Below are 59,325 nucleotides of genomic sequence, written 5' to 3' on the forward strand. Positions count from 1 at the left end.
GTATAGATTGTGGAGTGAAAATGAGTGTAACAAATTTGAATGAAATATTTAGCCTTGATACAATGAGGGTAAATAAATTTGATAATGGAGTGAAGTCACACATAGATGAAGACAAGTACAATGAATTAATAGAATTAAACTTTTTTCATTTAAAGAGAGGATAAAGAAAGACCCAAGTTTAACAATGGAGAAAAGAATATGAAAAGTTAATAGCCATAATGTATAGGATGAATAGAGTGAATTTTACTTCCCATGTTGGTGTTATATGAAGACAAAGGTTGTAAATTCAAGTTAACACATGTCTTGAAAACTAATCAAAAGGAAAATGCAAGGATATATTTTATTGATGGTCATGGGTCAAAGTTAATGGTGGTTTCAAAAGATGGTCAATATGCTATTTTAATATCATTTGTTACAACAATGTCTTGTGGATTATAGTTGCCCTCGACATACTTTGCTTTGGTTCATAGTTATAGTTTTAAGGTTAATTTGAGCATTTAGATACTGCACACAAAGTTGCAATTATTTCACCAAAATTCCTTAGTTGTATACCATGGCTTTGGATTTTGTTTCTGTCATGATTGTTAGTAATTATATTAATGGTTTTGTAAGAGTTTTAAGTTCTTGTAGTAGTGTATAATCACTCAAAAGAAGCTCTAAATATTTCATCTAACTTCGTTACCTTTTTAACTTTTTGATGGGAGGATCTATAAATATATATATGTATCAATGTCTATATAATATACTAATTATAGTAGTATAGCATATAGACTATCTATTTAGGACTGAATTTGGTCTATCCATTTCTATATATAAGCAGGAGTGTAAACCTATTTCCATATTCTATGCACTTATATTAATAAATTATGATAATATAAATAAAATCCTTTTCCGCATATTATATATAGCAATGTTTAGTTTACTATTTTATTCTTATTTAGTATTATTTATTAATATAATTGATTAATATATAATTATATTAAGAATTTTAGAAGAGAAGTTGATAAAAAGTTGGATAAGCATTCATAATACTCATAATACATTTGTGGGGATAAAAGATAAACTTTTCTTTAATGATTACATACTTGAGTTTTCTTTGACTAGTTTTAGAGTTAAGCCAAAGGTGCACCAAGATGGAAGACCATCAAGCATAACACATTTAGGCCAAAAGCTTTAACACAAAAAGTAAAGAGTAGAAGTGAAATTTCTAAAGAAGGGTTTAAGGGACAAGCATAAAACAATTAAACAATGAGCATGAAGTGATTAAACAATGAGTATGAAACAATTGATAACAAATCTCTAAAAAGGGACATAAAAATGACTAATACCTAGGAGTGTTGAAACCAAAATTCTAGAACCCAAAATCTCAAAGTGGAATAATGTCAAAACCCACTGAAAACCAAGTATTTGAAGTGTTAGACATATTTGGGGATAGGCATATTTGGGGCTAAACATATTCAACCTTTAAATGATCATTTCCCAAACCTTAAATTTCTATAGAATAGTAGGGGGAAAAATTTTAAAAGAATCAATATGACAAAAAAAAGTTTTACACATCTAGTGGGTGATAATATAAATACTTAGGAGTCTAAGGCTAAAGTGAACATAGATGGACAAATAAAATGAACTATTCAAGAATTAATTTTATCTCTCTTGGGAGATTAGGCTTCCAATCCAAGTGTGGGTGGTATTACCTACTTAGATACTTTATGTGGCTTAATGAAACCTTAGCCATATGACTAAGGCACATTAGTGGTAAAGTTAGTGAGAGTACCCATAAAGCTTGCATTGGGTCATAATATTTCAAAATATTGTTTTGAAATTTTTTATTATGAAAAGGAAGAAAAATGGTTTTCTTACTTAATAACTATTGTATGGATATGTGGTGTGAAAGTCCCAAATGTCATTAAAACTTAGTAGATAAGTCTTCAAGCTCTAATCTAGTAGTGGTGTTGGTGTTATTGATTGGAGAGGATTTGGTGGGGATCAAAAAAAGGATATTGAAGGTTTACGGGCTCTTTTCTTTTATATTTAAACTTCTATGGATTGTCTTTAAAGTCATTCTTTTTGGTTATTTATAATCCACCCCACTTTCTACAAATTCACACCCTTGTGAACAAAAGTTGAGAGTTGCAACTTTCCCAAGATCCCTTCTTTTTTGACATCTTACACCTCAAATTAAGCCTAGTTGGAAACAAATTAGACTTACCAGATGTCAATCTTAATATGTGGTATGATTCCCTTAGCAATAAATAGAATCGGACTTAAGACTTCTTTGATACCAAATGTAAATTTCTGAATTTGGACTTCTCGAGAGGTTATTCAGCTTAGTACTATTCAATTTCAAAGACATTTAACCTCAAGTATTCTAAAACCTTTAACCGATTAAAAAAAAGGTTGCACTCTTATTCATAAACATTTTCCTTCTATATTTAAACCTTTATGAATTGTCTCTCAAATCGTTCTCTTTAGTTGCTTATACCATTAATTAGCTTTTCTTTTATATGCATACTATGAGTTACAACTTAAGAACTTTATTCCTCCTAACTTCTAAATTATCTCATTTGATGAACTTGATAATTAATTTATAATTATGCATGGACTCCTCCATATTTGGTTTTATGAGCCTTCTCTTATGGAGTCAACTTTTTCAGAGAACATTACTTTAACTTGCCAATCTTACTTAATAGGTCATTTAGCTAGTGTAACATAGTTTTACATATAAGTATGTAAGTCATCAAATACTAACTTCCATTCAAAATCATCATTTTGAATATGTGAAATTTACTTTTCTAATCTTGATAATTTTGCATTATAACAAACTTCAAAACCACACTTTTATTGTATAACTTTGATTCTATATATGCCTATAAACCATTTGTACTCGGCTTCCTGGAGACTAATTTATTTAAGTACATTAAAGGGACTCTAGCTCTTAGCTTATTAAAGCCTTTCCCTTCACAAACTTTATGCTCTATCCAATCTAATATGATCATTTTTATACTTTAGATTCTTTATAGTGTCATATTTGCAAGTAACAAACCCTTAAGTTTATACTTGATTCCCCACTTCTAATTTGCATAACCACTCTTACTTATGTCCTTTGATTCCTATTGTTCAATTCTATTCATTTATTATTTACTCTTGGTCTATACATTCCTTTAGCTTATTTTTCTCTATGCTAGAAGGGCCTTGCATTTCTTACTCACCCTTTAATAAATATTTTTAGGGATAAATTTATTCTAGGAAGTGGTTTTTCAATTTGGATATACTCAACCTATAATTTCATATACCAAGATTAACATTATTACTTATGAACCTTTATATGCCCATTACTAGCCATATGAAAATCCTTTTGACCTTATTCATTTTGAATAGATAAAACTTCCCAATTTCTAGTTTTCTTTAATCTTTAGTTCATTGAGCATTATCTATTGCTCTTATAATACTAAACACCTTCTTAGTATTTTAGGTGTTTCTATGCTCTAATAATGGACTTTTTAGGAAATGGGTATTTCCTTCTACAATAATGACTTACTATATCATAATAGAAATAGTTTATCCATTAAAGAATATATCCAACTTTTTTTTTTCTTAACACATAGTCTTGAGAAGTTAAATCCCATTATCTTTAATTAGTTGTCCTTATAGTTATTTTGTCCTATAACTCATTATTAGTGATTCTACACCTTCATCCATATTTGGTCGAAGCACTTTATTTCTATACTTTATATTTTATGCTATGTCAACTTTGTTTCCTTTGGTAAGGATTTCATGAACTAACCATTTGGATTTATTCAAGATATCTTCCAATGAAATACTTGGTGTCTTTACATTATTAGCTTTGTAAGTTTATCTTTATGACACATACTATTTATATTCATATTGATTGCAAAAACTATATTTCACCATTTTTATACCAACTATTGATTAGCCTTTCACCATTGTATTGAAACACAATTCTTTATAAGAAGTTGTTTTCTTCAGTGAATGTTTTCACTAGGCCAATAATAAGATACCCTTTATTCTTATTCTTGAATTTTAGGATTATTTCAACCTTTAACTGGGTACAATATATCTTGGTCGAAACTTTTTATGATAGATGGTATAAACAGTAAATTGATAATATTATAAACATTAAAAACATATTTCAAACATCTATATTTATACTTTTTAAACACAAACTTAATCTAAATAATAAACTTACAAATATACTAGATATCCAAGTTAATAAAGATCCAATAGTAAATATTGATACTAAGCTCCAAAAAACAGATTAGTCCTGCAGCAAATAGCTCATAACAGTCCATCCTTTAGATGATAATTGCGAGTAATAAAAAGAAGCAAAATGGTGGTAAGATTAATATAAAAGACAAAGATAAATGATTATTTAGATTGTATTTTTATATTTTAAAACAATACTCACCATTTTTTAAGTAAAAAGTGCCAGCTCCAAGCCAATCCATGTGGAGTTTTCACACAGCCCGCCTCTGGGTCAGATGATAGCGACGGTGAAGAAGAATCGATGCTACTTGCCTCCTTCTCTGCTAGAAGAAAACCCACTTCTTCTCCTCCTCCCTCAGACTCTCTCCATGCCAATGGCCTCGCGCGATTCGATCTGGCCGGCGCCACGGACTATCCACGACGAGGATCGGCAGCGAATCATGGAGCTGGGGCTGCTGTGCAACGTCCCCATGGCGCTCACTGCCGCGATCCGGCTGGACGTGTTCCAGATCATTGCCAGCGCGGGATGCGACGCGATGCTCTCGGCGGCGGAGATCGTGGCGAGGATCCCCGGATGCCAGAGCCCGGCGTTGGGCGGCATTGTCTTGAATCGCATTCTAAGGGTTCTTGCGAGCAGGGGGATATTTCGCGAGGACGTCGAGCGCGATGATCCTGCCCCGGCGGCCATCCGGCGCTACGGCCTCACCAATCTCTGCCGCTTCCTCCTCAAGGACGATCGTGGCGCGTCACTGGCGCCGTGGATCTCCCTCAACCACGACGAGATCTTGATGCGGCCGTGGCAGTTCTTGGCCGATGCCGTGCTGAGCGGCGGGCAGACCAGTCCATTCTCGCTCGCGCACGGCGGCGAGCATTTCTTCCAGCTCGCGTCGCGCAGCGATCGGCTGGATCGCCTCTTCACGTCGGCAATGTGCGATCACTCGATGATCTTCCTGCCCGCGATCCTGGACGAGTACCGGGGATTCGCCAGTGCCGGCACGATCGTGGACGTCGGCGGGGGTGTCGGCGTCGCGCTGCGCGACATTCTGGCCGCGCATCCCAGCATCCAGCACGCGATTAACTTCGATCTTCCCCACGTTATAGCCCGAGCTCCAGAGCTCGCTGGTAAGTTCCCTTGATCTCGTTCTTCCTTTGCCTGGTAGAATATCTCGCTATGCTAGGAACTATCCTCCGCGATCTTAGAACTTTTGGGGAGATTTTATCCTCTTTGGCCTAAGAAGGAAAGTTTGTGTGTTCTACCTATAGGTGTGAAGCACGTCGCCGGGGACATGTTTGACGAGATCCCACAAGGAGATACGTTCTTGATCAAAGTAAGAACGACTTCCTTGCTCTTTCGCTTTAGTCAGCCTGCGAGCTTTTCTTTCTTTTAGCTGGTTCTTCACGACTGGAGCGACGACGACTGCCTTAAGATCCTTGGGAACTGTCACAAATCGCTGGCCAGCCATGGCAAGCTCGTCATCGTGGATGCCGTGCTGCCCAGCGGCGTGGAATACGACTTGGGATCTCGTCACGTATTGGCCATGGATTTGCTGATGCTATCCTGCTGCCCGGGAGGCAAGGAGCGAAGCCTGCAAGATCTGGAGGCGCTCGCCAAGGCCGCCGGTTTTACTCCGCCGCGAGTGGTGCTCACTGTCGACTACTTGTCAGTGATTGAGCTGCACAAGCAGGAGAAAAAGAGCCACCACCCAAAACGTCAAACTTGTACACCGGCCTAGGCCTAGACCTTTGTTGCGAAGAAAACTACAATGTTTAAGAAAACTACATTGTACATACATCTTAGATTTTCTACATACACTATAGAAGAACTATAACTTAAATATAAAAAGTTGACGAGGTGAAAGGCGCAGGCCACCATTTCTTGACCTCGTGAACGTTTCATACACTCGGATGAGTTTTTTGGGATGGGTTTGAACTAGCTGTATTGCTCACTTTGCAAATTGATGCTCCTAGCGCAACGATTTAAAACCGTGGCCTGCCTCAAGTTACAAGTGAAGTGAAGAAAGCAAAACAAACCTAGGGGATAATCAAGCATTTCAAAGCAATTTCTTGCATCGAGCCTTGCGCATAGAATCGCTTCCACTGCAGCTGCCATGAATGGAATCTCCCACAGAGCATAAACAACAAATTGGTGCAAAAACCTTGGAGGCACGAGCGTGCAAAAGCATTTCAAGCTGCTCGATTGAGAGCTTATCAGAGTCCATGAAACGGCCCATGTAAAGAAAGTTCACAAAGTGGGAGATTATCGCTTTGCCCAGAGCAATGTAGAAAACGCCATCTTTTGAAGGAACTTCGTCCAGCATCCTCCGTAACACGGAAGAGCGGCTCTTATATAAGGCAAGACACTAGAATCGATCAGATGAGTCCTTCAAACGAGATTCGAATTTGTTACCAACACAAAACTATGGCAATTGACGACTTCCCAACACATTCCGCCTGAAGTATATCCAGGAGGGTGGGCGGGGGTGGCGGAGGAATGACCCGTAGTGGTCCCTCATAATCAATGGCTGGTGTTGCCAAAGACTGAAAGGCTTTCTTCATGGCTGACCGTTCGAGGCGTGGGACTTGGTACATTAGTAAGGTATCAAAGAATGGACGTCGAGTTCCACGAGTTTTTCTGAATTTCAGTAGACGATCTCGTCAGTAACAAGAAAACCAACACGTACCAATGTAGAAAAAATCTATAAATTGCTGAAAATTCTATTCTAGTGCTTCGGGCTGCTGAACGTTTCGTACACTCGGAGGAGATTTTGCGGTTGACTTTGAACCAGCTGCACGTATTTCTCACTTTGCAAAAAGCCATAATGGTTGATGGTCCTGGCGCAGCGATTTAAAACCGTGGCCATTGTGGACTGCCACCAGAAATAAGGATGAAGTGAAGTGAACGAGAAAGCAAAGCAAACCTCTGAAAGGGGATAGTCAAGCATCTCAAAGCAATTGCTTGCATTGAGCCTTGCGCATAGAATCGTTTCCACTGCAGCTGTCATGAATGGAATCTCCCACAGAGCAGCTGCATTGGAAACAAGAAGTTGGCGCAAGAAACCCTGGAGCCACGACACTTACCAACGTGCAAGAGCCTTTCCAGCTTCTCGAGTGCGAACTTGTGTGAGTCCACGAAACGGCCCGTGTAAAGAAAGTTCACAAAGTGAGAGATTATCCCTTTGCCCATAGCAATGTAGAAAACGCCATCTTTTGGAGGAACTTCGTCCAGCATCCTCCGCAACACGGGAGAGCGGCTCTTCTGCAAGGCAAAACAATGGAATCAATCAGATAAAACGAGCTTCAAAGTTGTTACCAGCACAAAGCTATGGCAATTGACGACTTCCCCGTCGATGTGATCACAATCTGGTGGCTGTGCGGTGGCCTGAAGCATAAGGTCTCCATCTTTCTTCTCGATCCAGGAAGTAACAACGTCCGTGGCGACGGCGACGCCAGGTGGCGCAGGTGATCGGCAATAATCCATGGAGGGCTGTGTAAAAAACTCAAGAGATTTCTCCCACATCCGAATTGTTAGCAGTGGGTAGTCGGTCTTAAACTTTGAATAGCCAGGCAGTGCAACGTTATGGTTCATCTCCCGAGCAGCTCGAAAAGTAATCTCGTTCATCAAGGCCTGATCATGGATGGATCAATCAAAGTGCTAGTTTTGTTTAGCATATGTACCTTCAGCTTGGACGCGTTAGCAAGCTTTAGAAGATCGAGCCAGTTCAAGCCATGAGTTCCCTTGAGTTGGTTCACTGCTGCCTGTTGGAGGCCTGGGATTTTGTATATCACTCCAGCGGAGAATATAGCTAACAGAGAATGCACGTCCAGTTCCACGAGTTTCTCTGAATTTCAATAGATGATGCTCGTCAGTAACAAGTAAACGCGACACTTACCAGTGTAGAAAAAATCTAGAAATTGCTGGAGCACAGTGGCGGGCACCTCGAGTTGAATGGAGAAAGTATCATCAGTGAGATGCGCTGCAATCTGTGGAGAGCGGTCCACGAGCACGAGCTTGTGAGCGCGGCAGGATGTGTCTTTATCTTTCGAGAAGACAGCCACATCCGTGAAACGCGAGCGATCCTTCACGGAAAACATGGAACCCTTAAATCATTGTCAATTGAAGGAAATATTTGTCTTCACTAAGATCGAATATGCTAGAATACTTTTAAAACATTCGGAAGACCTCTCCATGAAGAAGAGCGATCGCTCCCCGACGAGCTTCCTGATGGAGCTGGGCCAGGAGCCACGGACGAGCTTGTTGTGATTGGTGAAGATGAGCTTCAATCCATCGGGGGGATTCACCACCAAGGACGTCTCTTGATTGTCTCTTACAGATATGATATATATTTTGCAAATTCTAGAGTGTATTAATGAATATAATCTTAACGAGCAGTTTCTTGACCTAAGGTGCCTGCATGATGGGGTTTGAACCAGCTGCACTTTCATCATAACTGGCGAAGCATTTTACAACCATGCTCATTGTGGACTGCCTCAAGTATTATGCGCAAGGCTTGATGCAAGCAATTGTCTTGAGATGCTTGACTAGTTTTGCTTTCTCGTTCACTAGACTTCATTCTTAGAATCGCTTCCACTGCAGCTGCCATGAATAGAATCTCCCACAAGTAGCTGCAATGTGAACAACACTTTGGAGCAACAAACCTTGGAGCCACATACCTTAATATCGCACAAACATACCAGCGTGCAAGAGCATTTCAAGCTGCCCGAGTGCGAGCTTATGCGAGTCCACGAAACGGCCCCTGTAAAGGAAGTTCACGAAGTGGGAGATACACCCTTTGCCCAAGAAAACACCATCTTGTGGAGGAACTTCGTCCAGCATCCTACGCAACACGGGAGAGCGGCTCTTCTATAGGCAAGATAATAAAATCAATCAGATAAATCGTTCAAAACGAGCTTCAAAGTTACCAACACAAAGCTATGGCAATTGACGACTTCCCCGTTGATGTGATCACACTCTGGCGCTCGAAGCATAAGGTCTCCATCTCTCTCCTCGATCCAGGAAGTAACAGAACGCTCAATGACAGTGGTGACGCCAGGATTGACCGCTAGTCGGCAAATTTCAGAGGATGGTGCAAAGAACTGAAGAGCTTTCTCCCATATCTGAATGGTGATAGTTGGTCTTAAATTTTAAATAGCCAGGCAGTTTAACAGTATTATTCATATCCTGAGTAGCTAGAGACTTCATCAAGGCATCTCAATCGAAGTGCTAGACTAATAGTATATGTACCGGCAACTTGGACGTGTTAGCAAGCTTTAGAAGATCGAACCATGAGTTTTCTTGAGTTGCTTCATGGCTGACTGTTTGAGGCGTAGGATTTTGTATATCACTCCAGCAGAGAAAGAACGGACGTCCAGTTCCAGAAGCACATCTGAATTTCAGCTCATGACCCTCACCACTGTAGAAAAAGTTTATAGATTCCAGGAGCACAAATGGAGGAAGTACCATAAGTGAGTGATTCTTCTCCCACTGGTGAGGACATCCAAATAAGCACTCGCTCATCGCCGCCGAGGCCAATCCCAACACTTTCCTCCCAACCAATGCCAGCCTCTTCTCCTGGAACCTCATGCTCGCAGCCGAGCCGGGCATCTCCATCTCTTCGCGCAGCAGCTCCACGGCTTCAAGCACGACGTCTTTAACTTCGCCACCGCTTTCCAGAGTTGCCAGAGACTCGAGAGCTCTATGGTCTGTTCCACTCCAGCCGCGTCCAGCCCGACGAAGCCATCCACAACGTCCTCCACGTCTACGGCAAGCATGGCGGCCTGGAAGACTTCTAGTCCATGGAGCCTCATCTCTTCCACAGCCTCAACTTGGAAGATATTGGCTTGGACAGCGCTGCGGTGGCCAGCGCTCTGGATTCCTGCTGCTCGCTCTCCCAGGGACGAGCAATCCACCAGTCCAGACCCCGGATCCAATCGTAGAGACGGGGCTAAGTAGCTTGCGGGGAGATGTGGACGAGTATGATCAAGGCTCACTCGTCTGCCTGGTAGAGCCAAGATCCTCGCTGGGATGGAGCAAGATCATGGAGTGATGCAGGAGCTGGATATGTGCGTGCGTGATCGATCTTCTCGCAAGAACTGGGAAGCTGGAAGCCCTTCTCCTCAAAATGCGTCACCTTCACCACTGTCTTGAGCGCCTGTAGGCTCCATCAGGATCTCCGAGACGATGACGAACTCTTGACCGACCAGAGATCCCAAAACGTGGCGAGGAATCCTGCTAGCTTCTTCTCGCTTGGCTCTGCTCGATGCAGATGTTTCGCAGTGAAACATAAGCTCCAGAGTCATCTCGCATCTGTCCGGCTGCTCGAGCACCTCTGTGAACATCTCCGTGAGTGGTACACGAGCCAAGTAACGTCGTCCAAGCCACCGTATCAGCCTTACAAGGCATTCTCTTCATCACGAGCTCCGCGGCCTCCAAACATCCAGCTCTTCCCAGCAGATCGATCAGGCACATATAGTGGTCGATTGCTGGCTTCATGTCGCAAGCTTCCACCATTGTTCCAAACCACTCGGTCGCTTGATCGACGAGACCACCGTGGCTAAATGCTGATAAGACGCTTGTGATCGTCCTGTTGTCCGGCTCCAGTCCTTCTAGCTGCATCAGCCGGAAGAGTGTTGTGCTCTCTTCCCAGTCTCCATGCTGTGAGTAGCCGGAGATTATAGCACTCCACAGCACTACGTCGCCTTTGGCCTGGATAGCGTCGAAGAAGTCTCGAGCAGTTCGCAAGCTCCCACATGTCGCATACATATCGATGAGAGCAGTAGCTACGAGGCCGTCCAGTTCGAGCCCGCTGCCGGAGATGCTCGAGTGAATTGCCTTTCCTTGTGACAAGGCCGAGGACTTGTCGGAGCAAACGCTAAGCACCGATATCAGAGTGATAGGATCGGACTTCTCTCCTTCCAAGTCCATGGTTTGAAAGACTTGGAACGCTCTGTCTCCGTCACCATGTTGCGCATACGCCCCAAGCATCGACGTCCAAGCGCACCTATCCTTCCCTTCGATTCCCGCAAACACAGCTCTCGCATCTTCCAAGTCACCACACTTCCCATACATGTTCACCAACGCACTTCCCACCGCAACGTCGGTTTCCAATCCCTGCTTCGCGATTTGCGAGTGAATACGCCTGCCTTCTTCCAGAGCTCCAAGGCTCGTGCACGTATCAATGACGCTTGTGTATCCAACTCTGTCCAGCTTCACTCTCTGCGCTCGCATGATCTCCAAAACCTCCAAGGCGGCCCGACCCTGACCAGAATGGGAATAAGCAACGATCATCGCAGTCCAAGATATGACGTCCCTGTTCTCTATCCTGTCAAAAACCCGCCTTGCAGCCCCGAAGTTCCCATGCTTCCCATACATGTGAAGCAGTGCGTTACCGACGACGACGTGAGACTCGAGTCCACTTTCCATCACATTTCGATGAACGCTCGACCCCTCAGCGGCCAGTTTCGGATCCGAGCATGCGAAGATGACACTGCTGAACACAAACTCGTCGGGCTGCACACCTTGGAGCAGCATCTGCCGGTAGAGTTTCACTGCCTCCTCACACTGTGCCTTCTGAGAGTAGACAACCACGATGGCATTCCACGAAACCAAGTCCCGGACCTCCATACCATCAAAAACCGCTCGAGCAGCTCTTGCATCCCCCGAACACCTCCCGTACATATTCAATAGAGCAGTGCAAGCCACCACGTCCGACTCAAATCCCCCCTCCACCATCCTGGCATGGATCTCCAGTCCCGCTGCCAGGCCCCTGGCACCACTACACGAATCCAGCACACCCAAGAAGGTGACCCTGCTCGGCTTCACACCCTCCAAGTCTATCCTCCGGAACACCTCCCAGGCGTCCCTGCTATGCCCATGCCGGGCATACGCCGCGATCATCAAGTTCCAGGAGAAAACGTTGCGGTCGAGGATGGCCTCAAACACCCTGCGTGCCTCGTCAACCTTGCCACACTTCCCATACATCTCGATGAGATAGTTCCCGATGTAAGTCTCTCGATCACGTCCACACTGGATGATATGTGCATCAACACGTATCCCAAGCGTCAGTGATCTCGAGCTTCCACACTTCCTGAGGAGATCCGAGTAAACCGCAGAGTCGACCCACTTCTTCCTTTCCAGCCACACCACAGTATCGTCGAGCGGCTCTTGGTACGCTTTGGAGAATTGCATCAAGGGAGACCCTTTATAAATCTGTATCATACAACGACACAGCAACCTTTGTCCTAGTGATCAGCACATTGAAATCTCACAAAATGGAAACTCAATGTGTACTGACCGGAGGTTTTCTCGTAGACAGGTCTTGGGCGAGCTTCCATCACTAAAGAGAGCCTTGAAACATCTTCACTGACGCCGCCGGTGGGTAGCGTCAGATCTTTTGCCGCACGCGCCTTCCCAATCCGTCGCCACCATCTGCGACGTGCGTCCAGACGGTCCTGTTCTTTGTTCCAGCCTTGGCTTCTTCTTCTACTCCCGCGACCGTCTTGAGGAGCTCGGATTGTAATGACGGGCAGCTCTCACGCAGGTACTCAAAACCATCAGACTGCATCACCACTGTCAAAAAACAAAACAAACCAGCCTCCCGAGTTAGACAACACGCTACACATTGCAAAGCTTAACTGAGGCGCCAGACCTGCAAGGTTGGAAGCAGCGAACTTGAGGCAGACATTTTTGAGCTGAGATGCATGGTGTTGGTCTGCCAACGCAAGCGTAGTCGCCACTGTGTCAACAGTGATCTGTTCACAGAGCCTGGACTCGCACAAAAGTCTTAAACGATCCAGGCAAAACCTATCTGCCGCTGCGAGTAAATGCTGAGCCATCATCGTCGCGGTCGACTGTGACGAAGATCCTGTCATCTCGTTGGTATCGGGCAGACTGTCTTTATATATAAAGTGTAGCATGGCCTATCAAACAAAGAGGACGAAAAGTTGCATGAGAAACAGTTAGTGTGTATAAAAGAAGCTCTTTACCTTGAAGACAGGTGGTTCCATGTCGTCGATTTCGATCACGTCACCATTCTCGTCCTTCATGGGTCCAAACAGCTGCGCTTTGAACACTGGGGATCTCGCAGCCAGTAACAACTTGTGAGCACTGAATGCCTCCCCTTTTACGTTAAAGTTAACGTCCGTTCCTTCACCACTTTCCAACAAAGAAAGGAAATGTTGGCCAATATCGGATTCCGGAACTAACAAAGAGTGTTGCTTCAAGGCTTGCATGGAGGAAACTACGACGCCGACCGTGCAGGTGATTGAAAGACTGTCGTCTTTCAGAAAATCGGACGTCTCGAGCACGGCCCGTCTGAAGAAGCGCTTGTAACCCCTGCAAAGCCAAAACATTTTTTAGTCCTATGCAACTCAAGGAAGAAGAAAAAAAAAACTTACCACATACTGCCTCGATACTTCAGTGTGTAAGGACCACTCTCCAGCGAACGATCAAAGTGGCTGTGGATCTTATGCTTGTTCTTGCCGCTTTGATCCAGAAGCGTCAGCTCGAACAGCGCCCTCACATCCGTCCCTTCACTTGCCAGAGCTATGAACACCGACACGTAGAGCGAGTTGTCCTCGGTGTTCTTCCCATCCGGATAGAAGTAGATCGCCCACTGGTAGCCCCCAACCGTGAATGTGTCGCTCGCAATGTACTTCCCTACGCCCATCCCTTTGGCCAGGGAATAGCCATGGATCGTGAAATGGTGAGATCCATTCACAGTCTCTGTGATGCATCGAGATCGGGAAGGCGTTGCCGTGGATGTGGGACTCCCGACCACTTGCCCTGAATCGTCCTGCAAGACTACCGACGTCCGTGCCATGGAATGGCCTAGACGAGCATTCTAAGACCGACTTCCACGCCCTAAAAACCTCGAATCGCTCTGCTGGTCACGAATCAGCAAGAGAATCTACCACAGATCGAAAATCTGCACCTGCGAAGGGCGGTGGGGACGAAGCAAGAGCCCCCGATCTGGACACCGCCATAGCCGTGGCACTCACGTTTGAAACAAAACCCTAGCGCTACATTCTCTCTTGCTGGTGTTTATATATTCGAGCCGTGATGTGGCACGTCCAAGCCCGTTGATCGTCACGTTGGCCACACAAAGCATCGGACGGCTCGCTTCACCTTCTAGTAAGCTTCAACGGTTGGATGGGGCGTTCCAGAGCTTTTAAATTTCTAGGGTTCTAGAGACGCGGCTATGGCTGACTTGGGGGTGAAATTTCCCTCGTTCTTGCCCCCGGAGGCCTCGCATTTGAAGGAGCAAGCTGCGCGGATCATGGCGTCGAGGATCAAGAGGCTGCCAGTGACGGTAAGGCGCTCTAAGCTATGGAAATTCGCGAGGAAAATCTTTAGTTTCACAGACGGAGCTGAGCGCCTCGCCAATCTTGACGAGCTGTGTCACGCCGGGAGTGATTCGATCCAATGCAAGTCCACTGCTGCTCCTGCATGGCTTCGACAGGTAAGATTGAGCTAGCTCGTAAATTTCTTTTGTGATTTAGCGCTCACACTTTCGGGATTGATCAGCTCTTGCCTGGAATGGAGGCGGGCGTTTCCCTTGCTTGAAGATGCTGGCCTTGAGCCTTGGGCTGTGGATATTCTAGGCTGGGGATTTTCTTCGTCGGGTAACTTTCTCTTCCACTTTGGATTTCTCCTTTCTTTCTTTCACTTTCGATAAAGTTTCTTCTTTCTGCCAGAGAGAAAGATTTCGTCATACGGTGCAAAAGCAAAGACGAGGCATCTATACGACGTAAGCTTCTCGAATTGAAAGTTAATATAGAACTAGCTTGATTCCTCAGTTTTGGAGATCTCATATTCGAAGGCCAGCCACAGTCGTTGGCCCGAGCCTGGGAGGTGCGGTTGCTATCGAGCTTGCTGCAACTTATCCGGAGATGGTGCGTACATTATATACACTCGAAAAATATGCAAAAACTTACTCTCGTTTGCAGGTGTCTAAGCTGGTGTTGATTGATGCTCAAGGCTATGCAGAAGGATTGGGAAATCTCACCACTTCTCCAAGATCGCTTTTGTACGCAGGGGTAAGAAAACAACTTCCTTAAAGTTATCTTATGCGACAACTTTTATGAACAGGCAGCTGTTCTGAAGAGTGTGCCTCTCCGTGCATATGCGAACTTATTAATTTTCAAAGGCCTGAATTATAGCTCGTTGATGGACTTGATTCGGGTACGTAGTACAAAGTTTTTCTCACGGCTAAAAGGAGCACTTCATTCTCGGCCAGGTGGGAAGACTTCACTGCCTTATGCCAGGATGGGCCGATGCTTTGGTCGATTTCATGATTAGTGGAGGTTATAACGTCGTCTCTCAAATACCACAGGTGCCTCTCGAATGACTTTGTAGTTGTGAGGTGCGCGCAGCATTTACATCGAAACCGAGTGCAGTTGATACAGTTTGTGTTGTTTGTAGGTGGACAAGGAAACTCTGCTGATATGGGGGGAGCGGGATACTATTGTTCCAACGTTTAATGCCGAGGTACGCTATCTTCTTACTTTTTACTTTCTATTTCCTTTGGTGTTTTTTTCGTTTCAGAAATTTCTCGTGGATCTCCCCAATTCCCGGCTCGAGATTATCAGCGACTGCGGTCATATACCACATGTTGAGAAGCCTACAGCCGTGGCAGACTCGTTATCCAGATTTTTAAAAGGTACTCTTTTGTTGTATTTGAGCAATGCAGTGACAAGTGGTCATGCAGACGGGCCCGATCTCGCTAGCGCTGGAACCTCTTCTTTATCAGTGTCCTTGTGAAGTCATTGACACGACCCACGAGATTGTGAATCTCAGTTGGCAAAACAACACACACAGGGAAAGAACGTGAGTTTTCATTTCTCGTGAAACACGCTGAAATAGTTCCTGCAGGGAAAACTAAGACTTAAAAAATCAGCTGTGACAAGACTCCAGGCGCCGAACTGTCCAGTCTCAGTGCTTGCTGTGCGACACGAGCTCCTCGCTCCTGGTCAGTGTGAATCCGACAAGCAGCAAGCAGCGCTTTCCACACGATGTCAGTATCAAGAAAGGGCATGTTGGCGATGAGTTCCTCGGCCTCTTTCACTTTTCCGGACCGCCCGAGCCCGTCCACCATGCACACGTAGTGCTCCAGATACAAATCCAATCCAAAGTCGAACACCATCGAGACAAGCAACCTCCGAGCATCCAGCACGCGCCCAGCATGGCCCAACGTCGAGACAACGGCCACGAAAGTAGCCTCGTCCGGTAACAAGCCATCAAGCAGCATCTCCCGGAGAGACTCCACCGCTTCGGACAAGTGCCCGTTGTGAGCATACGCGGCAACGAGGACTCTCCACGACATATCGTTGCGGAGTGGAATTCTCCGGAAGAGCTCGGCGGATTTTTCAGCGTGGCCGCACTGTCCAAACGCCGCGATCAACGAGTTCCAAGAGACGGTGTTGTGGCGAGCCATTTTGTGGAAGAAGAGCTCGGCCTTGTTGGATTCGCCACAGTGGCCGCAAGCAGCGATCATCGTGTTCCAAGCGACAGCGTCTCTCACTTTCATATCCTCGAAAACTCTGATCGCTTGAGAGAAATCTCCATTAGCCGCGTAGGCCATCACAAGAATGTTGCAAGCCACCGTATCTCTTTTGGGCATCCCGGCGAACATTCTCTCTGCGTGCTCCAGATGCCCAGACTGGGTATATGCCAGCATCAGCACCGTCCAGGAGGCCACATCGCGGCCGTCCATCCTGTCAAAGAGGCATTTTGCTCGGTCCAGATCCCAGCGATGGGTATATGCTACTAAGACAGAGTTTCCCGCAGGAGCATCTAAGAAGCGATATATTTCGGACAAGATTCCATCTGCGGAAGCTGCATCTCCGCCGTTGATGCAAGCGATTGCCATTCCTGCGAACGAGAGGGGACTATGCTGCGCCATTGGATCAAAAAGAATCTTCGTGTTGGAAATATGCCGGTTCTGGGAATATGCCCAGAGTAAAGTGTCCCAGGAAACGATAGTACGCTCAGGCATGCCGTCAAAAACTGCCTTAGCGTAATCAAAACTCCAAGCTAGTACTAATCCTGCGATTAGCGAGTTCCAAGAAACAACAGTCCAAGAAGGCATCTTATTGAAAGTTTCAATGGAAATATCCAAATGCCCATCGAAGGCATAAGCAAAAACCATGCTATTCCACGATAGGTCATTCCTTTGCGGCATCTGAGAGAACAGATCGTTCGCCTCCGAGCACCAAGAGTTGCGATTGCACGCCGCGATTATCCCGTTCCAAGCAACAACATTAGCCTGCGGCATTTTCTCAAACACCCGCATCGCGTCGCCAATATGCCCACTCTGAACATAAGCCTGCATGAGAAGCGTCCACGAGTATTCGTTGCGATTGGCGATCCCGTCAAAGACCCTTTGCGCGTCTGCGACGGCGCCAACTTTTCCATATCTTTCAATCGCAAGATTTGCCTCGTAGCGAAGTTTAATGGCGTGCTTCCAAAGCATGCAAGAAGTCTTGTTCTAGTTTGCCACCTCTACATTGTTGCCACGGATCAAAATCATTGTTGGAGGGCGCGAAATCATGCAACCAAACATTGACAAATCTTTTGGCAAATGGCTATGCCTATGACTTCCACCCAGAAAATAGATAGACAGGTAGAAATTGGGGGTTTCCTCCTTCCACACACCTTCCTTTTTACCAACGCACTCGATGCGAGCAATCACAGAGGGCTAGGTTGCGTGAAGGCCGGAGTTTCTTCCTCTATCCAGGGGCAAATTGTTTGAATTGTCCTCGCAAGTTTCCCAAAGCCCTCCGTTCTCTTTGGAAATCGCAATGACGAGCGAGAAGCTTACACGAAAGCACCAGTCAATCCACCACAAAAAAACTTGATTTGCGTTGCTCGCAATCGCCTGAATCTTTCGATGGTGGCGTCGCTCGCAAGCAAAAGGAGAACGAAGACTTACCGAGAGGTTTGAATAGATGCCGGCGAATATTCCGGATGTTTGAAAATCAGGAACCCTAAAAACGCTAACGGATAGATAGGGTTCTTGTGGTGCGGGGATTTTGCTTTTGCGCCCTCCAGCGATGTGAGGGGGCGCTGCCGCTGATGTGGGCGATTGGAAGCTGTCAAAATGCGCTGCCAGGTATCGCCATTCCTTTCATCTCTAGATCGGTGATAGACGCGGGGAGAGGGGGGAAATTAGGTCGTGCTAGCAATGTAGCAGACGCCAAGAACGTAGCATCGACCGGAAATGCGATTGCCGGGAACTTCCAGTGGATGTTTAGCGGTTTCTATGAGAATCCAGCGCAAAATCCAGTGGTTGTGGGAGAGGAAAGCAGTGTAGTGGCAGATAAAAATCTCACTCCTTGTGAAGAAGATCGGGGGCAAATAGCTGCGAGTAGAATTAGCTTATCGGATCAAACAGATGACACGAAGAAGTTGATAGGAGCCATTTATCGCCGCTACGCTACTTCTGCTGGAGGGAAGTATGATTTCTTGCGGCTTCACAACGCTCTTCACAGGCTGGGAGCTGACGATCCCGTTGCTCCAGTTCTAGAAAGCTTTAGGCGAGCGATAACCAAGGACACAGGATCCTGGCTGGTCATCAAGCTCTCGAGAGCTGGCCGACGAAGAACAGCCTTCAAAGTCCTGGAATGGCTGAGCGACAGGAAGAGAGGTATCCACGCCAACGCTTACAACTCTCTCATCACCGGACTTATGAAAGATGGCGACGAGGCCGACGCCATCGCCATCTTCGAGAGGATGAAGCACGACCGGGTGGCCCCGACGCTCTACACTTATACGGCCGTCATGCGAGCGCTGTCTCACGTCCAAGGCTGGGAGTCGGCTCACAGGATGTTTAGCGAGCTCGTCGTGCATGGCTCGCTCAAGCCCGACGTCGCCATGTACAACACGATGCTGGCGGCCTACGGGCGAGGCCACAAGCTGGAGAGAGTTCTCCAGACGTGGGAGAGGATGCAAAAGGAAGGATGCGTCGAGAACGTTGGAACTTACTGCCTGCTCGTGAGCACCTTCGTCCAGACGAACCAGGCCGACTTGGCTCTCGACGCCTACGCGCGAATGAACTCACAGGGCCTCAAGGCGACGGATGGAATCTACAGAGGCCTGGTTTGCGTCTGCGCGACGCAAGGACGCTGGCTCGTCGCTCTCACCTTCTTCAAGGAGATGCTAGAGTCCGGTTGCAAGCCGACCATCGTCACGTACAACGTTTTGATGCGAGCGCTCGGCAAGGCAGGGAAGTGGGAGATCGTCCTCGACTTGCTGCCGCGGATGAAGGCGTCCGGGGTGGCGCCCGACTTCTACACCGTCAATGCGGTTCTAAACGGCCTCATCGCGGCCAGGGAGTTTGATCGAGCGATGCTCTTCTTCCACAGCGTGAAGTCGTCGGGGATGAAGCTGGACAGGGAGGTTTACAACGTGATCCTGGTCGCCTGCCAGAAGTCGAAGAACTGGGAAGCGGCGCTCTCGCTCGTCCAGGAGATGGAGCAAACCGGGATCGCTCCAAACGAAGTTACGTTTGGTCCGCTGCTGGTGGCTTGCGAGAACGCCAAGCAGGTCGAGGTAGCGCTGAGGCTTTACGAGCACATGAAGCAGCGGCGGTGCGTTCCAAACACTCACGTCGTGGCGTCGCTCATCCGAGCCTGCGGGAAGGAGCTCATGTGGCAGCAAGCCAGGAACATTTATCGGGTAAGCTCCGTCTCCTTCTAAGTTCCTTTTAGCTCTCCTTCCATTCTTCCATTCTTTTTCTCCTTGTAGCTCCCTTTCACTCTTTCATTCCTTCTAAGCGTCATCTCCTTTCATTCTTCCATTCCTTGTAAGCTCCATCTCTTTCCTTGTAGCTCTCCTTTCATTAGCTCCATCTCCTTCTACTTTCCTTGTAGCTCTCTTTTCATTCATCTCATTCATTTCATTCCTTGTAGCTCTCCTTCGTCCTTCACAAGATCCATCCTTTCTTTCTCTTTCCTGGGTCATCTCCGCAGCATGACCGAAGTACTTCCTCCCGTGGTTCCATGCTCTATACCGGATTTTGATTCTCCTGCCTGCGCATTTCTTTTCCTTTTTCTCACGCACGCACCCAACACTACAGGACTTTCGTAAGGCGGGACAAAAGCCCAACGTTTACGTTTACAACGCGCTCATTGATGCCTATTGCAGGAGCCAAAAGTACCACCTCGCCAAGAAGGTGGACAGGCGGATGATCGAGGAAGGCTGCCAACGTAACAACGTGACCAACCTCTTGCGGGACAAGTACTACAAGAGAACCCCGAGCGTTACAGACTACTAAAGAGAGAATCCCCTGGCATATTCGCGTCCATGGAATATACCATATCGAAGGATATCCCCTCGAATATGCTCCGGGCCACATGACACGAGAAAAAACTGTTTTTCTTCACACCACAAAGAGAAAAGAACAAACTTGTGAGCTTGTGTGAGCTAGCCTCCTCCTTTTGGACTAACAAGAGAGAGCTCTTCTCTCTCTCTCTCTTCTCTATAACCGCTTTGGCGAGAGTCCCAACTAACGGATCCATCCACACACAAAACTCTCGCCTTCCCGGTTTCCATGTGTGAGGGAGAGCAAAAAAAAATTCCCCCCATCGATCGTCTCTTCTTGTCGATGACGATGACGACGATGGCGATGGCGATCCAATCTGTGTGTCGAGTTTGTTGTGTGCGTGCGTGCCTCGAGAGCTAACAGAGGAGGAAGAAGATGGGAAGAACCAAAAAACCCACCTCTCTCTCTCGATCTCTATCTCTCGCTCGTCTCACCTGTGATCCTCACCTCCTAGATCGTACGCGTGACTCACCTCCCCTGGCTGTTGATTATCCTGGCGACCAATCTCCATCTCGTCGTCATCGCCATCTTCCTCGTCTTCCTCCTCCTCCGCCTCGTCGCCACCGCGCTGGTTCTCCTCCCCGTCCAATTGCCTGTCCTCCCGGTTCTCCCAGTCCGCCACCGGGATGCAATCGTACTTGTGCCGCAGCTTCCAGTCCAATGCCTGGCACGCCCGCGAACAGTAGTTGACACGGCCGCACGCCGAGCAGCGCCGGAACTCGTGCCGCCTCGTCTCGGGCCGCCCGCAGTTTGCATGCGAGCACAGGCGCAGCCCCGCCGCCGACGTTGGGTGCAGCGCAAACCACTCCACCAGAAACTTGTTGGCGACGTGCACCTTGGCCGGGGGCACGTTGCAGCCGAAGTCGCTCAGCAGCGCGCAGCCACCGTTTTGGAGCAGCTTGAACACCGGGTGCCGCTCCACGGCATTTGCTGCACTCGCATTGGTGGCGCCGCCGCCAGCGCCACCACCACCACCACCACCACTAGCAGCAGCGACGATCCCAGCGCTGTCCAAGACCGCCTTTTGGAAGATGTCCGCCTTGGTCGACGGCGGCAGCGTGAAGAACCTGTGATGCGGGCAGCTGGCGCAGCCTGTCCGAGAAGTCCGCTTGAGCGCCAGCTCCATGAGGTTCTTGGGGAAGGCCGCCGCCACCGCCGCCGCCGCCTCCCGTGCGTTGGCCTCGAGCAGCAGCCGCCGCCCCTGGAGTACGTTCTTCACAACTCCATAGCCGTCCTGGAGGCAGTGCCCGAGCTCGCGGATGGCGTCGACGTGACCCAGCGACGCCGCTCGCATGCACAGCGCCACCCCGGCCTTGAGGTTCTTGTCCTTTCGCCGCCCGCCGCTACCATTGAAGTGGATCACCGCCAGGGAGTGGAGCGCCGCGGCGTGCGACGCCACCGCCGCCTTGGCCATCAATGAGGCGCCGCTGCTGTTGTTCAAGCAGTAGAAGCGAATCTGCCCATCAAAAGACCACTTATCATGAGAAGGAAGAACAGCGAATCCACGACTAAGGAACCAAAGCCAAGCATGGAACCTATGCTATGGAACCAAAACCAAGCATGGAACGAAGAAGAGATCTCTACTCTCTCTCACACTGATTGCTACTCTTCACTCACCATTCCCAGCGTGTAGAGCGCTTCCACATTGCCGACGTCGGCGCATTGCTTGAGGAATCGATGCGATCCCGCGGACCAGCTCCCAGCCTTGACAGCGAATGCTTGAGGCGATACTCTGGCCAAGACCTGTGGATGCGTCGCGGCGGCGCAGAATCTCCGGCATCTGGAAGAACACACAGCGCGCGATGAGTCGGGGAAAGATCGAGAGCGAGGAGCGATATTTCGGAAGAGATCGAGCGGGGAGAGCGAGAGGAGCGATGTTTCGAGAGAGATCGAGCGAGAGGAGCGATATTTCGAGAGATCGAGACTCACATGAGCATCATGTTGAAGAGATCGGCCGGCGACGAGGCGGTGGAGACGAGCGCCATGGCGATGTCGACAAGGAGATCGTCTGGGACAAAATCGAAGGCGCATGGAGCGGTGGATTTCTTGGAGGATCCGGCGACGCGCGAGAACTTGCATGGCCGCTCGGCGGCGTCGAAGGATCCCTGGCGCTGGCGCTTGTGAGAGTATGGCTTGATGCTAAAGATTATGCCGTCCGTCGGCGATGGATAGTTCCCCCTTCTCGTCCTCATTGGCGATGAGCGTCCTCGAGACGAATGCTACTAGCGCCGCGACAAGATTCCCGCCCTGATCAAGAACACTCCAGGCGGATTTTCGATCCACGGCGCTCTTGCCAGGCACGTCGCGGGAATCCGGAGCTCATCTTGATCCTTTCCTCCGGGCAAGGGCAGGAAAATCGCGTCTTGCGAGCAAAAAAAGCTCAAGATCGGCCAAAAAGAGGAAGAAAAGGAGGGAGTAAGGGAATCATCCACTGCCGCTTGCAAGAAATGCGATCTGGCTCCTATGATCGCTCCGCAACACGGAAAGACTCTCAAGGATTTCGACACACGCCCTAAAAAAGAAGGAAACAAGAATACACAACAAACCCCGATATAGGACAAGCACCATAGCCAACACTATACACACAAGCCATTTCTTTTGCCGTCGGCTGGTGGCCGTTGGATGGCACCCTCCAGCGGGCGCCGTCGGATCCACCATACGGAATGTACTTTTTTATTCCCGCCGAGCTGGCCAGATCTCGGCCGTCTAGGCGGCGTTGACATGGACGGCAGTCACGGGGTCATCAATATCCCCGCCACTGTGGCAGCATGCGAGCCGTAGATTCGTTACAACGTTTGACAACCGGGGTTTACCGGCCCCGGGTAATTGCTCCCCTGACGCTGACGTGGGCGCGGGTCAAACGTCCCCCGGCCGGCGAATATTCCCGGCCGAGTGGCCGCGGAATATCCGGCGCGGAGAACACAGGTCCAACATGTTTGTTTGCCGTGAGGGGTTTATGGAAGTTTGGTGAGCAAACGCGGGTAGAAAAGAAACCCTAGCGAGACTTTGGAAGAGAGATCTGGACGATTGCTTCTAAGTAACAGCTTGGATCTGGAAGGAAGGATCATCGCTCCAACACACACAAACACAATGACCGTGGTGGCACGCCTTTCCAGGTTTGTTATACTTCGTGAATTCTAAGTTCTTGGCATGGATTGATCGATGGGGATGGAGCAAAGATCGATCCCCAAGCGAATATACTAATAGGGGTTGCTTCAAAGTAACATTTTTCTCTTGGATTGCACACCTTGGTGTTACTTTTGTTCCCAATCTTCCAAGCTACAAAAGCCCAAAGGGAAAAGCCTGGCAGGGGGCAGCAGTGGCGTATAGATTGTGAGTGTTCCATCCTTCCATTTTTAAAATAATACTTCCTTTTTTTTTTCGCGGTTTCTTTTTTTTAAGGGATTGGCTCTAACTGCACGGTGCATGTTTTCGCCTGGTTCCCTCGTTAAGCAACAGCAGACTAAGCTAGATTCCGTGTTTGATGCCACCCCAACAAGCGGGATGATTCCCCTGGCGCAAATGGAATCTCGCTCTCGCCGATCTCTATCTTGCTTGCCCGCTCGCGTGTGAGCAAACTCCTTCCCCTTGATTGCACGTAACCCTCCAAGTGCCCACGGTACATTTTCCGTTTTACCACGACAGGAGTCTCCGCCACGCCACAGCAAGGGACTACGAGAAAGCCTACCACTTATACTATTGCTTGCCGGTAAAAAACCTAGTGATGAATTACTTCTGGTCTTTAACGGAATATGCTCTCGTCCCTCCGTGCGGGGGATATTCCTTGACCTTTGAATTTATTTGCGCGCGACAAAAAACGGTCGGGTGGCGGATGGATTTTCTTTAGGGTTGAGGCGTTTCCTGACTGGAAGCATCTCCGTTTTTCTTTTCTTTTTTTTGTTGGGATTTAGCAAGCCAAGCAGTGCAATAATTCGGCCAAGGAAAAACCACGGCATTCATTTTTCCCGGCGGGGCACAAGAATGCGTTGTTGCCTGCCCGGAGAGGACAGACAACGGCAATCCCGGATCCAATTCGAATCAATCGCCCGCTCGTAGCGTGGGCTCCGTCACCTTTGGCGTCACAGCCGTCAACGGCCCAAGATTAGGGCAGGAAAAGCAGAGGTGACAGCAGCGTGATGCAAGAGACAAGATAAAGAAGAGAAAAAAAAGGAAAAACTATCCCAATCTCCTCCACAACTCTCTAGCTCCATCAATCCATTTGAGGGATGGAAATCGCAATCCATTCCACTGTCTAGTCGCCTTTCAAAGCCCCGAAAAGCACACTCAGTGCCAAGCAAGCGCTCATCCATCGCTCCTCCCTTTTGCAATTTGGTCTCTCTCCCGCGTTTGCGTTGCTTTCACACACACACACACACACACACACAGACTATACACACTGGAGCACGCCAATCTTTTGGGTTTTTTTCTGGGCTCGTGCATTCAATCCTCACACCAGCAATTGTGGGTCCAAACCCATCCGACCACCCAACAAACATTGCCATTGCTCCCTCCAAACATTTCGGCACTTGCCGGACCCCAAAGACCAACACCAATTTCTCCTCTCGGAGGAAAAGAAAAGTGAGAGGGTGAATGATTCTGGAGGACTTCTCCCTTCCTATATAGCCCGTCTATAATGCGCCTCACACAAAACAACACACACTACAATGGAGAGCGAGAATCTTCGCGTAGAATAAGAGAATATAAATTAGTCTTGTAATGCAAAAGGCTGCCGTGTTGACCAAATGAAAAATGCATCTCCCCTTTCCTTGTAAAGGTGGCGCACTTTACTTGTATGTTCCACTTAGCCAGAGACTGGAACTTGAAAACGAAAGAGGAGAGATCTATATGCGATCTCGTGGTGAAAGCCTTTGGAAGCTCGCATTTGCCCGAAGGTGGCAACATTCTTTTGTACGATGTGGAAAGACAAGAGGCTTAATTCTTTTTTGGGTGGGTGTTTCTCTCAGCGCTCGCCAGTTGTCAAGCAACAACAACAAAGTCTCGCCAAATCCTTGCACTTGCTGTTGCTGTTGGATCAAAGTTCCTTCGTTGGCTCGGCACAATGAAGTGTCTTGGCATGTTGGTAGAACCTCTAATACGACCAAAAACTTTATCTCTCTTCCCTAGAGCCATCTGTACAATGGGGGCAATTGTTTGCACTCGAGATGCAAAGATCGGCCCCAATTGGAGTAGAATCTAATCTGCCCGTGTCACCGCCGTGACACTGGCTTGGTCTCTACACTTTGATGTGTCAACAAAACTCTATCCACTTTTGCCTCGTCTGCCTCAATAGCACATGCACAAGATATATGAGTGATGATGATGGACAACAACAAACGAAGTGGAAAAAAAGTAAAAACAAGCCTCCCACGGTTGCTTCGCACCAGAGGCAAGCTACTGCAGAGCAGCACACCTCGTGTCAAACGCGCGGATATTCGCCGCGGTGCAGGGAATATTCTACACGGCATCATATGAAATATTCCGCACGTCGTTTCGCACACAGTTGGCGGCCGTGACGGGCCGACGGGCGTGGCCCGTCCACTCCCGTGCGCCCGTGAGGGAGGCCTGCCGTGCACGCCAAGTGAAGGGTGGCGTCACGGATGACGGTGGACATGTCACGGATGACGCCCGGGCTTTGTTTGGTGGCGGGCCCGGGAAAATCCACATCTTTTCTGTGGCCCATTTTTTCTCCTCTTACTCCATTTTTATTTTGATTGGGAAACGGTGGCCATTTCTCACCTATGATGGCCCAATTATCAAATTGTCGCTCAACCCCGTTCCGGCCACTCGTCCGCTCACTCACGACCAATGCGAGAGCCAAAAAAGAAAAAACACTTTGATTCTGACAAAAGGAGAAAAAAAGAGGGAAAAAGAATGGAAAGAAAATCCGGTTGTGTCCGCTATAATGCGTACCATGCATGCGCACGATAATTTATATGTGGACCGCATATCATATACTTTTTACATGGTTTGTGCAACCAAGGGGGACAATGCAAATGTGTGCGATTCTTTCTTTCTTTCTTTCTTTCTTCGCATTCACACCAAAGAATGATACCCTTGATGACCGTCTCTCGTCTTGTGGCTGACGTATCGTATTTGCCCCGGTAGATCTTTTGGGGAATGCTGGTACGAATGTTTTGCCTTTAAAGCCAAGACGTTGCAAATGCCCAACCAGTTTAATTAGTAGACTTTAAACCTTAACTTCGAGCTCGGGATTTCGATTTCCATCTCTTTGTTTTGTTTTGTTTTGTTTTGTCCAAAGCAACGGCGGCAACCTCACTTAGATTGCGTGAAGACTTTGTAACGTGTTCCACTCTTGCTGGGAATTAAGTATTCCCGCGGGATATTCTCCCTGTCGCGCCCCAGGGCGACAAGCCAACGCCATCCCAGCACCAGTCAACGCACCAGTCCACCGTACGTGGCTTGTTCCTTGTTTTTCTTTTTGTTTTGCCCATTCTCCTTTCGCTCGAGACGAACGCGTCGGGCCAGTTTATATTGTAACTTAAGCTTTCTTCCTCCATTTTTTTGCATTCTCTCTCCTTTCCTCCACCGTTTTGGCACTGCAGAGTTGACGAGTGTGCAAAAGGCAGGAGAAAAATAAAAATCGATTCTCTGGTACTGTCTGAATCCTTGAAGTGATTGATGGATTGGATCGAGCAAACGCCCCTTTTGGCGACGAAGGAGTGTGGCAAGTTCTTAGAAAGGATGGGTGCGCTCGGGTTCTTTGCCGCAAGGCAGCATTGCGGCCACTACGTCGCGGCACTCGACGTTCATGAAATTGAATGCGATGGCAGCATGCCTCTGTTTGAAGGGAGAAAAACTTTGCGAGTGAGGACAAAATGGAATTGTTACGAGACGTACCGAATCGACGGATTCGATCTTGATATTTCTGGATTTAAGAAACTCCTTCACTTCTTTGCTGGGAAACTTCGTCGTGTTCCCGGTTCCGAGCACCAAGATCTCTGTGGAGATGGAGAAAACTTTAGAGAAGTTTGCGAGAGCTGGAGTGTTTCAGTGGAGAACCTGGAGTTGGAGTCAGTAGATCAACAATCGCCAAGCTGCAAAGACGATCGTTTCAGTTTAGAGAAAAAACTAGCACGAAGGAAAAGAAAGGAAAACAGACCTTTCGGGGGTGATTTCTTCAAACGTTTTCGGAGTCCATGACAGGACAAACTTGCTAAGGCATATGATTGAATCGAAATATTCGACCTGATCCACCGAGAAGCTTTCCTCACTTAGTCTGCACAGAAGTGAGAAAGATTAACATAAAGAAAAAACACCATAGCTAGAACAAGAAAAAAAAAGAGCTTAAAGTTCTCAAACTTCTCAAACATCGCAAGAGAAACAAAGAAAACGAAGTTGAATCTAGAAGAAAGAAATAAAAAGAGCTCAAGTTCTCAAACTTCTCAAAAAGCGCAAGAGAAACAAAGAAACACAGAAGTTCTCAAAGCAAAAAATCTAGAAGAAGGAAAATAAAGAGCTCGAGTTCTCAAACTAATCATAAAACGCAAGAGAAACAAATAAACACAGAAGTTCTCAAAGCAAAAAATATAGAAGAAGGAAAACAAAAGAGCTCACGTTCTTTCTTAAAAACTCAAGAGAAACAAAGAACCTCAAGCAAAAGAAAGAAACCAATGGAGTTTCCGTAAAAAAAAGAGAACTTACGCATCCACGGCGACGCGCCCCGAGCTCTCTTTCATTTTGCCAAACAGATCAAAGTCGTGAATAGAGGTCGTATTGCCCCTGATAAACCCTAGCTTCCATCAGCAACGAAGAATCGATCGATCGAAATGGATCACATTACCTCCTGTGCTGCGCGATCCCGGCCGCGCCTCTCGCAAAATGCGCTACCCGGGCGCGCGCCAGCGCCATCGCCATCACCAGAACCCTTGGCGTCAAGAAGCACGAGGACCGTTGGATTCGAAACAACCGACGGCCGAGACTAGCTTATTTCTTACAACACTCGTGGTGTTCATGGTGTTTGGAAGAGGACGATCCATCCATTGTCGAGCTCTTCCTTTCCAATTTCTCCTTCTTCTTCATCTTCTTCTTCTCATCGCCCGGATCGCCATCGTCTTCGCTGCTGCTGCTGTCCGTGAATTCCTCCTCCTTGTGGAAAATGCAGCAAATCTTGGAGCTCTTCTTGTCCAAGAACTCGTTGTCGACAGTGTCCGCCTTCCAACTCACCTTCTTCTTGCGCCGCGGCGCCAGGCGCAGCGTCAGCCTCTCCAGTTGCCGCGGCTGTTGCAGCGTCACCGTCGTCGTCGCTGTCGCGCTCGATGACGATGCCGCGCCATTGCTCGCCATCGAAATCCAAGCTCCCCCGTCACTCGATCGAGCGAATTGGGATCCCACCACTGAAGAACCCTAAAACATTAAACTCGAGCTCACCGGTTTCGAACCACATTCAAAGAACCCTACAACTTAAAAACTCGAGCGACAAATAATATTCGAACGATTTAAATTTTGGTCTTTCTTTCCATTCATTCCAAACAAACTCATCCGATCAAAATGACAAGAAGCTCGATCCAAAGGAAGCTCGACTCGATCGATGGAAACAGACGACTCACTCCGATCCAAACGCCAAGAAGCTCGAAGAACAATCCCCACACTAGCAACAATTCGAAGAACCGATACCTGCGAGAGACAAAACGATGACGAGAACGCTAAGATCTTCGAGTACCTGGAGTTCTAGACGATTGTAGCTGGCAATTCCACTAGCAACAACTCGCTATCTGCGAGAGAGAAAAACGATGACGAGAACGAGAACTAAAATACCAAAGATCTTTCGAGTACCTCGTTTCGAGTTCTAGACGATTGTAGTCCGGTACGCGTTACACATCTGGCGTAGCGCTTCCTGGTTGCCTGCGTCGAGATGCTGCTGGATCACTCCCGGGAATTTGCCCGGGTACTGCATCGAGAGCCTGTTGAGCGAGTGGCAAAGGTACTCCTTGGCGTCCTTGATCTCCTTGAGAGGATCATCGTCCTTCTTCCCAGCGTGGTGGAGCTGCGCGTAGACTCCACCATACCCGGTCACCTGGTCCAGCTCCGGAACATCGGTTTCTTCCGCCACTCTTTCCTCCTCGGGCCTCACCAGCAACACCACCACGTTGTTGAGCAGCTTCCCCCAGAGCTGATCCTCCGCGAGAAGTAGAGCCGACTCGCACAAAAGCCTCGTCGATGCCACGGCGCACAGCTTCGTCTCGATGCTTCCAGAGATGGAACTCAGCGTCGGGATCCAAAACTGCTGCAGCACGTCCACGAAGAGCCGCGGCTGCGTCGGGCTCACCTTGTTCACCGAGTCGACCAGCACCGCTTGGCCGTGCTTCACCGTGAAGAGCGACATGAAGAGCACCAGCAGCTTGAGGAACTTGACGGTGCGGTGCTCTCCCATGAGCCGGGAGAAGAAGGCCGTCCATAGATGCGGGACGATCGGCATGAGCAAGTCCTGGCTGAGGCTCTCCACCATCGCGTTGGCGATGTAAAATGCGTAGTCCTCCGTGCTCTTCCGGGACACCAGCCTACTGAAAACGTTGTAGACCTCCTGCAGCTGGTTTCCCTGTGCTATCTCCCGAGGTGCTTTGAGCAGGAAGGCCTGGAGAAGCCGGATGATGGCAGGAACGTTGGCCGACTTCTGCCAGAATCTCTGGTCGATCAGCACCGGAAAAATCACCAGGTACTCCCTGGGAATAGGCTGGCCCCTCGACTCGATCAGCTGCGCAAGTATCTGAAACGCGTACGGCTGGAACTCGGCAACGTCGTTCTGGAGGATGAACTGAAACACCGGAAACAGCTTCCCTTCGAAGGCCATCACCACTTCTTGGTCCCGTTCACAAGCCTTCCTCACGAGCACGGACACCGACTCAAAGATGTAATGGTTGAACGTCGGATTGGTCGGGTTCCTGCATACCTTGCCGAGAATCCCCACGAGGTCGTCCAAGTATTTCACGGACATCGGGCCAACCTCCGCCACGGAGAGAACTCTCATGATGCACTTCATCACGTAGGGATTCTCCTGAGAGTCTGGGAATTGCAAGGCACTGAGCGCGTTGGCCAGGAGCTGGCTCTGAAAGGGAGCGAGGTCTGCCGAAGAATAGCGTGGCACTCCTCCGTCTCTCACCAGTAGCAGCTTTTCCACACACCCAGCAGCATACGAGTGCACCACGTTGGTTGAGCTGACCAAGAGCTGGATGATCTGCGGCATCAGTTCCAAGACTACCGGTTTCGGCACGGCGCTCCTGAAGGTCGTGATGAACTTGAGCGCATCAGCCACGAGGATATCGGTTGAGCCTCGAAGCTCGGGGTTGATTTGCGACGCAAGGAACTGCTCAACGTTGACAAGATCAGTTGTCACAGCTCCAGTCAAAGGCTGCTTCTGTGCCAAGGCGACGATCAAGTAGATGGCCGTATCCTTGTCTTTCCAGTTCCCTGTCGGATTTGCAGAGTAACTCGCACCTAGCTGTCCTAAGTAGCCGGAAACCAAACCAGTAACTTGGTCCCTGTACCGCAGCATAAGCCCCTTCACAAGCTCGCAAGCTATACGCCTTCTGGTATCCGTGTCACTTCCCTCGATGTCTCTTCTTATGTACTCCAGAGGATTCAATTCGAAAAGCTCCTCATCTTCCGCTCTAACTGTAAAGCAGCAGAGAAACGTGAGCTCGACATGAAGAAAAAAATAAAACTAAGAGAGAAATATACTTACTTCTAACGTTTGGGATGGCGATACTTTCGCAAATCTGTCTCAGGGTGTCCGCGCCGCTAAAGAGCGCATGATGCACGCTCTTACTGACCGTCGTCAAGAACTTCATAGCCGACATTGCCAGTCGGTCGTGCGCTGGCTGCAGCGACGTAGACATCAACAGGTTCCAAACATCCGTCGCAAATCTCTGGAGATAGTCTCTAAACTCCTCCTCGTTCTTCTCCATGTAAAGGTTTATGTTCTCGCAAACGGCAGTCTTGAGCTGATCCACGACGCTCTCCTTCTCGGCATCCCTCTCCGCCAGAACCGGGTTAGAGTACATGAGATAGTACTCAAACTCGTCCATCCACTCTCTCATGTGGTTCTCAAAAAACTCCGGGAGCTCCTGCGAGTTGAGCGAGTAGAAGATCCGGCAGCACAGCCTCTGGCACTCGAACAGCGGCCTGAGCGTCGCAGGATCCTGCGTAGCCTTGATCTGTGCCCCGGTCTTGGTGAAAATCTCCAGCAGCGGCGCGGCAAAACCATCCAGGCAGTACTTGAGATCGGTGTAGAGCTCCACGCTCTTGTATCCATATCTAAACTTCTTGAAGATGGAGTTGAGAGCTTGCAAGATCCCGTTGATGGTAGTGTAGCTTGTCGAAGTTGACAAACTCCCAACAAGCTCCGGGAGGAGCCCCTTCCAGTTGCTCGGGAAATCATGGCTGCTGATGATCGCGAGAGCTTCGCTCAGCTGGCTCTGGATCTTGGGCGACGAGCTGAGCATCAGCCTGACCACGTACCCCTTGATCTGCTCCTTCTCGCTGTCCTGGATCCGCAAATTCGCCTCCAGCTCGCCGGGATTCCATCGGAACTTGACATGGTTCTTGAAATGCACGGCCGCCGCTTGCCGCACCTGATCGTCCACCGCCGCCTCGCCAAGAAGCTGGAGAACAGCGACGCCATAGCCGGGCTGGGCCGAGGCGTTGGCGAGATAGAGCTCCGCCTTCTTTCTTGGCTCTGGATCCGGCGCTAGAGTATAGAGAAAGGCCTCAGAGAGATTTACCGCCATGGAGTCGGCGAACGCCGCATAAGCGCCAGAATCCCTCCTCGCCGCTCCTCGCAAAACCCTACACAGCCTTGGATAAACCCTAATCTAGCAAACAAAGAAGAGCGCTTTAAATTAGAACCTACTCATTGGCGAGTCCCTTGTACAGGAATGGTGACGATGGGATTTGGTTTGTCGAATTTACAGGGATGTTGGTTTGAGAAGTAAAAATCCCCTCCCCAAAGTATCGTCGTCGAATCAAAAGGATGAACACACACAAAAAAAAAGAGAGCGAGAATTTGGAAGAACAAAATAATGCTAAGATGGTCGTTTTCAAGCGGCTGCGATGAAAAGATCGGCCAGAGCTTTTCCAGAAAACAAATAGGCAGGAAGGAGAGCCTACATTTTTATGTTTTCCAAGAAAGATCATAAGGATCCTAAATTCCTCGACTTGTAATTAATGAGAATCGGCTGATAGTTTCTCGGTGGTGGTAGCGGTGTGTGCGGCTATGGCTTCCAGCTCTCGTTCTTCCCAACCAAAGGTGATAGTGGGCTTAGATTTTGGGACTACATTTTCCGGCTTCTCGTTCGCGCATCGCTCTGATCCGGATGATGTGCAAAGCTTCTACGACTGGCCAGATGCCGGCAGGCCCTACTGCAAGACGCAGACCAGCTTGTTCTACTCTCCAGCGGGAGAGCTTCTTGCTTGGGGATGGAGCGCGCTCAAAGCCTACTCGGAAGCTCTCCAGGTTTCCTCCAGCACTGGCCAAGGCGAGGTGGGTCTCCTAGTGTCCAAGTTCAAGCCCATTCTCGAAGATGGCGAGCTCGCGAAGAGTATGCTGGAGGTTCTTCCGGGTTGGGCGACTGCGGAAAAGCTCATAGTGGATTATCTCGGTTGCATCTCCGAGTTTATTGGCGGGCATCTCCGGCAAAAGTATGGCTCGTGCCTGCTCCGAGAAGAGGTTGCCTGGTGTCTCTCCGTGCCTGCGATCTGGAGCGATGCTTCCAAACGCAAGATGGAGATTTATGCAGAGAATGCAGGGATCGTGAAGGGGAAGCATTGCTCCAGCTCCGAGGCGAGTTCATTCCCTCTCAAGATAGTTCTCGAGCCAGAGGCAGCGTCGTTTTACTGCCAGAAGCAGCTCAAAGACACGGCAATCCTGTGCAATGGTGACAAGTTTCTCACCGTGGACGTTGGTGGTGGGACGATCGACTTGGTGGTGCACGAGAAAGTCGAGGGTGGATCATCATACGAGGTGCGTGAGGTTTCAGCCAGTTCCGGGGAGCTGGGAGGAGGGACGTACGTCGACAAAAACTTCCTGGGCTTGCTCAAAAGAAAGATTGGGTGCTTAGAGAGCTTTGACGATCCAGAGACGCTTCACAAGATCACACGGTGGTGGCTGGGGTCTCTTGGAAAGAGTAGCTTCGATGGAACGGGTTTCAAACTCTATGAGCTGCCGCGGAAGCTCTCAAAGGCATGGAAGAAGTTTGATGAGCAGCTGGGATGCGCAGAGGGTCATGACGAGGAGTACTACGAGAAGATCAAGCTCAGCGAAGAAGAGCTGAGGGGCATCTTTGACACCGAGATCGAAAAAGTTGCAGCTCTCATCGACAAGCAGCTCTCTCATTGTCGTGACACGATGATCCAGCACGTCTTTCTGGTTGGCGGATTTGCTGAGAGTCCTTACCTCGTGAAAAAGATCACTGAGAAGTACAACTCGAGTAACGCTGGCGCAACGAGAGAGGTGATCGCTCCTCCATCTCCAGGTGCTGCCATATGCAAAGGCGCAGTGGCACTCGGATTTGGCACCGCTGCCGTTGTCTCGAGAATCTCCAAGAAATGGTATGGCTTGAGGACCGCGCAGAGGTTTCAGGAGGGTGATCGGGAGGAGTACAAGTTCGTGAATGATGAAGGAGTTGATATGTGCGATGAAAAGTTCCAGATATTTGTGAAGAACGGGGAATCTATTGCAGAGGACACATTCGTCTCTGACGGGAACTTTGGTCCGTCATTCGCGAAGCAGAGATCAATGACGATAGAGTTATTCAGTTCGAGTGGCGAAATTGCTCCAAGCTACGTCACTGATCCGGGCTGCAAGAGGCTGGGGAAGTACATCTTTGACATAAGCGAAAACATGGAGCTTGGGCACAAGCGGAGTGTTTTCGTGTCAATGTACTTTGGAAGGTCGAGCATCCAAGTGTTTGCGCAGCGGATCAACTTTGGAAAGAACCGACAGCCTGAGAAGCTCTACTGCGTTGATCTGAGTGGGTCTTCCATAGGCAGGAAGAGGAAATCGAGAATATAGAAAGATGGCCGCATATTATTATGTTAATAATACGGATTTAAGCGCCGCTAAAGAGCGCATGATGCACGCTCTTACTGGGACCGTCGTCAAGAACTTCATAGCCGACATTGCCAGTCGGTCTGCACCGGCTGCAACGACGTAGACACCAACAGGCTCCAGGCATCCTAGCAAATCTCTGGAGATAGTCTCAAGAGCGCTTTATATTAGAGCCTATAGTGCGGCGAGCTATTGCTTCTGGTGAGTCCATTATAGGAACGATGACGATGGCATTTGGTTTGTCGAATTTACAGGGATGTTGCTTTGCGTCAAAGAAAAAGTGGAAATCCTGGAAGAGAACACACAAAAAGAAAAGAGTGAGATTTTGATCCAAGAGGAAGAACGAAATAATGCTCATACCATCAAGAAGATTGTTGATTGCTTGTACTCCATGTCCAGCTTTCCATCCTTTGCTGCCTGGAAAAAAAACCATCAAAAAACTTTCAAAGACAACTAGTCATTGGATGCAAGCTTCATCAATTGTTGTTAAGAGAATGAAATCCTTTCCTTGTAAACTTTAGAGAATTATAGATTTTGAGGGTTTGAGTTCCAATTATTTAATTATTATATATTATAAAACAAATTGAAATGATATTTATTTAAATTAAATTAATAATAAATTAAGGAAAATTCTCTTAAGAAAATAAGAATTTTCTAAATTGTTACAAAAACTTTGTAATCACCAAAATCTATTAAATATTTGGTACCAATTGTTTCCTTCTTATTTAGTTTATTACTACTTTTAAAATTAATATAAAAATATTTTGTTCAACAAGTTTATAAATCTAGTAAAGCTAATAAGTAAGAATCAATATCATCATTAAAATAATGTTGAAATAAATTTAGCATAATGTAAAAAATCATTAAAAATATATAATATCAATCAAATAAACAATTGAAACTTAAATTTTATTTCAAAATATAGGTGATTATTATAGTAATATATATAGTTAATTTATTTATTTATATTGATATTAAAATTAATATAATTAAACAGAAAGATATCAAAACAATTAATTAAAATTTCTCTTTCTTTCAAGGGGTTAATGTATTTATCTCAAAAAAAATATAGTTATTACAACCTTTTGATTGTGAATGAGCTCAAAAATCTTATATGTGACAATCACCCCAAAAACGCTAAATTAAAAGTACAAAGAAGAATTATTTTAGGCAAAAATAACATTCAATAATTTATTTTTTAATGTTTGAATTATAATTACAAATTCAAAATGATTCAAAAAATAAAATCACTATAGTGCAATTAAAAGTGTGTTATACCTTTTTTTTGTGAAATATCAATATTCGCAAAGTTATATTTTTCACATATCACGCATCCTGTTTAAAGGACCACATATACACAAAAAAATAATTAACTAAAATTATTTTTTATTTTAAGGGGTTAATGTATTTGTCTTAAAAAAAATATAATCCTCACAACCTTTTAATTGTAAACAAGCTTAAAAATTCTATATACGACAATTATCCTAAAAACACTAAATTAAAAGTATAAAAAATGATTATTTTAGGCAAAGACAACATTCAATAACTCATTCTTTAGTGTTTTAATTACAATCATAATCTCAAAAAAATTCAAAAAATTAAATCACTGCAGTGTAGGTAAAAGTGTATCATACCGTATTCATGAAATGTTGATGTCTGTGAAGTTCTTCTTCTACATATCATACATCTTCTCTAAATTTATATATTTTTAGCTTATTTCATATTCTTTTAATCTTTTTTGATTCGACAAAAACAATTTGAATGTCCTTTAATCTTTTGTTTGATAGTGTTCTATAACACATATGTCAATGCCAATTAACAAAACAATATTAAAATTAAAATCTTAACACTCATCAAAATTAATATAATAACCAATAATTACCACTAACTACATGAATGAACCATTCTAAACTAAACAATAGCACATTATAGTTTTTCTTCACAAGATTAAATGCTTATTTACAGCATTGTGTTGTTTAATTATTTTTTAATTCATTTTAATTTATTTTAGTTTATTTCAATTTGTCAAATGCAAATTACCATATAATATTGTTAACTTGAGTTTTGTATACTTTTTGAACCTATCTAACTTGATCAATTTCCAGCTACATTTGTTGATTTCTAGCCACAACCAAACCACACTTTTTATTCTTAGTAACATTAGTGTGTCATCACTTTGGAAACAATTCACTTCAGCAGCTTGATTGCTTCTACTTGGGATTTGTTTTACATTCGTGTGTCATCACTTTAACAACACTTCAACTTGATAGAAAGTGAAGCTTGCAATGGTTGCATCTATAGAAAGAACTTTGGTTTAGGGTTTTGCCAAAATGCCGCCGAGTATGTACAGGAGGGCGAAGGAGGAGGCGCTGCCGCCGACGGGCCAGGTGCGCGTCCTCATCGTCGGCGACGCAGGTGAGCTCTGCTCTCGGTTTTCTCGAAATTTCAAGATCACGGCCGAGGGATCTCTCGCATCTAGGGGTCGGGAAATCCTCGCTCGCGCAGCTGATTGTGGATGGGAGCTGCGGCAAGGACGTCGCGCGGACGATTGGATGCACGGTTCACGTCAAGGTATCGATGTCCATTCTCTCTCTCTCTCTCTCATTACTGCTCTTGGCAGCACATCCAACACACTACACTGGCAAACAGCTTCCAGGATTTCTTCGTGGAGCTCTGGGACGTCTCGGGGAACGAGTGGTACAAGGATTGCCGCTCTCTCTTCTACTCGCAGATCAATGGTAAGCTTCTTCATCTTTTTTCTCTTCGGTTTTTCTAAGATGGTGCTCTACTGACACCAGGGATCATTTTTGTTCATGACTTGTCTCAGCGAAAGACCAAGAGCAGCCTCCAGAAGTGGGCGAGAGAAGTAGCCTCTCTGGGCCATTTCTCGGCACCGCTGCCATCGTCCGGCATGGGACTCGTTCCAGTGCCGTTCCTGGTGATTGGCAACAAGGCCGACATTGCTCCAAAGGCTGGTGGTAGCAGTGGCAATCTCGTTGACGCTGCAAGGCATTGGGTCGAGAAGCAAGGCCTCCTCTCTCCAACGGACGAGCTTCCTACGTCGGAAACATTCCCTGGAACTCAAGGTCTTCGAGCGGTATGTTTCCTTCTCGAAATCTGTAAGAATCCTCTAAAGTTGACAAGGAAAGGATCTCATTCTCTTATCAGCAGTTGATGAAGTTTGCATCGAATGACTAGTTCTCTTCATAGCTCTCAGAAGGTTTTTTTTATGGCTTTGATGGTTTGTTTTTCTCTTTCCAGGCAGCAAAGGACGGAGAACTGGACATGGAAGCAATCGACGATTTTTTCTCGATGGTATCATTATTTTTGTTCTTCCTCTTGGATCAAATTCTCGCTCTTTTCTTATGTGTGTGTTCTTCCAGTTAATTCGCCGACGCTACTTTGGGGAAGGGATTTCCACTTACTTTTCTTCGACGCAAAGCAACATCCCTGTAAATTCGACAAACCAAATGCCATCGTCATCGTTCATGTACAATGGTCTCGCCAGAAGCAATAGCTCGTCGCGCTATAGGCTCTAAAAGCGCTCTTCTTCGGCTATGAAGTTCTTTGACGATAAAAGAAATATGCGGCCATCTTTCTACGTTCTCGATTTCCTCTTCTTACCTTTATCCCTCGTCTCCGTGGTCAGATCAACGCATTAGAGCTTCTCGGTTCTTTCCAAAGTTGAGCCGTTGTGCAAGCACTTCGATGCTCAGGAAAATACTCCGCAGGTCCATGTCTTTGCTTACGAGCAATTTCGCAACTCGAACTGAGAGAACTAAGTTCCCTTCAGAGACGAAGGTATCCTCTGCAATAGTTCTTCACAAATATCTTGAACCTTTCATCGCACATATCAACCCCTTCATCATTCACTCCTCCTGATCACCACCTCTGATTCTGAACCCATACCATTTCTTAGAGATTCACGAGACAACGGCAGCAGTGCCAAATCTGAGTATAATTATATGCTTTATTTTATATCTCGACTTTTATTTATTAAAAAAGAAGAATGTGTGGAATGTTTGAAGAAGATGAAGTTACTTTATTATTTGGCATTACTTTATATGCTGGAAGTTTGATTGGAGGAGAGAACTATATGAGAAAAAATAATGGAGAGGTTATAATTAAAATAGTATGGAAAAGATGTTCAAAAAAGAGCATAATGGAGACGGAGAGCATGGTGTGAGATAGCAAAATTGTTATGAATAATTATGAGAAATAAAAGAGTATTGCTTTGGTGTTTCTCTCTCTCGTATTGACATTGTTGGTTCTGTTGCTAGGAACTTAAGTGTGTTTGAGTGTTGCATGGATAGCAAGCTTAACACCTTTGCCATGGACTAGGAATGTCAAGGAGAGAGTTCAATTTTATACCTTCTGTTAGCTTTGGAGGAATAATATTAGGAAAGCTTTTTATAATGCTATCACATTTCTAGCAACAATTACTTATGAATCTTTGTGATTGAAAGTGGATCTTGGCCTGGAATCGTCCTCTTCACCACAGGTCCTCAAGAACAATTGACAACTACTGACAAAGGGCTACTACAAAAGTGACTATACTCTCATGAATGGTCATAAGGATTTCTCCTGGCATTACTCGGAGTTGAAAGGATATGGATCCAGCATGTTTGTTCAAACAGTTTTATAAATTTTGCCTTCACAGAGATGCACACACTAATATTCATTATGGCACTTGCTCCGCGACTATGACGATTTTTCCGATAACGAGCTTTCCTGCGACGTGGAGCTGCTGAGGAAGCTTGGCCGGAAGGTGTGAGGTGGAGTGGAGATGCAGCAGCAAACGGCAATAGCATCAGCAGCTCGAGCAGTAGCGGTGCTAAAATATCATTATAAATTTATTATAAATTGATTACTAACCAATAATAACCTAAAAATGTAAAATTGATATTCAAAGGCAATAAAAACTTACCTTTCTCTATTTTATTGGATGAGTAAAACAGAAGACCGTTGGAATGAACATCAAGAACAAAGATACTCTCTGGATTTTTCTTGTCTTGGCTTTCTTGGCTCTCCAGGAAGGAAAAGCGCTTGGATATATAGGAAGTGATAATATTCTTGTTATAGCAGCCAGTTGATCGACAATGTGTAACCTGGCATTGCCTGGAAAGCATCCCCGGGGCTTCCAATCTCTCCAGCAGCTCGATCGCCGCCTGGAGTCCCTGGAAAGAAGAAGCGAGCAACATGACGATGGCGATGTCCCAGCTCCTCGGGCGGCACCGCCGCAAACAAAGCCAAGGCTCACAGCCTGCCACTTCGGACGAGCGCTGGGACTGTGGAAGGGCCAGCGATTCAAGCTCTGGCAGCAAAAGTCTGGCCTCCTGGATGGAAGATCCGCGGAGCTCGTCGTCAGTGGCAAGGACCGATTGAATGGAGGTCCGGATGAGCGATTCCTCAAGGCAGAGATGAGTTCCTGGGCTTGGGCTCCAAGGACTTCTTCTCCCAGGGAGGCTGCGATGATGTGGGGACTTGGCAACGAAGTGGAAGCCATCGAGAAATACTCCAAGATCACGGGAAACATCGTCAACCGCGAGACAGTGTTCACGATCTACAAGGAGAACGATGAGCTCTACGATTGGCTTGGAGGATTGCCGGACGGTCTTGTGGAGGAAGAAGAAGAAGAAGAAGAAGAAACTCTCAAGAAGAATAGTGGACTTAGTAAGATTCTGGAAGAAGAAAGGAAGAACAGTGGTGGTGATGGGATTTTGGGAGAAGGGAAACTCCTCGCGAAGAACAGCGGTGGTGGTGGCATTTTGGAAGTCAAGTGCCCGCATCGCAAAGTCCTTCCATGCCCGCTCACACTTCCATACTTCTACGTTCCTCAAGCGCAGGGATTGATGGAGATCCTCGACCGGGAGTGGCTCGATTTCTACTTCTGGACGCCGGGCGTGAGCAGCGTGCTGAGGATGAAGAGGGACCGAGACTACTGGGGATTGATCTTCCGGGTGATGAGCGAGTTTTGGTGGTCGAATGTAGTTCCTGCCAGGCAAGAGCGTGAGAGAGGCAGCCCAGAGGCTTTCATGCCCAGCGACACGCATCCTCTCACGCCCGCGGTGATCGAGAGGAGCCAGAAGATTGCGTCGCGGGCGAGAGTTATATGGACGGATTACCGAGGTGGTGGTCGAGAGGAGGACGAAGGGTCTTTCTCTTATACAATTCTTAAAAACTAGTACTGTTCTTCGATTCCTTCGCTAGAAAAATTTCTACGAGCAAAGCTTTGATCAGATAGATGATGATCATCGCAAACATTATCGCGAGAATCTCAAATAAGAGAGGGAGAGAGAATCCCATTGCGTGCAAATACCTTCCATTCGTCAAGAGGGGGAAGCTTACACCCATGATTCCTGGCGAGAATGCGTTACAAACTCCCGAGAGTCCACACCTTGTAGATCAAACCAAGCTTGCATTTCACGGGCTATATAAATTCGTACCTTGCTTCTCAGCTCCTCACAAAGCTTCAAGGAGCTCATACTTTCTTCACAGCTTTAGTTCTCGCGAGATTTTCTTCTTCTTTTGTATCCATGGCTCTCGCAAAGCTTGCGCTCGTGGTCTTGTTCCTGGCGGCGACAGTGGCTATTGTATCAGCGGTAGAATGCAAGAACAACATAGCGGACCTGTTACCGTGCCAGGCAGCGGCCCAGAGCGAAACGTCCACGCCCTCCACCGAGTGCTGCACCGCCGTTGGCAAGTTTAAGGATGATCCGGCTTGCCTGTGCAGCACCATCGCCGCGGCACAGGCCGCTGGATTCACCATCGATGCTCCAGTCGCGGCAACCATTCCCAAGCGCTGCAAGCTCGATGGATACCCGACGAGCTGCTCCAAATCCAAGTAGAAGTTCCAACGTTTTCTCCATCATGCTCGGCTTCCTGTCAAGTGTTAGTTGATGGTGCTTGCCGCGCGAATGTAATAAAACTTGTTCTCATCACCTTGAAAAATAAAAGTGTGGTTTTGTTTCTTTTCTTTTTGCTTACTTTGTGAGCGATTCTTCTGTGTTCTAGTCTGTGGCTAGTGTCCCGATGCCGTATCTGAGAGCAGCGGAGCGATAGACATCGGCATGAGCTTGGACGGATACTGTCACAGAAACTTAGCGTATTTAGCGAGTTTTCAGCTAGAAGTGAAGTAGGTGAAAGACGCAAAGTTGTTTTTTACCAGTGTGTGGCCGTGAATAGCCACCGCCCATTGTGATCACAAGTGGAACGCTACGTTGCATACAAGAACTATAGACCAAGTTGTTTCTCTGGAGCAAACCTTGCCTGGAAGTGAATGGAATGTTAAGCTACGCTCGGTGGGAAGATAGACAAAACAATTACCTGGACAAATTGAGACGACCAAAACTATCCTCTCGCAATGCATCAACACCGGCCTGGAAAAAACTGAAAGTTTAAAAAGCTTGAAAAGGATTATAGATTACCTGGAAGAAAACGAGCCCGGGGCTGTGAATTTGGAAGAGCTTGTCAAGCCAGTCTTTGAGAATTGAGACGTATTCCTCGTCACCGGTTTTGTCTGGTAAATCCACATCGTAGTCAGACTTCATCCTGGTTCGCCATGGATAGTTATTTGCTCCTTGAATACTGAAAGTAATCACTCTTTTATCGTTCTCAAATATTTGAGCAGTACCATTTCCCTGTGAGAGCCAGAACGTAAAATCGAATGTTGGATATAAATAAAGGAAGATAAATAAAAAAGCACACCTGATGGACATCGAGATCTATGACCAGAACTGGAGAAGCTAAATTACAACGAGATGGATAAGCTTCCAAAGCAGCTACTGCAGCGACAGAAATGTCGTTGAAAACACCTGCATTGGATCGATCAAATCCCGTTAGAAAAAAGAACAAAAAAGAAGAAGAAGAAAACAGAAACAACTTACAAAATCCCTCGCCGTGCTCAGGAAATGCGTGATGAGTTCCACCAGCAATGTTTGCAGCTGCTCTCCGCAATCCGAGCATGACAGCGTGCATTGCTGCTAGCGTTCCCCTGAAAGACATGATTTTTTCTTCCTATAACTCTCATAGTTATCCCACAAAAAATGAGGATACAAGAAGAAAAAACTTTACCCGGACGAGCAGCGAGAACGAGCAACAAGTTCTCGACTCCATGGAAAGCCTAGTTCTCTCTGTTCACGCTCGTTCAAAGCACCGCTAAACACTCGTTGCACATAGCTGGAAGAAACAATTCCAAAGAAGAAAATCAAACAAAGATTCAAAGCTAAAGTCCGTCCATACCTTTCACTGTGAACAAGACAGAGCTCGTTCTCAGTTGCCAATGGAGCTGGAAAAGTAGTGAGCAAATTCCGCAGTAGCAAATCTTCTTCTAAGATCATCCTAGTCGCTCTATACCTGAAAGAGCACCAAAGATAATTGGTTCTAGCTTTGTTTTGCCCGAAGAACACTCACTCACTTATCCATGGGAAACCTGTGTCCTTTCGGCAGAGGCACGACGTGATGATCCGCATAGAAAGCAATCAAAGTCGGACCTTTCCCAGCAGCAATAGCAGCTTGCAAGGTCGTTTGATTTTGCTCTGGAATCGAGCAAAGAGCCTTGCATCCATGCTTAAGAACAAAAAGAAAGAATTTCAGCAAAATGTAGCTAGAAATATCTAAGAAAAAAAGAAGAATCCCAAGCTAGAAATTCGTAATCATGAAAAAACGAAGAATTACAGGAGAATGTAGATCGAAATCTCGAATTCCATACCTTAGCTCCAATGCATCCAGCAAATGCCGCAGCGGAAAGAGACGCAAGCGCTGGACGGAGAAACTGCGTCATAGATAGAATGGACACCATAAACCCTAATTAGGGTTCTTCGCTATGGCGATGGCGGTCACTTAGAATTTGAAATGGAGAGCTCTCGATGAGGCTCCTGGCCCGGGCGGCCTTCTCCACATCCTCCACTCTCGCAGATCCCCAGAAACCCCACAGCTACCTCGCATCCCTCATCCGGCAATGCGGCGCCACAGGCGATCTGAAAGAGGGGCGGCGGCTCCACGAATCCATCGCCAGCAACGGCAATCTCGACCGGTTCCTCGCGAATCACCTCATCCAGATGTATGGCAGCTGCGGCAGTGTCGGCGAGGCGCGATCCACCTTCGATCGGATGCGCTGGAGGAACGTTTTCTCCTGGACTGTGATGCTCGCTGTGTATGCCCGCAATGGGCATTTGCTGGAGGCGCTGGATCTCTTCCGCCGGATGGATCTCGAGGGCGTGAAGCCGGACGATGTAACCTTCCTCGCCATCCTGGGCGCGTGCTCCTCCGCCAGAGATCTCGCCACTGGGAGCGATCTCCACGCCCGGATCGTGGCGAGTGGAATCGCGATCGATGTCGTTGTTGGCAGCGCGCTCGTCCACTTCTACTGCAAATGCGAGCTCCTGGATCGCGCCTGGGCGATCTTCCGCGAGATCCCCGACCCCAATGTTCTTACATGGACGTCGATCATCGCGGCGCACGCCGAGATGGGATTGCATCGCGAGGGGATGGATCTCTTCCGGAGGATGCAGCTCTCCGGCGTTAGCGCGGACAGGCTCGTGATCGCCAGCGTGCTCGAGTCCCTGGCCGTGCTAGGGCTCGCGGATCCATCCATCCGGAGCGCCGCGGCGCCGATTCGCGAGTGGATCTTCCTCTCCGGGCTGGAGCGCGATCCCTACCTGCGAACTGGACTGATCGCCATGTATGGGAAGTGGGGGCTCCTCCACGAATCCACGGCGATCTTCTTCCGCGAGAGCTCGCTGGATTCCAATGTGGTGGCCTGGACAGCGATGGTTTCGTCGTGCTCCCAGCACGGCCGCATCGATCTGGCCGTGGCGCTCTTCCACCGGATGAATCTCGAGGGCGTGCGGCAGGACCGCGTCTCGATGATGACGATCATGGACGCGCTCGCCAGCGATCCCTCGCATTGCCCGCGCAACCTCGCGGCGATCGGCGAGGCGATCGCGTCTTGCGGCCTGGAATCCAGCACCGCGATTGGGAACTCGCTCATCAATCTCCACGCCAAGAGCGGCCGGATCGAGCGAGCGCTGGAGATCTTCCACGGGATGATCCACAGGGACGTGATCTCCTGGGGCAGCATCATCACAGCGCTTGCCCAGAGCGGCAATGCCGCTGGCGTTCTAGCGATGCTCCGCGAGATGGATCTCGAGGGCACCAAGCCCGACGCCGTGGTGTTCGTCAGCGCGATCGATGCTTGCAAATCCAGTTCGCGCCTCGCCGACGGCCGGATCCTCCACGCCAGGGCGATCGCCAGCGGCGTCCACGATCGCATCCAGATCGCGAATTCCCTGCTCGACATGTACAGCAAGTGTGGGCGCCTGGATCTCGCCATGGCCGTGTTCTTGGCCCTCCCCCAGCGCGACACCATCGCCTGGAACTCGATCGTCATCTCCTTCGCGCAGCACGGCGATTGGATCCGCGCAAGGGAGCTCTTCCAAGCGATGCATCTCGAGGGAATGGAGCCCAGCCGCGTGACGATCGTGAGCATCCTCTCGGCGTGCCGCCACGCCGGGCTCTTGGAGGAGGCGCGGCGCTACTTCGTGTGCATGGCGGACGACCACGGCATCGATCCAGCGCTGCTCCACTACGGATCCATGATCGATCTCTTCGGCCGCGCGGGGTGGCTGGATCACGCCGAGGAGCTGGTGCGCGAGATGCCCATCCAGCCCGCGATCACGAGCGTGACGGCGCTGCTGGGATCTTGCCGGATCCACGGGGATGCGCGGCGGGCGTCCGGGGCAGCGGAGCAAGCGATCGATCTAGACCCAGAGAGCGCCGCTGGGGGATTAGCGCTACTATCCAATACATTCGCAGGGAAGGAATAGTGGAATGCGGAGAGCCCTAAAAATATATTCCTTTTTTGATACGCACTTTTAAATTAAAGCTTTTTAGAGGAAAAATCCATTTAGCTAATTTAATGGTAATTTCTGGTCATGAGTTACCATTAAGTTAAACTATTAAATTAGTGTGAGATAAAAGGCATATTCATTCTTTAGTTCAAGGGATAAAGGCAAATTCCTCGCCTTTATGCCAACTTTAAGAATCTTTTCGAACCTTTTCTCCTTTTTAAAGTAAAGAATCTAGTTTGGGTTTGATTGATCTTGCTGCTGGAGCGCGTCTTCGAGCAGATCTTCGCCAAACTCGAGAGCTGCGCATCGAAACATCTGGCTGTCCACCAGCTTATCTTCGTTGGCCACTCCCCACACTGCGTGCTCGAACACTTCCACCTCGATCGTCGCCACGAATGACTCTCGGCACGCGGGCTTCCACTCGAGCTTTCCAATCGGAGCAAGGATTTGCTCCGAGAACGACACCGGCGAAGCATAGCACAGAATCTAATCGCCAAGCCAAGAACAAAGAAGAGTTAGGAACGAGAAGAGAGAACCGAAAACCATACCTTGATAGTGTGTGAAGGACCAACTCCGGTTAATGCGAACTTCGCTTCCAGGGGAGAGAGCTGCACGTCCTTGAAAATGGTTCCAAGGTTGTTGGTGCGCAGATCCAATTTGCAGTTGGCCGATCGGTATCCGAGTGAGAAGACGTAAGGGGTCTCCAGGAGTTTACCGAGCTTGAACCGAGCTCCCGAGCAGACAATCTGGGAAGAATTATCCCGCGACATTCCCTGGAGCCACACATGACCGGCAGGGAAAGTTTCTCCCCAGTTCTTCTCCTGGTGCGCAAACCCGTCACCGTGAACCACCATGTTCTTGTCGCTGCTGAAAAATGTGTACTTTGCTCGGGAGCCCAGGCTGTGCACGTACCAATGGCACGGGAACAGTGGAACTTTCCCTGCCCAGCCTTCGGGGCCCTTTTTACTGTTGCCAGAATCCCATGGAACCTGGAAAAAACACCGGGATATGAGATTTTGTTTTGGTTCTGGAATGAAGAACATTACCGTGCCACTCGTCTCAACTCTGAGGTCGTAACCATTTAGCCGGACCTCCACCTCGGACTCATTCGGCTTCATCACGATTTTTCCAATGCCTGCAGCCTCCCACTGAAATCCCTTGGGCTCGTCGTCATTGTCAGCTCCAGACAAATCTCCTATCGTGCTAAACTTCGCGTCCTGCAAGAAGAAAACAGCCGGGGAAACTAAGAAACTTTCAATGAAGAAATGCAGGCCAAAAACACAAAAAAAACACCAGGGAGGATTGCAAAACAAGGATGCCGCAGTAAAAAGAAGGGAAAATAGGGAACACATGGAGACTAGAAAGCTAGTAAACTATGACCGATGAAAAAAAGCAAAAGAACAGTGGAGTGGACGAGATGGAGACTAGAAAGCTAGTAAACTATGATAAAACTCACACCCGAGATACTCGTAGACTTAAAACAAAACGAATGCTAGCAATCTAGGACTGCGTGAACTATAAAAAAAAATAGAAGAAAAAAAAACATACCTTGAAAGGGATAAACTCACCTTTGTTTTCACGGCCACAGCGTGTGTGCTACGCGATGAATCACTGAAGAGCAAAGTAACCTGGCTCTCCTGCGTCGCGTAATTCGTCGCCATGATCACACCAGCGCTGAATTGCCTCGGCTCATCCACAAGCCGTGTGTACCATCCCTCGAAGGAAGGATAGGGGCGAATCCTCTCCGGAAGAAGCCGGCTAAAGCTGGGTTTGTGAGGATCCCACGGATGCTGCCCCGAGAACTCCGCCTCCTCCACGGATTCCAGCACCGACGAGGAGCTCTCCTCCTCGCCCTTGGCCATTCTTACCGCGATTCCCCGATCAATGCCGCGGCGCCGCCGCGGCGCCGCGCTCAATCCTCCCGGGAAGGGCCACTGGCCGCATGCATTGCATGCCGCTACCGCCGCCGCTGCCATTCCAGTTGCATGCTACTGCCGCCAGCGCCGATCGAGAAGCCTTACATAGCGCCAGCTCCGCGGCGGGATCGATCAACACGAGCCCTGACAGCGACGCGCTAGGCATTCTCTCACCCAATAATCTAGCGCTAGGGTTTATGCCAAACTCCATGCTTATATTAGCTTAGCTTACACTAACAGTAACTAATTAGCTTAATAAGCGTGTCTAACCACGACTCGAACCGTTACTCCACGGTGGTTTCTTCTTTCTTGTCTCTCTCCTCTCGTTTTCCTCGTGGTTTTCTTCTCTAGGACTAGGGTTCTTCGATTTTTTCGTGCTATTCTAGCAGAGAAGCGATGGTCCAGTGACGAGGAACTACTCTCGGGTTAGTTTTTTTTTGGTTCTTCTCCTTTCGGTTCTTTGGGTTGGAAGAATCGCTTCCAAGGAATGCGGTCGAGCTCTGTGATGCTCCTCCTGCTCGGCTTTCTCGTGCTTGTTTCTACCCAAGAACTTGGGAAGAACGAGCTCGAGGAAGCCATCGTTCTTTACTCCGGCTCCAGCGATGATCCAGTCGAGCGTTTGAGTTCTTCCAGCTTTGCCTCCTTTCCAACACTGCCCCCGTTTCCTCCATCTCCGCCGCCGCCGCCGCCGCCTCCTCCTATAGCGCCTGACGATCACCATCATAGCCGTCCAGCTCCAGCGCCAGCTCCAGCGTCAGCTCCGGCTCCCAGCGATGGCGATGACGATGACGATGACCAAGGCTCAAGTGGAACGCCGCCACCGCCACCGCCGCTACCACCACCTCCACCACCATCTCCTCCGCCTCCTCCACACCATCTTCCAAAGGCCCTTCTCGCCGGCCTGAACATCACCAACGGTGGAAAGCTCTCGCCAGACTTTAGCCCCCGGACTTACAACTATTCCTCCTCCGTGAGCTCGGGCGTACGAAAGATCAGGATCGTTGCCACTGTCTCGCAGGAAGAGGTAGTGTTCTTGGTGAAACTTTGCTCTGATTTGTTGCTTTGCTGCTCCAGGAGCGCGACGAGTACACGGTGACTGTCAACTCCATTCCTCTCAAGAGTGGCGTTCCAAGCCCGCAGCTCCAAGTTGGCAAGGCTGGGGAAGATACTCTCTTTGAGATCGCGGTCACGGCTCTGGAACACGAGCCTTCGACGTACTACTTGCTCGTCCATCGCGGTGAGCTTTAGAGCTCCTGGAGTACGAGACGTTGATGTTAGTTCTCTCTTTGCCACAGGAAAGAGCAAATGGGATCGTTTTGGAGCAAAGTTCCTACTGGCCTTGGCGATCGTGCTGGTGATCGCGGTGGTCTTGTTCCTGTGCTATGGCTGCTATGTCTGCATCCAGAGTGGAAGAATGCCGTCAATATGGCCTTTCAGGAGCCGAGACGCTGATGAGTACTCGCTTTTACCGGGGCCGAGTAGCGGTCGCCCATAGCGAGTTCTCCTTAACTTCTAGACTGAGTGTCCTTTTTTGCTCAGGCAGTAAGTTAGAGACGATCGAACGTTACTGAATATAAAGCTACCTTTTGACTTACGCACAGTTTCAAGACACTCGTGAACTATTATGATTCTTGAGCCTTGATGTGAAAAAGAATCCCCCCGTCGCTAACTTGCTGGCCGGCAGTGACGTTCACTTGATTGATAACACCAGAAATATGTGCTTTTACAGTGTGCTGCAAAAAGGTGTGTAAGAGGAAAGCAACAAATACGAACAAATATAAGGTTTTTACCTCCATTTTCATAGCTTCTAAAACCAGGAGAGGATCTCCAGCTTTCACATTTGAGCCCAGCTCTGCAAGAACTTTCACAGCCAGTCCGGCCATGGGAGAAGCGACGGCTCCCGGTGTTAGCTTGCTACTACCGCCAGAACTTGTTAATCGTTGAGATGTTTCACCATGGCTTTCTGTATCATAGGCCTCCCGCAACGCTGTTGTAAAGTGATGGTGCTCGCCGTCCTTCCACACGTGAATATGATAAGCCGATTTCTGTTGTCCAGAAAATGCTAATTAGATCTGAATTGAAAGGAGAGAAAACTGCATACCTGCAGATAATAACCATAGTTTATAGTGGAGGAAATGCCATTGATGTCGACAGTTATGTCACAGCCAGAACTAGCAACTCTTTTAGCTGTAAGTCTGACACAAGATAAATCTCCCGCAAACTGCACAATATGACTCCACATAGGGAATAGGAAAAGGAAAAACAATGCGTTTACCTTTACTAAGAACTCGTTGTCACTTGAATAGGTGACATCTAAGCTCATCGGTTCGCATGAGAGACTCTCGGACTCAGGCATCCAGTCTAACGAGATCTTCCTGGTATAAGGATTGTTGACTCGAAAACCAGAAGTTGTATGCCATGGGCCTCCAATTCTCGATTCTGCACTGGAAATAGTAAATGCTGGCTATCTCAAAACTGCGAGTCGATCTTACCTGGTCGTCGAAAACTCTCCCTTATACATACGCCAACGGCCGCTAAAGCAGCGAAAGGTTTTACATCTCGCTTGGCACTTTCGGAAAAATCTAGTAGCTCGTTCTTATGGTGTTCAATGAAGTGTGTTTCCACGTCCCCAGCCCTGAAAGCCGGATGTTTTGCAAGCTTTTTTAAAAAGTGGATGTTAGTTGGAAGTCCAGCAACCTGGCGAATGCAATGTTAGCACTAAACAATAGAAAGAAAAAAGAGCAAACCAACTTGCCTGAAAATTCGAGAGGCAATTATGAAGCTTCGCCAACGCCATATCGCGATCACTACCCCATACGACCAGTTTGGCTATCATAGGATCGTAGTGGACGCTTACAGCATCACTTTGCTCTACACCCGTCTCAATTCTCACTGCATTGACAAGATAAACTGCTTAGGATTCTCCAAGTTTGACACGAGTTACCAGTGGATGAAGCGGGAGGTGGATTATAATGGTAAAGAACTCCAGCAGCAGGTAGAAAACCTCTTGGAACGTTTTCAGCATAGACCCGAGCCTCAAACGCATGACCTGCTTAGCTGCGATAATCTTCGGGAATAAATAGTGTAGAGAAGCTACCTTGCAGCGGTATACTCTTTTGCTCAAGTGGAAGGCTTTCGCCATTTGCGACACGAATTTGCCATTCCACCAAGTCTTGACGCGTCACCATTTCGGTGACAGGGTGCTCAACCTGACCAGAAGTTTAATTCAGCATATACAGAAACTAGTGGAAGTCCGTCCTTACTTGCAAACGTGTGTTCATCTCCATGAAGAAAAACTCTCCTGTTGCAGTGTCGACAATAAACTCAACAGTGCCAGCATTTTCGTAATTCACAGCCTTCGATAGAAAAGAAATTTTGATTTGACAGCAGCAAATCACAAAAGAGGATACCTTAGCCGCATTGACTGCTGCTTGGCCTATTGAGTTGCGAAAGTCGTCTGACATGAGCGGCTGGAATATAAAAAAAAAACATGGTGAAACAGCAAACAGCCTGAAATATTGTCCTACCGCTGGTGCTTCCTCTATAATTTTCTGGTGGCGCCTCTGAACGCTACAGTCCCGTTCAAACAAATGAACAACGTTACCAAAGCGGTCGCCAAAGATCTGTCAGCAAGTCTGTGATAAATTTCCAGGTTGAACAAAATCTCCCACCTGGACTTCTATGTGTCGAGGCTGTGCGATATACTTCTCAATCAAGACCCTGGTGTCGCCAAATGCAGCAGCAGACTCACGTAGAGCGCTTCTCAAACTGTCCAGAAACTCGTCTCTGCTGTGGACAATCCTCATGCCCTGAACCAAAACTTTACAAGAGAAATCAGTAGTGTCGCCAACATGAAACAAAATACCAAAAGAAAGCAAAAAACCAACCTTTCCTCCGCCACCAAGAACAGGCTTGATCAGAACGGGATAGCCAATCCGATCAGCCTCAGATTGCAGCAGCTCGTGGCTCTGATCATCCCCGTGGTATCCAGGAACAACAGGAACATTAGCACCGCTCATAAGCTTTTTGGAGGCACTAAGGAGTTCCAAGATAGTTCTTATGGCTGGTTCTTTGAAGAAAAATGGAGTTGGCGTACCTTTTGTCTCCCATCAAGCTAATCGCAGCTGCCGAAGGGCCAATGAATGTGATCCCAGACTCGTGGCAAGCCTGCGCAAACTTCGAATTTTCTGATAGAAATCCATACCCGGGATGGATTGCCTGAGAAGTTGGATATGTATGAGTCGAGAAGAAAAGAAATGAAAGCTTACATCGGCTCCAGTGCGACGAGCAGCGTCGAGGATGGAAGTAGTGGACAAGTAGCTGAGCTGCGCAGAGGCGGGGCCGATAAACACTGCTTCATCGGCTCGACGGACGTGTAGCGAGTTTCGATCGGCATCACTGTAAACCGCCACCGTTTTTAATCCCAAGCTACGCGCGGTCTTGATGATCCGGCACGCAATCTCGCCCCTGTTCGCGATCAGGATCTTCTCGATCGGCCGCTGGGCTGGAGATTTCTCCACGGGAGGCGCTTGAGAGAAGGGATTGGCGAGCGAGCTCCAAGATCGCTTGCTCCTCCTCGCAATGGATGTGGAATTTCCCATGGACGATCGGCAGCGCTAAAGGCGAGCTCGAGAATGCGTGTCACCTGATCGAATCGAGGCGCCAGGACCGCCGCTGGAGAAAACCCTAGCCTTGAGACACCTTGTCGTGCTTATCCCGTGAAATAGTCTAATCACTTGAGAAGGAGACCTCTGGAGGGATGAGTGGAGGCTCCACGAATCCATTGCAAGGAGTGATAATATCGACAGCTATCTTGCTAGTTGGTACTGCGATAGAGAAAATTCAGCTTCGACTCAATGGGGAGATATTTCTTTTTGGACAGTGATGTGCACTGCATATGCCCTCAAAGGGCATTGTCTGGAAGTACTGGATCATGGCTTATAAACTCGTGAAACACTAACACTTCTATATAACATGGCAGGGTATCCCTGTGAATCTGAATCCGTCCTTGTTTTCGGAGTTAAGCAAGATAGCAAATGTTGATTAAGTTAGAATGGGATTATGCAAGCTATGTGCGATTAAATGGGGGATTCTGGGCAAAAAAATTCCATGTGTCCAAAGACCATGTCCTGGGAGCTTGATCTCTCTAGGAACTGCAGCAGTGCAAGTTCCTGGCTCGTGATTCGCAAGAGCAAAGCGCTGGGCAGAGTCCAATCCAAACACCAATCTTGCACTCACCACCGAGTTGAACGATCCATCTGATCCTTGCGAGTGGAGGCTTCGATTTGCTCTTCGGTCCCTGGAGGTGAAAGGTGGCGGCGTCCAGTGATCGGTGAAGCGGCTACTCAAGCGGATGAATCTCGCGGACTCGCATGCTTGCCGGACTATTGCTTCGTGGAGCGCTACTCGTCGAGTGGGAAGGCTTTCAGCTCGCGGACATGATTCTGCGGGTGACCACGACGAGAAGTTGCTGGTCCGAGATCGACGAAGTTGTTCGAGAGCTGGATGATTTGCATGACAAGCGGAAGCTGCCGCGCCCCGAGCAGTACAAGCTCGTTACGTTGTTCCCGAGTCAATATTTGAGGGATTCACGTACCAGTTCTTTGAGGAAGACAATGGAGCTGTGTCTGAGCGACGAGTTGCAGGGATGGATACATGATGACGGTTCCATCGTAGTTCGTCTTGAGTTTCAGCATGAATGAGTGAAAATCCAGATGTAAACTATGAACTTTACCTTGCAAATCATGAAGTTTGCTCTTCTCGTACAAGAATCCAACAATGGGATAGAAGTAATCAAGAATCTAACAATGAAAAAGAAGTTTCAGCACGTCCCACAGGCATGCTTCAGAGCTGTAGCAAAAATGATAGAAGTAATCAAGAATCCAACAATGAGAAGGAAGTTTCAGCATGTCCCACAGGTATGATTTAGGAAACATAGAGCTCTGAACTTTGTAATATTCTCGTCCTGCCAAGCACAAGAATCCAACAATGAGAAGGAAGTAATTAAACCAACCATAAGAAGTAGCATAACTTTCCGCCTTTAATACTCAGTTTAATTTAGAGAAGATCTATGATTCAAAAAATCTTGACGTAAACAAGGTAGATTCGTTTTTCTTAATGGAGGGAGCTTAAACCCTAGTTCTTTCAAGCTTGCGAGCGACGGCGATGATGCTCTGCCTCGCTCGGGCACCGAAATCTCTCCCTCTCGGCCGCACACCGATCCGGAGATGATGTGGTGTCGATGATGATCCAGAAGCACCAGGCAGATCACGGTCTCAGCCCTAGCGCCAACCAGGATTGCGAATCTCCGCCCAGGATCGCTCGCCAGAGGCTGTGTTCTCCATGGAGTGCTCATTGCGGATACGCTCAAGCTCGAGGATAGCGTCCAGGTACTCACTACGCTCAGGGATTCCAGCGGCGACGAGGTTCTTCTAGCGATCAAGCATGCAGTGGGCAGCGACGCCACATCCGAGCAAGTCCGAGCGAAATATCCGAGAGTGGCCGTCAAGGAGCCGATGCTCCAGAAGCAAGAGGGTTCTTCCTTCACCTCGTTGGACAACCGTGGAGGTGATCTCCTACCTCAGCGACGAGCAGCTGGAGCGATTCAGAGGTATGGCCGCCGCGGCGCTGCGATTGGAAGGCAACAAGCTCTTCCAAGATGGCAGCTTTGAGGCTACCGCCCAAGCCTCGGCGAAATGCGACCTCCAGCGAGATCGAGTACTTGCACTGTCGAACAAGGCCGAGTGCTTCCTCAAGCTGGGACGATTTGGGCAGTGTGTGGATGCCGCAAGTGCTGCTCTCTCCGTGGATCCCTGCCATCTCAAGAGTATGTACCAGAAAGCTTTGGCGCTGCTCAAGCTCCATCTCTACGACTGGTCATGCAAGCTTTTGGGTGACATTCTTGGGGTGGACAAGGCAATCGATTGACTGCACCAGAGATGCAACAAGCTTGCCATCCAGCGCCGCGACAGGAGCAGCATCATGGCAGAGATTTGTGACTTTGTCCGGGCCTGGAGTGAAGGAGAGGAACTTCCGGTTGCGGACAACTTTTGCAAAGTGGAAGTAAGAAAATGCGAAGATCAGAGCAAGGGACGAGGCCGGGGACTCTTTACAACGACAAGCATCAAGAAGGCGAGCTCGTTCTTGTCAGCAACTCGCCAGCCTTTGAGCGAGGTGGTTACAGATCCATTTGCGATAGAAACACTGCAGTCTGGCTGCTCGACATGGCCATGAAGTCTCCGCGAGCATACAAGCTGATGCTTGCGAGGTCGCAGGGAACGAGCGTGAAGTTCCCGCAATGGAGATTTTCCAGCCAGACTGGGCCACGCCGAAGAACTGCAGCACCGACAGTAGCAGGGAAGCTCTCCAAGGGATTACGGTCGAGAGATTTTTCGAAATGGTCAGCCAAGCTTCCTTCAATCCTAAGGTGCAGCTGCCTAAGCCAGAACGAGCCGACGGTACGCTTGCTCTACGTCGCTACTTGGTTCGTCCCCCGCTTCATCAACCACTCCTGTGTTGGGAACGTTTCCCAGAGGGTGTTTGGCACCACGGCGTGCTACTTTGCCACCCGAGACATCACTCGGGTTCTGCTTCATCATCGGCGGCCATCCTTACAGGCGGACGAGGCTCTCCTTCGAGGATCTCGCGCAGGGGACTGGCTTCTACAGGGACTTGGCCGAGGCAAACTTTGAGTTTCCGTTCAAGGGAGGGATCAGTCCGGCCTGGATGGTGGTGAAGCTGGAGCAAGTGTTTTCGACAAAGCTCCAGGATGAGGAGGAGAGGCAGTGCGTGAGAGCGATCCACTGGTCGCTCTACCTGTGGACTACCAGCAGGTGGAGGTTGGAAACGTGGTGGCGCTGCCGGAGGGGATTATGTTCCAGCGGGAGAGGTGATTATGGAGGCGATGCACAAGCTCACGGCTGGCAACGATGGCAACGAGAGTTACCTGGAGACGATGGCAGACTACGCACGGGACAAGGAAGCGGCAAAGAGGGCGATGGAGATGGAGTGGGAGGTGAGGTTTGGGAAGCAGGAGGACGCTTGCGTTGCCAAGGCCATCTACGAGAGAGGTATGGACTCGTTGCTCAAGCCCTGGACCCTCTGAGTGAGCTTGTTTTTCTGGAGTGTTTTCGTCCTATTTCTTCTTCTTTTTCTACTACTACTCACTACTTCTCTTTCTTCTCTTCTGCTGTCTCCTCCTACTACTACCTTAACCACTCGGCCAAAGCGACACTTTCATGAAACCGCTCTTTTCACAAAGCAATCCACGAAAGAAGGGATTGGTGAGCGAGCGAGCAATCTAGTCAAGTATGCTTGAATTATACTGTTATACTACTGATTTCTAGAATTATATTTCATCAAACTAATCTAACAGCATTCAATTAGACACTTCGAAGAAATACGCCCATAATACAACAAGAAAAAAGCTTGTGTTATAACAAAAGAATGAAGAGAAAATAGAAAAATAATTTTTGAAGCAATCTATTTCATATAGTCAATTATACCTTACGAATGTATGCTCACATTATTTCCGCACTATATAATTTAACCTTTGTGAACTGTCCCCTTCATACTCATGTTATGGTATTTGGCAATATCGCATAATAAAACCCTAATTTGTCATACTTATTTCTTACATAAAAGAAGTTAAAGAAATGCACGGAAAAGCAGGCTGGCCCCGGACAGCTAGACTAGAAAATCAACGCGGAAACACGAAGCGAGCTATGCATTTTTGTCTGTCAGAAAAATTAACATATGTTAGCTCAAAACAGAAGTGATGAAGATTTACCTGGAGAATCCCCTTGTTGCTGAAAACTTTTCTCATCATGTTACTGACGTAGATTTTTCTCTAATTTGAAGTAGATGAGGATGGCTAGTGCAACCACTGCTAATCCAATAAACACAGTGAACTCCTGGAAGACTATCCAGTTTGGAGTAACTTCAACTGTGGATGTCGTTGTCACTAGGAATGCTATGTTATGATTGAGCTGGAGAATTGTCTCAGCAGTGGCAAGGGAAGGTTCCTTCTCGAGGTCCTTTATGCTGAAGTAGAGACCTGGCAAGCTTCCTGCCACTGAACCAGCAATGAACACTGTCCGCCCCAAAGTTCTGATTAGTGGACGGTAGCCTGGCTTTCCGGCCAACTTAAGTTGATCGAGTTGGCGAAATAATGAATCTTCCCACTCTAAGAGAGTCCTGCTCAAGGAGCCAGCACAAATTCCCAGCAATGCAATGACAAATGTCATAAAAGACGTATAAACTTGTGTTCGACGAGAAGATGCATCTTTCCAATACTGCTCTCCAAAACGATGAACGTTGCTCACTTTCAACAAGTCATTGAGAACTTCTTGGACTCTCTCGTTGTCATGTCTAGACAATTGTTTGAAACATGGTGGTGAATCCACCTTAACCAAGAAAATAAAACATCAGCCTTCAGAAAAAAAAAGTCATAGTATCGAACTCACCTTGAATTCTTCGTTCCCACAGGTGATGTCCCTTCCTTGTGTCTTCTTCAACAGAAAATCTTTGATGACAGTGCCGCCCACCTTGTTGGCTTGCATACCAGAATACTTGCCGACGAACGAAACTTGGCAACCCGTCACGTTTCTTGTACAAGCATTCAATAGAACTTCTTCACTTAGCTCTTGGTCTCCTTCTAACGTTGTCTCAATGCATGTTGTCATCTGCTCCATCCCACTCAGGACACCTTCTGTGAGGTTCGCGAGGCTGGCGCCAATGGGAAGAGAGTCATTAAAACGAATTTGGAGTTTCACCGGGAGGTCAAATTTGATGCTGTAAGATCCAAGAACGATGGTATGTTCATCTGTCATACGATCCCAGTCCCAAAATGATCGAGATGTCTCACACTGAGAAGTGTTGAAGGCGAAGGAAACATCTTGGCCTTGCGTCAAGTTGTATCCAATTATGCAAACTTGGCGAAGGCAGGCGCACTGTAAGAATGGATAAGACAAGTAAGAAATAACATCCGGCATGTAGTTGATGGGAACAGATAAGTTGCATTCTCTAATATCATTGCTGTAGTAAGACCATGATAGGGAATTTTCTCCTGGCTAATCCCCGTGGATATGTTGGACCTCGCACTGCTAGCAAAGTTGCTCAAATAAAATCCAGACTTGGTGAAAACTGGATGCGTGAGGTTGGAAGATAGCATAGCGAAAGGTACTTTCCTGAGAAGTAAGCCAAGAGCCGGCGTACCGCTGGTTTTGTCCACTGGGACTATAGGTGCAGTGACCTTGCAGCGTCCGACAGCAGACACCCTCTTATCATTTTTGCACAGGCGTAAGTTTATTCCCCAGTGAATCGCCATTTTCCAGATCAGACTACCATGCTGGCGAATGACTCCTCCATACAAGTGTGGATCAGGCGCTTCTACAGTTTTGTTGTTGCTTCTCCAAACCCGCCATGCACTGAGCTTTTGATAAGCAGCAGCAACCTCCGTCATGCTAATACCGGTAGAATTTTGAGTTCCATACACGAGTGCTGATGCAATGGAGGTGCTTGTGGCCCATTTGTAGAAGGGGTCGTTTGTTGTCGCAAACACGTTGGTTTCCCAACAAGTTGTACCTGTCTGTTTGATGAGATCAGAATAGAACCCACCTTCTGGCTTCTTTTTGTTCACACATAACGAGAAGACTAGCAGCACAGCTGTTGCAACTACAATGGCAAATATGAAAATTGCAAATGATTCTTTCCACTGCCAGTGCCATCAGTTTTGGGTAATTTGAAAAAACAGTAATGCCTATGTGATTTGGAGGGACAACTTTTCCTCGATATTGGATTTGTCGCTCTAATGCATTTTTCCTATATTCTCCGGTACCTCCCAGAGGTGTCTCATTTGTCCATGGCTTCGTCCCCCATAAGTTCGCTCAAATAAAACATGGGCTCAGAATCGGGACTTGATTTCTTGTTAACACGGTAAGTGGAAAGTGAGTGAAGGTTCACATGAATCTATTCATTTATCTGACTTCCACTCCGAAAGTTATTCTCCTCTGAGGTTACTGTCACGTCGGCCCTTTATCAGTGTTTAGAAAAAGGAGAAGGTAGAGGACAAAAATTGCCCTTGAATTAGAGCTTCATACCATCCCTGCCGAACTTTAATAAAAATTCTTCCGTAGTCTCAGAGATGGAAACAAGAACCTTTCGTACTCGGCTTTACCAGTGTGAGCTAGCACGCACTCCCGTGTAGACTATATAAAACTGGGAAGACTCTCCAATGCACACCATGGCATCGTCCACATGTATTCTGGTTGCCTGTCTTGTTGTTGTCCATATGACGGTTTGCTCTCATGCAGTAACTTGTTCCAATTGCAAAGCGGACCTCCAAGAGAAGCCTGATTGGATGACCGTGGATCAATTCTGCGGCATTTTCCAGCGTCCTGCAAGAAGAAAACAGCTGGGGAATCTAAGAAATTTCCAATGAAGAAATGCAGGCCAACAACACAGAAAAACACCAGGAAGGATTGTAAAACAAGGTATTAGAAGGGAAAACAATAGACCATAGTCGATGAAAGAAAGAAAAAGAACAGTGGGTGGACGACGTAGAGACTAGAAACCTAGTAAACTATGTTCGATAAAAAAAGGAAACGAATAGTGTAACGAACTATGATCGATGAAAAAAAGGAAAAGACCAGTGGAGTGGACGACATGGAGACTAGAAAGCGAGTAAACTATGATAAAACTCACACCCGAGATACTCGTAGACTTAAAACAAAACGAATGCTAGCAATCTAGGAGTGCGTGAACTATATAAAAAAATAGAACAAGAAAAAAACGATTATTGTCGGACGCCTGTACGTATGCTTGGCGTATTTGAATCCACCATATACGAGCTTATGGATAATGGATCATATCAGCTGCGTCCCTGACTGTCTCAGCACCCTGCTGCTCCACTTGGATCTTGAACTTCTCTTCCAGTGCCATGACAATCTCGACCT

At 47.7% G+C, this 59,325-nt stretch overlaps 17 protein-coding genes across 31 annotated transcripts; 8 read left to right on the top strand and 9 right to left on the bottom strand.

Moving 5' to 3' along the window:
- The first annotated feature begins 4,489 nt into the window (after positions 1-4,489).
- Positions 4,490-5,989, top strand: LOC9642323 (caffeic acid 3-O-methyltransferase). The gene is made up of 3 exons (XM_002970965.2): positions 4,490-5,346; positions 5,488-5,552; positions 5,613-5,989. Exons 1-3 carry the CDS (start codon positions 4,500-4,502, stop codon positions 5,955-5,957), a joined length of 1,257 nt encoding a protein of 418 aa, XP_002971011.2. The 5' UTR covers positions 4,490-4,499; the 3' UTR covers positions 5,958-5,989.
- Positions 5,990-9,097: 3,108 nt separating this feature from the next.
- On the bottom strand, positions 9,098-14,251 carry LOC9642324 (BTB/POZ and MATH domain-containing protein 4). Of its 2 annotated transcripts, XM_002971175.2 has the most exons (4): positions 13,618-14,251; positions 13,207-13,555; positions 12,870-13,140; positions 12,404-12,790 (listed from the first exon to the last, which is right to left on the bottom strand). In XM_002971175.2, exons 1-4 carry the CDS (start codon positions 14,040-14,042, stop codon positions 12,606-12,608), a joined length of 1,230 nt encoding a protein of 409 aa, XP_002971221.1. In that variant the 5' UTR covers positions 14,043-14,251; the 3' UTR covers positions 12,404-12,605. The 2 variants fall into 2 exon arrangements, with proteins under 2 accessions (XP_024531700.1, XP_002971221.1); XM_024675932.1 differs by lacking the exon at positions 13,618-14,251 and having other exon boundaries at positions 9,098-12,790; positions 13,207-13,303.
- Positions 14,252-14,399: 148 nt separating this feature from the next.
- LOC9642325 (uncharacterized hydrolase YugF) lies at positions 14,400-16,044 on the top strand. 3 transcript variants are annotated; one of them, XM_024675935.1, is made up of 11 exons: positions 14,400-14,531; positions 14,584-14,681; positions 14,747-14,844; positions 14,917-14,969; positions 15,019-15,114; positions 15,169-15,258; positions 15,311-15,403; positions 15,459-15,554; positions 15,644-15,709; positions 15,767-15,881; positions 15,930-16,044. In XM_024675935.1, exons 1-11 carry the CDS (start codon positions 14,421-14,423, stop codon positions 15,980-15,982), a joined length of 969 nt encoding a protein of 322 aa, XP_024531703.1. In that variant the 5' UTR covers positions 14,400-14,420; the 3' UTR covers positions 15,983-16,044. The 3 variants fall into 3 exon arrangements, with proteins under 3 accessions (XP_024531703.1, XP_024531702.1, XP_024531704.1); XM_024675934.1 differs by having other exon boundaries at positions 15,644-15,881; XM_024675936.1 differs by lacking the exon at positions 15,930-16,044 and having other exon boundaries at positions 15,619-15,709; positions 15,767-15,880.
- Positions 16,045-16,106: 62 nt separating this feature from the next.
- Positions 16,107-17,693, bottom strand: LOC9641608 (pentatricopeptide repeat-containing protein At4g02750). The gene has a single exon (XM_002971176.2). It carries the CDS (start codon positions 17,691-17,693, stop codon positions 16,107-16,109), a length of 1,587 nt encoding a protein of 528 aa, XP_002971222.2.
- A 521-nt stretch (positions 17,694-18,214) lies between these two features.
- On the top strand, positions 18,215-20,636 carry LOC9642326 (pentatricopeptide repeat-containing protein At3g29290). Of its 2 annotated transcripts, none has more exons than XM_024676040.1 (2): positions 18,215-19,897; positions 20,298-20,636. In XM_024676040.1, the coding sequence occupies exons 1-2, from the start codon at positions 18,296-18,298 to the stop codon at positions 20,493-20,495; spliced, it is 1,800 nt and encodes a 599-aa protein (XP_024531808.1). In that variant the 5' UTR covers positions 18,215-18,295; the 3' UTR covers positions 20,496-20,636. The 2 variants fall into 2 exon arrangements, with proteins under 2 accessions (XP_024531808.1, XP_024531809.1); XM_024676041.1 differs by having other exon boundaries at positions 20,366-20,559.
- Positions 20,581-23,056, bottom strand: LOC9641609 (F-box protein At1g67340). The gene is made up of 3 exons (XM_024676042.1): positions 22,473-23,056; positions 22,161-22,323; positions 20,581-21,999 (listed from the first exon to the last, which is right to left on the bottom strand). The coding sequence occupies exons 1-3, from the start codon at positions 22,733-22,735 to the stop codon at positions 20,974-20,976; spliced, it is 1,452 nt and encodes a 483-aa protein (XP_024531810.1). The 5' UTR covers positions 22,736-23,056; the 3' UTR covers positions 20,581-20,973.
- A 3,944-nt stretch (positions 23,057-27,000) lies between these two features.
- LOC9642327 (NADH dehydrogenase [ubiquinone] 1 alpha subcomplex assembly factor 3) lies at positions 27,001-28,478 on the bottom strand. The gene is made up of 6 exons (XM_002971178.2): positions 28,345-28,478; positions 28,206-28,283; positions 27,664-27,780; positions 27,564-27,598; positions 27,402-27,502; positions 27,001-27,341 (listed from the first exon to the last, which is right to left on the bottom strand). Exons 1-6 carry the CDS (start codon positions 28,416-28,418, stop codon positions 27,237-27,239), a joined length of 510 nt encoding a protein of 169 aa, XP_002971224.2. The 5' UTR covers positions 28,419-28,478; the 3' UTR covers positions 27,001-27,236.
- Positions 28,479-28,487: 9 nt separating this feature from the next.
- LOC112346662 (protein phosphatase 1 regulatory subunit INH3-like) lies at positions 28,488-28,847 on the bottom strand. The gene has a single exon (XM_024676151.1). The coding sequence runs from the start codon at positions 28,845-28,847 to the stop codon at positions 28,488-28,490; it is 360 nt and encodes a 119-aa protein (XP_024531919.1).
- A 139-nt stretch (positions 28,848-28,986) lies between these two features.
- Positions 28,987-32,374, bottom strand: LOC9642328 (exportin-2). 3 transcript variants are annotated; one of them, XR_002992513.1, is made up of 4 exons: positions 31,243-32,374; positions 29,337-31,172; positions 29,224-29,275; positions 28,987-29,177 (listed from the first exon to the last, which is right to left on the bottom strand). XR_002992513.1 is itself a non-coding variant. In XM_002971179.2 (3 exons), exons 1-2 carry the CDS (start codon positions 32,285-32,287, stop codon positions 29,350-29,352), a joined length of 2,868 nt encoding a protein of 955 aa, XP_002971225.1. In that variant the 5' UTR covers positions 32,288-32,374; the 3' UTR covers positions 28,987-29,180; positions 29,345-29,349. The 3 variants fall into 3 exon arrangements, 2 of the variants coding, with proteins under 2 accessions (XP_002971225.1, XP_024531765.1); XM_002971179.2 differs by lacking the exon at positions 29,224-29,275 and having other exon boundaries at positions 28,987-29,180; positions 29,345-31,172; XM_024675997.1 differs by lacking the exon at positions 28,987-29,177 and having other exon boundaries at positions 29,221-29,275.
- Positions 32,375-32,772: 398 nt separating this feature from the next.
- Positions 32,773-34,569, top strand: LOC9642329 (heat shock 70 kDa protein 12A). The gene has a single exon (XM_002970968.1). It carries the CDS (start codon positions 32,773-32,775, stop codon positions 34,567-34,569), a length of 1,797 nt encoding a protein of 598 aa, XP_002971014.1.
- Positions 34,570-36,912: 2,343 nt separating this feature from the next.
- LOC9641610 (small GTPase LIP1) lies at positions 36,913-38,211 on the top strand. 2 transcript variants are annotated; one of them, XM_002970969.2, is made up of 6 exons: positions 36,913-37,020; positions 37,085-37,176; positions 37,226-37,343; positions 37,404-37,702; positions 37,867-37,920; positions 37,989-38,211. In XM_002970969.2, exons 1-6 carry the CDS (start codon positions 36,936-36,938, stop codon positions 38,142-38,144), a joined length of 804 nt encoding a protein of 267 aa, XP_002971015.2. In that variant the 5' UTR covers positions 36,913-36,935; the 3' UTR covers positions 38,145-38,211. The 2 variants fall into 2 exon arrangements, with proteins under 2 accessions (XP_002971015.2, XP_024531949.1); XM_024676181.1 differs by having other exon boundaries at positions 36,943-37,020; positions 37,433-37,702.
- Positions 38,212-40,812: 2,601 nt separating this feature from the next.
- LOC112346644 (uncharacterized protein SYNPCC7002_A1628-like) lies at positions 40,813-43,414 on the bottom strand. 7 transcript variants are annotated; one of them, XR_002992537.1, is made up of 13 exons: positions 43,316-43,414; positions 43,022-43,173; positions 42,847-42,960; positions 42,679-42,783; positions 42,492-42,598; positions 42,313-42,419; positions 42,033-42,245; positions 41,932-41,984; positions 41,771-41,874; positions 41,548-41,692; positions 41,235-41,487; positions 41,052-41,177; positions 40,813-41,002 (listed from the first exon to the last, which is right to left on the bottom strand). XR_002992537.1 is itself a non-coding variant. In XM_024676104.1 (10 exons), the coding sequence occupies exons 1-10, from the start codon at positions 43,403-43,405 to the stop codon at positions 41,616-41,618; spliced, it is 1,122 nt and encodes a 373-aa protein (XP_024531872.1). In that variant the 5' UTR covers positions 43,406-43,414; the 3' UTR covers positions 41,524-41,615. The 7 variants fall into 7 exon arrangements, 1 of the variants encoding a protein (XP_024531872.1); XR_002992538.1 differs by lacking the exon at positions 40,813-41,002 and having other exon boundaries at positions 41,007-41,177; positions 41,771-41,820; XR_002992536.1 differs by lacking the exon at positions 40,813-41,002 and having other exon boundaries at positions 41,007-41,177; positions 41,593-41,692.
- LOC9641612 (putative lipid-transfer protein DIR1) lies at positions 41,142-41,453 on the top strand. The gene has a single exon (XM_002970971.1). The coding sequence runs from the start codon at positions 41,142-41,144 to the stop codon at positions 41,451-41,453; it is 312 nt and encodes a 103-aa protein (XP_002971017.1).
- A 679-nt stretch (positions 43,415-44,093) lies between the features above and the next one.
- Positions 44,094-45,431, top strand: LOC9641613 (pentatricopeptide repeat-containing protein At3g46790, chloroplastic). The gene has a single exon (XM_024676152.1). The coding sequence runs from the start codon at positions 44,094-44,096 to the stop codon at positions 45,429-45,431; it is 1,338 nt and encodes a 445-aa protein (XP_024531920.1).
- A 143-nt stretch (positions 45,432-45,574) lies between these two features.
- LOC9641614 lies at positions 45,575-47,534 on the bottom strand. The gene is made up of 4 exons (XM_024676099.1): positions 47,024-47,534; positions 46,502-46,672; positions 46,004-46,444; positions 45,575-45,941 (listed from the first exon to the last, which is right to left on the bottom strand). The coding sequence occupies exons 1-4, from the start codon at positions 47,429-47,431 to the stop codon at positions 45,687-45,689; spliced, it is 1,275 nt and encodes a 424-aa protein (XP_024531867.1). The 5' UTR covers positions 47,432-47,534; the 3' UTR covers positions 45,575-45,686.
- A 166-nt stretch (positions 47,535-47,700) lies between these two features.
- LOC112346573 (pectinesterase inhibitor 10-like) lies at positions 47,701-48,965 on the top strand. The gene is made up of 3 exons (XM_024675865.1): positions 47,701-48,395; positions 48,446-48,608; positions 48,667-48,965. The coding sequence occupies exons 1-3, from the start codon at positions 47,859-47,861 to the stop codon at positions 48,864-48,866; spliced, it is 900 nt and encodes a 299-aa protein (XP_024531633.1). The 5' UTR covers positions 47,701-47,858; the 3' UTR covers positions 48,867-48,965.
- Positions 48,915-52,050, bottom strand: LOC9642330 (methylcrotonoyl-CoA carboxylase subunit alpha, mitochondrial). 2 transcript variants are annotated; one of them, XM_024675860.1, is made up of 15 exons: positions 51,640-52,050; positions 51,468-51,589; positions 51,259-51,406; positions 51,043-51,180; positions 50,899-50,994; positions 50,782-50,841; positions 50,635-50,727; positions 50,469-50,580; positions 50,316-50,420; positions 50,127-50,263; positions 49,864-50,068; positions 49,647-49,810; positions 49,473-49,592; positions 49,162-49,416; positions 48,915-49,104 (listed from the first exon to the last, which is right to left on the bottom strand). In XM_024675860.1, exons 1-15 carry the CDS (start codon positions 51,970-51,972, stop codon positions 48,994-48,996), a joined length of 2,199 nt encoding a protein of 732 aa, XP_024531628.1. In that variant the 5' UTR covers positions 51,973-52,050; the 3' UTR covers positions 48,915-48,993. The 2 variants fall into 2 exon arrangements, with proteins under 2 accessions (XP_024531628.1, XP_024531627.1); XM_024675859.1 differs by having other exon boundaries at positions 50,635-50,841.
- Positions 52,051-59,325: the final 7,275 nt, after the last annotated feature.

The sequence above is a fragment of the Selaginella moellendorffii genome, unplaced genomic scaffold (assembly GCF_000143415.4).
Source record: "Selaginella moellendorffii unplaced genomic scaffold, v1.0 SELMOscaffold_16, whole genome shotgun sequence".
In the NCBI taxonomy this organism is placed as follows: Eukaryota; Viridiplantae; Streptophyta; class Lycopodiopsida; order Selaginellales; family Selaginellaceae; genus Selaginella; species Selaginella moellendorffii.

Excerpts from the sequence above, each read along its gene's own strand:
- LOC9642323 (XM_002970965.2), top strand. The coding sequence starts at position 4,500 with ATGATAGCGACGGTGAAGAAGAATCGATGCTACTTGCCTCCTTCTCTG. Across the intron at positions 5,347-5,487 it reads CCGAGCTCCAGAGCTCGCTG|GTGTGAAGCACGTCGCCGGG; the intron begins GTAAGTTCCCTT and ends TTCTACCTATAG. Across the intron at positions 5,553-5,612 it reads GAGATACGTTCTTGATCAAA|CTGGTTCTTCACGACTGGAG; the intron begins GTAAGAACGACT and ends TCTTTCTTTTAG.
- LOC9642324 (XM_024675932.1), bottom strand. The coding sequence starts at position 12,439 with ATGATACAGATTTATAAAGGGTCTCCCTTGATGCAATTCTCCAAAGCG.
- LOC9642325 (XM_024675934.1), top strand. The coding sequence starts at position 14,421 with ATGGCTGACTTGGGGGTGAAATTTCCCTCGTTCTTGCCCCCGGAGGCC. Across the intron at positions 14,532-14,583 it reads TCAAGAGGCTGCCAGTGACG|ACGGAGCTGAGCGCCTCGCC; the intron begins GTAAGGCGCTCT and ends TTAGTTTCACAG. Across the intron at positions 15,882-15,929 it reads GTTATCCAGATTTTTAAAAG|ACGGGCCCGATCTCGCTAGC; the intron begins GTACTCTTTTGT and ends GTGGTCATGCAG.
- LOC9641608 (XM_002971176.2), bottom strand. The coding sequence starts at position 17,693 with ATGCTTTGGAAGCACGCCATTAAACTTCGCTACGAGGCAAATCTTGCG.
- LOC9642326 (XM_024676040.1), top strand. The coding sequence starts at position 18,296 with ATGTGGGCGATTGGAAGCTGTCAAAATGCGCTGCCAGGTATCGCCATT. Across the intron at positions 19,898-20,297 it reads AAGCCAGGAACATTTATCGG|GACTTTCGTAAGGCGGGACA; the intron begins GTAAGCTCCGTC and ends CCAACACTACAG.
- LOC9641609 (XM_024676042.1), bottom strand. The coding sequence starts at position 22,735 with ATGAGGACGAGAAGGGGGAACTATCCATCGCCGACGGACGGCATAATC. Across the intron at positions 22,324-22,472 it reads CTCTTCAACATGATGCTCAT|ATGCCGGAGATTCTGCGCCG; the intron begins GTGAGTCTCGAT and ends GTGTTCTTCCAG. Across the intron at positions 22,000-22,160 it reads CGCTCTACACGCTGGGAATG|ATTCGCTTCTACTGCTTGAA; the intron begins GTGAGTGAAGAG and ends TTTGATGGGCAG.
- LOC9642327 (XM_002971178.2), bottom strand. The coding sequence starts at position 28,418 with ATGGCGATGGCGCTGGCGCGCGCCCGGGTAGCGCATTTTGCGAGAGGC. Across the intron at positions 27,781-28,205 it reads GGGCGCGTCGCCGTGGATGC|ACTAAGTGAGGAAAGCTTCT; the intron begins GTAAGTTCTCTT and ends ACTTCTGTGCAG. Across the intron at positions 27,599-27,663 it reads GAAGAAATCACCCCCGAAAG|CTTGGCGATTGTTGATCTAC; the intron begins GTCTGTTTTCCT and ends TCGTCTTTGCAG.
- LOC112346662 (XM_024676151.1), bottom strand. The coding sequence starts at position 28,847 with ATGGCGAGCAATGGCGCGGCATCGTCATCGAGCGCGACAGCGACGACG.
- LOC9642328 (XM_002971179.2), bottom strand. The coding sequence starts at position 32,287 with ATGGCGGTAAATCTCTCTGAGGCCTTTCTCTATACTCTAGCGCCGGAT. Across the intron at positions 31,173-31,242 it reads CGCCATCCCAAACGTTAGAA|TTAGAGCGGAAGATGAGGAG; the intron begins GTAAGTATATTT and ends GCTGCTTTACAG.
- LOC9642329 (XM_002970968.1), top strand. The coding sequence starts at position 32,773 with ATGGCTTCCAGCTCTCGTTCTTCCCAACCAAAGGTGATAGTGGGCTTA.
- LOC9641610 (XM_002970969.2), top strand. The coding sequence starts at position 36,936 with ATGCCGCCGAGTATGTACAGGAGGGCGAAGGAGGAGGCGCTGCCGCCG. Across the intron at positions 37,021-37,084 it reads CCTCATCGTCGGCGACGCAG|GGGTCGGGAAATCCTCGCTC; the intron begins GTGAGCTCTGCT and ends TCTCGCATCTAG. Across the intron at positions 37,703-37,866 it reads GAACTCAAGGTCTTCGAGCG|GCAGCAAAGGACGGAGAACT; the intron begins GTATGTTTCCTT and ends TTCTCTTTCCAG.
- LOC9641612 (XM_002970971.1), top strand. The coding sequence starts at position 41,142 with ATGGCTCTCGCAAAGCTTGCGCTCGTGGTCTTGTTCCTGGCGGCGACA.
- LOC112346644 (XM_024676104.1), bottom strand. The coding sequence starts at position 43,405 with ATGGTGTCCATTCTATCTATGACGCAGTTTCTCCGTCCAGCGCTTGCG. Across the intron at positions 42,961-43,021 it reads CACAGGTTTCCCATGGATAA|GTATAGAGCGACTAGGATGA; the intron begins GTGAGTGAGTGT and ends GTGCTCTTTCAG. Across the intron at positions 42,599-42,678 it reads CGTTCTCGCTGCTCGTCCGG|GGGAACGCTAGCAGCAATGC; the intron begins GTAAAGTTTTTT and ends CATGTCTTTCAG.
- LOC9641613 (XM_024676152.1), top strand. The coding sequence starts at position 44,094 with ATGGATCTCTTCCGGAGGATGCAGCTCTCCGGCGTTAGCGCGGACAGG.
- LOC9641614 (XM_024676099.1), bottom strand. The coding sequence starts at position 47,431 with ATGGCAGCGGCGGCGGTAGCGGCATGCAATGCATGCGGCCAGTGGCCC. Across the intron at positions 46,673-47,023 it reads CTGTGGCCGTGAAAACAAAG|GACGCGAAGTTTAGCACGAT; the intron begins GTGAGTTTATCC and ends TTCTTCTTGCAG. Across the intron at positions 46,445-46,501 it reads GAGTTGAGACGAGTGGCACG|GTTCCATGGGATTCTGGCAA; the intron begins GTAATGTTCTTC and ends TGTTTTTTCCAG.
- LOC112346573 (XM_024675865.1), top strand. The coding sequence starts at position 47,859 with ATGCGGTCGAGCTCTGTGATGCTCCTCCTGCTCGGCTTTCTCGTGCTT. Across the intron at positions 48,396-48,445 it reads CCACTGTCTCGCAGGAAGAG|GAGCGCGACGAGTACACGGT; the intron begins GTAGTGTTCTTG and ends TTGCTGCTCCAG. Across the intron at positions 48,609-48,666 it reads CTACTTGCTCGTCCATCGCG|GAAAGAGCAAATGGGATCGT; the intron begins GTGAGCTTTAGA and ends TCTTTGCCACAG.
- LOC9642330 (XM_024675859.1), bottom strand. The coding sequence starts at position 51,972 with ATGGGAAATTCCACATCCATTGCGAGGAGGAGCAAGCGATCTTGGAGC. Across the intron at positions 50,581-50,634 it reads AGATGAACACACGTTTGCAA|GTTGAGCACCCTGTCACCGA; the intron begins GTAAGGACGGAC and ends ACTTCTGGTCAG. Across the intron at positions 50,264-50,315 it reads ACCTCCCGCTTCATCCACTG|TGAGAATTGAGACGGGTGTA; the intron begins GTAACTCGTGTC and ends TTGTCAATGCAG.